Source organism: Lithobates pipiens, unplaced genomic scaffold (genome assembly GCF_037356315.1).
Source record: "Lithobates pipiens isolate NorthernLeopardFrog02 unplaced genomic scaffold, aLitPip1_a1.2 Scaffold_30, whole genome shotgun sequence".
NCBI classification, from domain to species: domain Eukaryota; kingdom Metazoa; phylum Chordata; class Amphibia; order Anura; family Ranidae; genus Lithobates; species Lithobates pipiens.
In genome coordinates, this window is record NW_027507791.1 from 56,776,224 (window position 1) to 56,848,312 (window position 72,089).

At 43.1% G+C, this 72,089-nt stretch overlaps 3 protein-coding genes and 1 pseudogene across 5 annotated transcripts; all 4 read right to left on the reverse strand.

The window, feature by feature from the left end:
* Positions 1-5,337: 5,337 nt before the first annotated feature.
* LOC143942869 (olfactory receptor 5V1-like) lies at positions 5,338-14,923 on the reverse strand (annotated as a pseudogene). Its single transcript, XR_013264853.1, has 2 exons — positions 14,763-14,923; positions 5,338-6,323 (listed from the first exon to the last, which is right to left on the reverse strand). The product of XR_013264853.1 is annotated as an olfactory receptor 5V1-like (transcript).
* Positions 14,924-20,907: 5,984 nt separating this feature from the next.
* LOC143942868 (olfactory receptor 5AR1-like) lies at positions 20,908-29,648 on the reverse strand. The gene is made up of 2 exons (XM_077464273.1): positions 29,456-29,648; positions 20,908-22,034 (listed from the first exon to the last, which is right to left on the reverse strand). Exons 1-2 carry the CDS (start codon positions 29,506-29,508, stop codon positions 21,071-21,073), a joined length of 1,017 nt encoding a protein of 338 aa, XP_077320399.1. The 5' UTR covers positions 29,509-29,648; the 3' UTR covers positions 20,908-21,070.
* A 4,960-nt stretch (positions 29,649-34,608) lies between these two features.
* Positions 34,609-40,582, reverse strand: LOC143942871 (olfactory receptor 5G9-like). 2 transcript variants are annotated; one of them, XM_077464274.1, is made up of 2 exons: positions 40,466-40,582; positions 34,609-38,317 (listed from the first exon to the last, which is right to left on the reverse strand). In XM_077464274.1, exon 2 carries the CDS (start codon positions 37,955-37,957, stop codon positions 36,977-36,979), a length of 981 nt encoding a protein of 326 aa, XP_077320400.1. In that variant the 5' UTR covers positions 37,958-38,317; positions 40,466-40,582; the 3' UTR covers positions 34,609-36,976. The 2 variants fall into 2 exon arrangements, with proteins under 2 accessions (XP_077320400.1, XP_077320401.1); XM_077464275.1 differs by having other exon boundaries at positions 34,609-38,417.
* A 24,398-nt stretch (positions 40,583-64,980) lies between these two features.
* LOC143942067 (olfactory receptor 5AP2-like) lies at positions 64,981-65,934 on the reverse strand. The gene has a single exon (XM_077463374.1). It carries the CDS (start codon positions 65,908-65,910, stop codon positions 64,981-64,983), a length of 930 nt encoding a protein of 309 aa, XP_077319500.1. The 5' UTR covers positions 65,911-65,934.
* Positions 65,935-72,089: the final 6,155 nt, after the last annotated feature.

Consider the following 72,089-nt stretch of genomic DNA (forward strand, 5'->3'; position numbering starts at 1 on the left):
ACTCCAAGATCTCTAATTATAGCGATGGGGAAGGTGACGTCGATGATGATGTGTCTAGCGATGTCACGTGGGTGCCCACCAGAGAGGACGAGGAGGGGAGTTCAGAGGGAGATATGGACCAGCAGATAGGGAGGAGAAGCAGGTGGAACTTAGATTGCACAGGAGGGACAAAGCAGACTGCTAATGTATCAGGAGCGAGGCATTAACCATGTACGGTCACATCTGGTGCTCCCAGGACGCCAGGACATGGCTCCGCAGTGTGGGCTTTTTTTAACGTGTCCGTTGCTGACAATTGTGTTGCCATCTGCAATCTTTGCAGTCAACGCATAAGTCGCGGTAAGCCCAACACTCACCTAGGGATGACCACCTTAAGAAGGCACATGAGCTGCCATCACCGAGCCCAGCTGGAGCAACAGAACCCACAAAGCCACACTCCAGGCTCTCACCATCCAGCCTCGTCTTCTACTTCTCGTTCTCCTCTCTCCTCACAATTGTCCTCCACTCCACCTTCCATCATGCCGTCCTCACGTTTTTCTGCAAAAAGGCAGGCTTCCGTGGGCCAAATGTTCGAGCTTAAAAAAAAATGATGATGCCGGATAACCCTCTTGCCCAACGGTTGACGGCTGGCTTGTCAGAACTGATAGCCCGCCAACTACTGCCATATAAACTGGTGGACTCGGAGGCCTTTCGAAAATTTGTGCCCATTGGAACACCACAATGGAAGGTCCCAGGAGGGAAGTATTTCTCACAGAAGGGCATCCCAGAGCTATATGGCCAGCGGCAAGTGAATGTATCTCTGGCACACAGTGTCGGTGCCAAGATACATCTGACCACAGACACGTGGTCTAGCAAACACGGGCATGGAAGGTATATAACTTTTACTGCCCACTGGGGGAACCTTCTGACGGCTGTCAAGCATGTAACCCGCGGCACCCGTGTAGATTTGGTTTTACCGCCACGGATTGCATGCAGGCCTGGCTCTTCTCCTCCTCCTACTCAATCGTCCTCCCTCTCCTCCTCGGCTGACTCCTCCTTTTCTGCTGCTAGCGTCTCTTCCGCTGAGCCGCCCAAGATCCCCAGAACCTATTCGACATGCCAGGTGAGACGTTGCCATGCTGTGCTATGTCTGTTGTGCCTGGAAGCCAAGAGCCACACTGGCCCTGCACTACTTTCAGCTTTGTGTTCACAGACAGATCAGTGGCTAACACCGCTCAATTTGACAGTTGGTAAAGTGGTGTGTGACAACGGTGCCAATCTGCTTAGCACATTGAAACAGGGCAAAATTACACACTTGCCATGCATGGCACACGTCTTAAACTTGGTCGTGCAGCGATTCGTTGTCAAATACCCTGGGGTCCAGGACATCTTGCAGCAGGCAAGGAAAATCTCGGCCCATTTCAGAAGATCTAAGCCCCCGTACACATGGTCGGAGATTCCGGCAACCAAATCCGGCGGAGTAATTCCGACGGATTAATTCCGGAAGAGGTCCGGAAGTGATGTTGCATACACTCAGTCGGACAAAGTTGTCAGAAAATCCAATCTTACTTAACGTAATGACGTTATTTCGTTACGACGGGACTACGTTCAGGCTAGTAGCCAATAGCTTTGGTCTAGGAATTTGATCTGAGCATGCATGGCACTTTGTCCATCGGAGTAGGCTACACATGATCGGAGTATGTCCGATCGGAGCATTTTGTCGGAAAATTTTACCGGCAAGTTGGAAAAGTTGGTCCGTCGGATATTCCGACTGAAAAAAGTCCGATGGAGACCACACACAGTCGGAATATCCGACAAAACGGACACATTCCGTCGGAATCTCCGACCGTGTGTACAAGGGCTTACACGACCATGACTCGTCTTGCTGACATTCAGTGGCGACACAATCTGCCGGTCAGAAGTCTTATTTGCGATTGCCCGACGCAATGGAACTCAACTTTCTATATGCTTGATAGGCTGCTCCAGCAGAAGCGTGCAGTTAACAACTACCTGTACGAACTCTGCGGCAGAACAGGTTCTAGGGAGCTTGTTTTTTTTTCACCGCATGAGTGGCTGCTCATGAGCGACGTATGCAGACTTCTGCGGCCATTTGATGAGATCACCAAACTGGTCAGTTGCAGCCATGGCGCCATCAGTGACATTGTACCTTATGCCTTCTTTATGGAGCATGCATTGCATCGTGTCATTGATCAAGCCGTGGAGGAGCAGGAGCAGGAAAATGAGGGAGTCGCAATGCTGGATGAATTCCCAGGGGGGCTACTCTATCTGAGACAAGTGAACAACAGGAGTCTGAAGAGGAGTCAGAGGAGGATGGTGCCGGGGCGGATGAGGAGGTGCAAGAAGAGCATGCTTTAAACCTTTCTGGGATCCCTGTTGTTGTGCGTGGATGGGGAGAGGAGAACGAGGAGAATGACATTATCCTGGATGATAAGCAGGAGCCAGGCCACCACACAGCTTCCAGTTTAGTGCAAATGGGGGCCTTCATGCTCCAGTGTTTTAACAGGGACTCCCGTATAAAAAGCATAAGGGTCAAGGACCAGTACTGGGTGGCAACATACTTAGACCCCCAGTACAAACACAAAATGGCGGAAATGTTACCACCATCACAGAGGGCTGTCAGAATGGAGCACTTCCAGGCCTTGCTTCAAGAAATGCTGCATTCTGCTTTTGCGTGCGCTGGCAGAGGAGGAATTCCTACTCCCAGAGAAAGAGTTGCGGGTACCAATCCAACAGCGCCTGCAAGAAGAGGGCGGTTTGAAGATGTGTTGGTGACTTCTGATATGAGGTCATTCTTTCAGCTGATCCATCGACAGGTCTCATCCGGATCCAGCATCAGGGAATGCCTAGACCAGGGATCTGCAATTACCGGACCTCCAGCTGTAGCAAAACTACAAGTCCCGTCATGCCTCTGCCTCTGGGTGTCATGCTTGTGGCTGTCAGAGTCTTACTATGCCTCATGGGACTTGTAGTTCTGAAACAGCTGGAGGTCCGCTAATTGCATATCCCTGGCCTAGACCAACAGGTGTCCGACTACATCGGGTTAACGGCCGATGTGGACGCTCTGAGAAGTGATGAACCCCTGGACTACTGGATGGGCAGGCTTGACCTCTGGCTAGAGCTTGCCCAATTTGCAATGAAACTGTTGGCTTGCCCTTCCTCCAGTGTCCTGTCCGAAAGGACGTTCAGTGCAGCAGGGGGGATCGTGACCGATAAGCGCACTCGCCTAGCTCACGACAGTGTTGACCGACAACAAATGTTCGATGGAGCATACACACGGTCAGACTTTCCGCCAACAAGCTCAGATCCAACATTTGTTGTCAGTGTGTATGGGGCATTAGACAGACAGCTCTATGGGGGGATTTACTAAAACGGGTGCACACAGAAACTGGTGCAGCTGTGCATACCAACCAAACAGCTTCTATCTTCAGCTTGTTCGATTAAGCCTTGACAATAAAACCTGGAAGCTGATTGGCTATCATGCACGCATGCATGATTGTGTGCACCCGTGATGGAGTAGAGCTCTAAATGGCTCAAAGTGTCAACCCTCCCTCGGCCTATCTGTGCTTTGCTGTAAAGGATATTACCAGAAAAAAATAATTCAAGTATTTAAACTTATTGTATTTAAATTTTATTTAATGGTTTTTGAAGTGTATGCCATTTTTTTTTTTTTTTTTTTACATTTGGATTAAGTGGGGAAGGATTGAAACTCTTGTTAAGTTTTAACTGCTATCCAGGGGCTCAGTTAAAGAGATTTAGCCTCACTTTCTTCTCTGCTGTCAACTGTTTAACCAGACAGGAAATGGAAGAAAATCTGTGACATGGACCCAGACAACAAAAAGAATTTGACAGAGGTTCTAGCCTTCCCCTGTCCATGTTGCTGTTGGAGACTTCTCCTCAGTTCTTGTCTTGTAAAACACTGTCAGCAGGACAGGAAGGCAAGGGAAATCTCTCCAATGGAGCCCAGGGGCGGCCCATCCATTAAGAGTGCATGGGTGCCGCCCCCTCTCTCCAACCACTCCCTATATGCAATGGATAGATTCATGCATAGCATGAATTTGTCTATGGCCGCTGCTCCCAACCCCTATTCATGCACCCTGCCCCTTTTAGGACACCGGGCACCTGAATTACAGTGGCGGGGTGTTTTTTTGAAGCATCTGATTAGAGCCATAGGCTCTAATGGGCTTCAAAAAAGGTGGACTCATGGCACAGAGCATAGCGGTTGGAGCCCACCCAGGTGTGTTAGAAACCCAAATGAATATTCGCTTTTCTAACACTGAATTGCCTCTCCGCCAATCAAGAAGTATGGGCCTGTTACCCGTTTACTGATTGGCTGAAAGCTCAGGCACTCCTATTGGATGTCTAGGACGAGGGGCGGAGATACACGGCGGATGCCACCATGATTTCAGAATGGAAAAGGACAGGAGCCTATCTTCCTGCTACTCCCAGATACCCACCGCAGCCTGTCTCCCTAAAACTCCCAGATACCCGCCGCAGCCTGTCTCCCTGCTACTCCCAGATACCCGCCGCAGCCTGTCTCCCTGCTACTCCCAGATACCCACTGCAGCCTGTCTTCCTGCTACTCCCAGATACCCACCGTAGCCTGTCTCCCTGCTACTCCCAGATACCCACGCAGCCTGTCTGCCTACTACTCCCAGAAACCCACTGCAGCCTGTCTCCCTAAAACTCCCAGATACCCACCGCAGCCTGTCTCCCTGCTACTCCTAGATACCCGCCGCAGCCTGTCTCCCTGCTACTCCCAGATACCCGCCGCAGCCTGTCTCCCTGCTACTCCCAGATACCCACTGCAGCCTGTCTTCCTGCTACTCCCAGATACCCACCGTAGCCTGTCTCCCTGCTACTCCCAGATACCCACGCAGCCTGTCTGCCTACTACTCCCAGAAACCCACTGCAGCCTGTCTCCCTAAAACTCCCAGATACCCACCGCAGCCTGTCTCCCTGCTACTCCTAGATACCCGCCGCAGCCCGTCTCCCTGTTACTCCCAGATACCTACTGCAGCCTGTGTCCCTGCTACTCCCAGATACCCACCGCAGCCTGTCTCCCTGCTACTCCTAGATACCTGCCGAAGCCTGTCTCCCTGCTACTCCCAAATACCAGCCTCAGCCTGTCTCCCTGCTACTCCTAGATACCCGCTGTAGCCTGTGTCCCTGCACGATGTGCCCACCAATAAGTAAGTGACCAGAAGAGAGTGGGAGGGGTTGAAGTTCCACAGGGGGTGGGTGGTTGTTTTCCACCCCCCCAGCAAAAAAACACCAGCTTCCACTGATGGAGCACCAGTAAAAACCTTAAGGGGTTTCAAACTTTCCCCAATCTGCCCAAAACTAAGAAGAAATTTTTTTTGCTGGACATACAATTTAATGAATAAAAAGACATGTTTTATTTCTCATGTGTAATCTTTTAACTGTCTTTTTGACGTCCTCATTCCTCATACTGTAGACCATTGGGTTCAACATCGGAGTCACTACTGTATAAAAAATGGACATAGTTTTGTCTAGTTCAGGAGAGTATGTAGAGCGGGGTCTCAGATACATAAGAAACATTGTCATATAGAAGAGACCCACCACAGTCAGGTGGGAACCACATGTGGAGAAAGCTTTATATCTTCCTTGTGAGGAACGGATCTTCAGGATGGTGGAAATTATGTGGACATATGAGAAAAGAGTCAAGCAGAAAGAAGTCATGCCAAAAGTTGCTGCAGAGATGTGCATGCCCATCTCATGAAAAAAAGTGTCTTGGCAGGACATTCGAAGGAAAGGTGGTACCTCACAGAAGAAGTGGTTGACATGGTGGGACTTACAATAGGGGAGTTGGAAGATGAGGACAACATGGATGGTAGAGTTCAGGAAGCTAATACTCCATGACCCTGCAGCTAAACTGGCACACAACATTTTATTCATTATGGTGCTATAGTGCAATGGTCTGCAGATTGCAGCAAACCTATGTATGCCATGACACCTAGAATAACACACTCAGTTCCTCCTAAACCCAAATGGAAAAACATTTGCACTGCACATTCCAACAAGGAGATGTTTCTGTCCTTAATCAGAGTGTTTATGATAATTAGGGGAACAATAGAGGATGTGAAACCAATGTCAATAATGGAGAGGTTGCTTAGGAAAAAGTACATGGGGGTCTGTAGCTTTGGGTTGATCCTCACCACAATGATCAGTAGAAAGTTTCCTGACAATGTGATTATGTACATCACCGAAAACACAAGGGCATAGATTGCTTGGAGAGATGGGATGTTAGATAGGCCAAGGAGGATGAAGTTTCCTGTAGCGGTTTGATTGACTTCTTCCATAACATTCTAAGAGAAGAAAGAGATTAAGAATTCAAATGCATCTATATATCTTTAAAAGGCTAATCCACCCAAAAGTGATATTTTGGTTACCAATGAAGTGCATCAATCCATGGCGTCTTATACTGTATGTCTTTAAAATTTCAACCCTGTTCCTATACACCTTGTTAGTTTAAGTTATTCCTGCCAACCAAAGAACCAGTAGTTAATTAAGTTTGTCCTTTTTTGAATTTTTGTATGTTTTTACTTGATAACCTATTTGTTTGAGTATAGGCCTACTGTATGTTTATTCCAGTGTTTAAGTTCATTTATTACTTATTGACTCACTACCTCTGCTGGAAGTCCAAGCATCGTCTACTCTTTCAGGAAAATACTTTTTTAGGTTTGTTTTGAGTTTTCCTGTGTTCTTGATCTCAGCTACATACTGAGAATACTGAACTTTATGGTATAACATCCATGACTTGCCCAACAATTTCAAGTATCTACGAAATTCGTTTGAAGAGTATCTAAAGCAAAAAATAACATTTTAGTATTTTGCACCATATGAGTCCCTAAATGAGATGGTTGTATTTGATTTTTTTTTCCCCTTCATTTACTGTTGCTGGTTGTGTACTTAACACACTTCCATTCCCTGGGTGGTTACGCTCACTATACCATTGTATCTCTGGAGGGATCCACATAGGCTAGGCTAGTAGTTTACAGGAGAAAAACAACACTTTAAGTTCAGCTCTCAGGAAAAGACAAGGACATTTATGATATTTCATTACTTGCTGAATATGTTCTTAGCCTGAAAAAATAAATCGAAGTCATCACATCTAGGAGCTGTTTGGCTGAAATATATAGTAGGTTTATTTATCCTTTAACTGATTTCTGCCTGGGCCATTGTAACATGAAGTTCAGTTGGAAACCCTATTGTTCTGGGAGGACGTCATATGACGTCCTCTCAAGAATGAGCCTTGCGTGGCACCTCCAGGCTGTGCTCCCGCGTGATCTGATCAATGTACCGGCCCGCTGTCGATACCACATGATCGCTGTGACCACAGCAGATCAAAATACAGTTGTAAACAATGAATGGCTTCATTTAATGCTGTTCATTGTATACAATTGTGTTGCTAGCTGTGAGAGTCCTTCAGGTGCCTTTTGCCAAACTCGAGGCGGACTGTTATGTTCCTTTTACTGAGCAGTGGCTTCCGTCTGGCCACTCTACCATACAGGCCTGATTGGTGGAGTGCTTCAGAGATGGTTGTTCTTCTGAAAGGTTCTCTTCTCTCCACAGAGAAATGCTGAGTTCTGTCAGAGTGACTATAAGGTTCTTGGTCACTTCCCCCACTAAGGCCCTTCTCCCCTGTTCGCTCAGTTTGGCCGGGCAGCCCGCTCCAGGGAGAGTCCGGGTGGTTATAAACTTCTTCCATTTACGGATGATGGAGGCCACTATGCTCATTGGGACCTTCAATGCTGCAGAAATTTTTCTGTACCCTTCCCCAGATCGTGTTAACGTTGGGACCTTATATAGACAGGTGTGTGCCTTTCCAAATCAAGCCCAATCAACTGAAATTACCACAGGTGAACAGCTTGTTGCTACTCTCTATACTCTGTTCTTTTGTGAACATTTAGCATCTGTCTACATTACTTTCTAAGCCCTTGTACACACGGTCAGAGATTCCGACGGAATGTGTCCGATCGGACCGTTTTGTCGGATATTCCGACTTTGTGTGGTCTACATCGGACTGTTTTCGTCGGATACTCTGACGGACCAAGTTTTCCAACTTGTTGGTAAAATTTTCCGACAAAATGCTCAGATCGGACATACTCCGATCATGTGTAGAGAATTCCGATCGGACAAAGTGCCACGCATGCTCAGATCAAATTCCTACACCAAAGCTATTGGCTACTAGCGTGAACGTAGTCCCCTAGTAACAAAATAATGTAATCACGTCGGATTTTCCGACAACTTTGTCCGACCGTGTGTATGCAACAGTTTCGGATTTGGTTGTCGGAATCTCCGACCGTGTGTACAAGGGCTTAGAGTTGCATAAACATTTCTGTGGGTCCTTAGATCCAAAACATTTTTTTTCATGAGGAAGGTTTAAACTCTCTGTTCAGGGGCATTTTCTGAATGCAGTGGGCCTATGTGTAAGATACGTTGGGCTCCCTATGAGCCTGCAAAAAGGTACTTCACACCTTGGCTACACTTCAAAACTATTATAAGTACTAAAGTGCAGCACTCTAAGATGAATGGTGAGTGTTGCCAGATTGTGCTAACAGTGGGAGGAGCACCATTATATAAAACAGCCTAACTGATATGTACAACCCTCAGCACAAGCATTTGTAAAAAAATAAATTCCTTTAATAAACATGTTTTCAGCCTACCTGTCGGAGAGGTTACCCAACTGGACGGATGGCCGGCGGCTCTGGCTCGCGCCAATGTGCGCCGACGCGCGTTCCTGTGCGCGCGTCTGTGCACGTTGACGCACACACGTGCGCGCTGTTTGGCGCAGACTGGCCTAATTAGCCTGGCTGAACCCATTGATTGGTGCTGTCTGAGCAACAGCTCCCCCTGACCTTGTTCCCTGAACCTGAATTCCGGCTCTACTACTTATTGACTTGGCTTGCCCTTCGGACCTTCCTGGATATCTGCCGGCATCTGACCTCTGGCTCGTTTTTGACCTTGCTTCTGCCTGCTCCCTCGTACTTTGCTGCCCGCACGTTGCTGAACCCGGCCTGTACCCGGACTTACCCTACCTGCTCCTGCTCAGTATCCGCTGCCTGCATTCCTGCTCACCACCTGGCTGTCTGAAGATCCTTCTCTTCCAACGTCAGGACTTACCTATCAGGCTCTCATACTCCTCTGCACTCCTGAGGCACCTGTCTTCTCTACCAGGGGCCGTGAGTCAGATACATAAGGGAGACCACCCTCTGCCCAAGTGGACTCAATGGTCAGGTACATAGGGCTGTGATACTACCTAATTGAACGTATTCATAAAATACTCATTGCCTTCTTAGCGACCAGGCAGAAAGGCAGTGCACTTTGCACCAACAGTGCCCGGTTCACATCAGAGTTTAGTTTGCATATGGGTCCTTATCAAAGTTCGCCCTTAGATGAGAGTTCCCTCCAGCTCAAGATCTCCACCTGAGTTCCCCACAATCCACAGTCTCCATGATGCCCTGTACACCCGGTCAGGCTTTCTGACGGAAAAGGTCCGATCGGAATATGTTGTCGGAAAATTAGATCATGTGTGGGCTCTATCGGACTTTTTCTGTTGGAAATCCAGACGGAAAAAGTTTGAGAACTGGATCTAAAATTTTCTGACAACAAAATTTTTGTTGTCTGACTTTTTCTGATCGTTCATAGAGAATTCCAACGGACAAAGTGTCACGCATGCTCAGATTAAATTACGAGACCAAAGCTATTGGCTACTAGCCTCTACGTAGTCCCATTGTACGCAACGAACGTCACCTCATTCCGAACGATCGTATTTTCGGACAACTTTGTCCGACCGTGTGTATGCAACACAAGTTCGGACAAAATCCGTCTGAAAAAATCAGACGGATTTGGTGGTCGGAATGTCTTACCGTGTGTACAGGGCATTAGAGTTCCTTTCACATTAGAGTGCCCATCAGAGTTCGCCTTACAGTCTTTAGTCCTCCATCAGAGTCCCTTTTACATCAGAATCCTCATCAGAGTTTGCCTTTTCAGTAGGGTCCCCATCAGATTCCCTCTTACATCAGATTCTGTCCTTAACTTACAGCATGGCTGTGGTAGCAGGGTGGGAGCCAGAATGTGGGAAAGGCTTGGACTGAGTGTCCAGGGACTAATCGGATGAAGGACTGGCACTTTAGACCATACCCAGCATGGCCGCACTATTTGCGCTTCACCTGCACGGTGGCACACGCAGGGCGTGAGAAGGTCCGGCACCTATTGGCCTTTATAAGGACAGTAGCCCTGCTCACTGGTTGCTGGATGATCGTCAGCCCCCCTGTGTACCTGTACTCCTGTGTATGCTGTTATTGGATTTCCTGTTACTGACCCGGCTTGCCTTGGACCTGTCTTGTCTCCACTCCTGGCCCTCATCCTGGCTTGGTATACTGACTTTGCTACTGCCGGATTACCTGTGTATGACTTCGGCTTCTTCCTGACCGACCCTGCAACCTGTCTCTGTTCGTGACTGACCCTCCGTGTATGACCCTTGGCCTTGCTTCTGAGTCTGCTTTCCATCTTGCCCTGCTGTCAAGACCCACCTGCTACTTCTGAGAGACACCTGCCCTGCAGTCATTCCTGCTCTGTCCTGCCCTCATCAGGTGATCATCATCTCAGATCTTCAGGCTAGTGCAGCTGTCAACCCGTACGTCTTTGGCCACAGCACCTCCTGTCCCAACTTTTAGGGATGCTCTGCACTCCGCTGCAAGGGAAGTCCTCCAACAAGGTACATGACACGGACGAAGTTCCATATTTTTGTGAATGCAGGAGCACTGTCATCGGTAGTCCTAGTAACCAATGACAAGGATTATGACAGCTCAGCAAGAGAAACCTGTACTGAAGACTGCATGGGTGTGGGGGGAGGGGGTTGACATTGAGACCATAGGACAGCTCTGCTGACCTAAATCCTCAATCTGTGTACTGTGTGAGAGAACAGGGAATCCCTCTCAACGGCCTCCAACAGGGTACATGACATGGACGAAGTTCCAGCTTCCTGTGAATGCAGGAACACTGTCATCAGTGTTCCTAGTAACCAATGGCAAGGATGATGACAGCGCAGTCAGAGGAATCTGCACTGGAGACTGCTTGGGTGGGTGAAATTGAGACCATAGAAAAGTTCCGCTGACCCGAATCCTCAATCTGTGCACTGTATGAGAGAACAATGGGTCCCACCCCCCTTGAGGCCCATGTACCCAGCACACATTGCACACATTGAGGCTGTGTCTCTGCCTCTGTTGGGTTCTTAATGCTATCTGTGTACCAGCTGGATAGATAAACCATCTCTATTACTGCTTTCTACAGGTTGTTAATCCAGAATTTTGTAATTGAATGGGAAAAGAAGGTCATTCTTCCAATACCACCCCTGTTCCAGGGACAGCCTTCTAAGTAAAGAATTCCATTAACGTTCCAGAAATTTTCTTTCACTTCCTCTTGCATCTCCAGAACATTAAGTGAAGATAAATTCACCCTAACTAAATGAAGACATTAGGACTATACAGTAAAACCTTGGTTTGAGAGTAACTTGGTTTGAGAGCGTTTTGCAAGACAACCAATTTTTTTTAATATAAATTTTGACTTGACATACAAGCGATGTATTGATATACATGTCACAACTGAGTATAAAAAAGGAGAGAGGCACCTCTAATGCCGCGTACACACGGGCGGAGAATCCGTCGGAATGCGTCTTATCGGACCATGTCGTCAGATAATCCGACTGTGTGTGGTATGCATCGGATTGATTCCGTCCGAACTCCGTCGGACCCAATTTTCCAACATGTTGGAAATATTTCCCCACCAACTGGGCGGGTCGGACATATTCCGATCATGTGTAGAGAATTTTGATTGGACCAAGTGCCACGCATGCTCAGATCAAATTCCTACATCAAAGCTATTGGCTACTAGCCTGAACGTAGTCCCATCGTAACGAAATTACGTCATCACGTTCTGAAAGATCGGATTTTTCGCCAACTTGGCCCGACAAGATCTGACGGACAAAATACGACGGGCAAAATCCGACGGATTTGGTTGTGAAAATCTCCGACCGTGTGTACAGGGGCTTAGTGTAGCAATATGGTTACATTTAATGAACATTAAGCAACTCACATGGTTGATGATTAAAAAAGGCACATCTAAGTATGGCATCCGGGGTAAAGCTGTCCACATAGACCATCCACCTCACCACCATCGATGTCATCCCTTCAACGCTACACTCCATGAGCAGTTCAAGCTTCGTTTTCAGATCGCTCTACTGCAAGGTAGTCTTCCTGGTCACGATTGCGAACTGACAGCGGTGAGAGACAGCAGTGTAGGGGATGGTCTATGTGGACAACATGATCCCGGATGCCTGCATACTTAGATGTGCCTCTTTTCATTATCAACTATGTGAGTTGCTAAATGTTATACCTTCAATAAATGTAACCATATTGCTACACTCAGAGGCGCCTCTCTTCTGTTTTATACTCTGTAGCTGTCAGTAATCATGAATCAGGCTGAGACAGAAGTGCAGTTAACCACTTTCAGACCGGACCAATTTGCTGGTCAAAGACCAGACCACTTTTTGCGATTCGGCACTGCGTCGCTTTAACTGACAATTGCGCGGTCGTGCGACGTGGCTCCCAAACAAAATTGACGTCCTTTTTTTCCCACAAATAGAGCTTTCTTTTGGTGGTATTTGATCACCCCTGCGGTTTTTATTTTTTGCGCTATAAACAAAAATAGAGCGACAATTTTGAAAAAAACTCATTATTTTTTACTTTTTGTTATAATAAATATCCCCCAAAAATATATAAAAAAACATTTTTTTCCCTCAATTTAGGCCGATACGTATTCTTCTACATATTTTTGGTAAAAAAAATCGCAATAAGCGATTATTGATTGGTTTGCGCAAAAGTTATAGCGTTTACAAAATAGGGATAGTTTTATAGCATTTTTATTAATAATTTTTTATTATTTTTTTTTTTACTAGTAATGGCGGCGATCTGCGATTTTTATTGTGACTGCGACATTGTCGGGGACCCATCGGACATTTTTGACACATTTTTGGGACCATTGTCATTTATACAGTAATCACTGCTATATAAATGCAGTGATTCCTGTGTAAATGACACTGGCAGTGAAAGGGTTAACCAGTGGGTGGCAGTGTAGGGGTTAAGTGTTCCTAGGGGTGTGTTACTAACTGTGGGGGGGTTGGGCTTTCATTTAGTGTACACTGATCTCTGCTCCAATCCCATGGAGCAGAGATCAGCGTCACTAGTTGCTAGGCAGAATGGGAAAATGTTGTTTATACAGCATTTCCTCCATTCGGCCGCTCCGTGAGACGATCGCGGGGATGCCCGCGGCGATCGAGTCCGCGGGTCCCGCGACCGGACTCACGGGGGCCCCGACCAGCGCGGGAGCGCGCCGCCGGCGGCGCGCTCCCGATGGCACGGCGGCAACGAATATTGGACGTACATGTACGCCAATATGCCTGCCCGTGCCATGCTGTCGACGTACATCGTCGTGCGCTGGTCGGGAAGTGGTTAAAGTACAGTTAAATCACACTTGTTTAATAATAATAAAAAAGGTAAACAGAGTTAACGTAGTCAAAACATAGCCAGAGTTCAGGAACCGGAACAGATAGTCAGACAAGCCAAAATGTCAGGGAGCCAGCGATGAGTGTAGTAGAACAGCAGGATCTGGAGCCAGAAGGAATGTCAGTCAAGCAAGCCTTTAACAAGAACACGGTAGAGCGAGATGTAACCAAGGCGAAGGCAGAGATCATCTGGACTGGACGGCTTAAGTAGGCAGGACTGACGAGCAGGATATCATCAACAGGTGAGTCACTGTGGAGAGATAGGAGCTGGCAATTAGCCGACAGCTGAGCGACCAGCTCTGAGAAGCAAGGGCTGAGTCCAGCCATGACAGTAGCTCCTGCTGGATTTTGCTTCTAATCTCCTTGTGGAGGCTGCCTTTTTTTGATGGACATTTTATGGTTACACAAATTATCACATTGCTATAATCTAAATAAATATGGACTGATGGACTTATGAATAAGCGGGTGTGGAACGAATCATTTTGGTTTCCATTATTTCTTATTGGGAAATTTTCTTTGATATACAAGTGCTTTGGACTACAAGCATGTTTCTGAAACGAATCATGCTCGTAATCCAAGGTTTTACTGTATACATAAACTTGTAAAATGCATCAGTTTCCCTATAAAATACATGGAAAAGATAATTCTTTGAAAATAATACTAGATAAATAATACCTTAATTATTTCCTATCAAAAAAGCAACACAGTTAGCCCTTGTACACACTGTCGGAGATTCCGACAACCAAATCCGTTGGATTTTGTCTGACGGATCTTGTCCGAAACTGTTGCATACACACGGTCGGACAAAGTTGCCGGAAAATCCGAACTTTCAGAACGTGATGACGTAATTTCGTTACGATGGGACTACGTTCAGGCTAGTAGCCAATAGCTTTGATGTAGGAATTTGATCTGAGCATGCGTGGCACTTTGTCCGATCGGAATTCTCTACACATGATCGGAGTATGTCCGATCGGACCAGTTTGTCGGAAAATATTTCCAGCAAGTTGGAAAATTTGGTCCGGCGGATATTCCGACGGAAACAGTCCAATGCAGACCACACACAGTCGGATTATCCATCAAAACGGTCCGACGGATTCTCCGGCCGTGTATACAAGGTCTTAGAATGTTGTTATCGGTATTAGAAAAATTATTTCAAGTCAGTGTCGGTATTTTATCTTACCATTGGCCATTGGTGAAGATAATATGCTCGAGAACATTAATCATTGGCCAGCTTTGAATTTCCAGCTTCTTTATATCATTATTTCCATGACTATTGGAGCGTTTTTCAGTATTTATCAATTTATTTTAAACTTTATAACATGAAGGAGATAGATGAATTTAATTGGGCTCAAGGCAACTAGAAACAGGTAAGAATGCAGCCTTATATAACACAAATTTGGTCCCTCGGCTCTGATGTTGTATTCTTAGCTCCCCAGTTGAGTTGGTCCTTTGTGAATATCCAGAGACTTAGCTGTTTGCTAAGTGTTGCGAGAAAAGGTTTTTCCATCTAAACTTTATTTTTTCTTATACATGATGGTTTTAACTATCTTTGGGTTCTGAAACTCCAGCCAAAACTTTTTGTTTTTGCTTTGGATAGAACAGGAATTAGGTAGAATATAGTAAATCTTAAAGTTTGTTTGAACTCATTATTTGGACCAGTTTAAGACAATACACAACAAAAAATTCCCCAAAACACTTTAAGGTTAAGTTCACCTTTTACATTTTTTCTAAATTCCATCTCCCCTATGTACTTTGGGTTCTGAAACTCCAACCAAAATGTTTTTGTTTTGGATAGAACAGGTAAACCATTCACTGGGAAGCTCAGTGTGCTGCTGCTTCTCCTTCTCCAGCCCTAATGCGGCTGAGAACAGAGGGAATGTGATCACTTATAAAAAAGGGGAAAAAAATGTATTTTTATTTCTATACACAAATGTTTTGCCTTTCATTTCTATTTTAACCACTTGCCGACTGCTGCACACCGATATACGTTGGCACAGTGGCAGCGGTGGGCAAATGGGTGTACCTGTACGTCCCCTTTAAGAGGCGGGATAGCAATTGTGCACCCGCCGCGTACAGCATGACCATGCCCGTGGGACCGGCGGACTCGGTGTCCACCAGTCTCCCGGTGATCACGTCATGGACCCGCAGAAAGGGGAAGTGTCTATGTAAACAAGGCATTTCTATGTTCTGCCTTGTGTCAAACGAAAAAAGACCAAAAATTTTAAAAAATAAATAAATAAATAACAGTTTCATAGTTTGTTATACATTTTTGAAAACAGGTCATTTTTCACCTTCTTTGATGTGCGCTGATAAAGGCTGCACTGATAGGCTGCACTGATGGGCACTGATAAGGTGTCACTGATGGGCATTGAGAGTTGGCACTGAAGGATTGCACTGATGGGTGGCACCAATGGGCACTGATGGTTGGCACTAATGGGCGGCACTGATAGGTGGCAATGATGGGCACTAGTAGGCACTGGTAGGTGACACTGATGATGAAGCACTGATGGGCATTGATTGGCAGCACTGGTTGGCATTGATAGGTGGCACTGTTGGGCAAAGAAAGGTAGGTGACACTGTGGACACTGGTAGGTGGCACTGGTGGGTACTGATATGTGGCACTGACAGGTGACACTGATGAGCACATATAAGGCAGTAGCGGCTCTCTGTGTTCGGGACTGATGTCCCTCTGACAGAAGCCGGTGATTGGCTTTTTTTTCCCCTCACGCTGACAGCCTGAGGAAAAAAAATGTACTGATCTTCTGCTTACATCATGTGATCCGCTGTCATTGGCTGACAGCTGATTACATGGAAGGGGGCCGGGATTGGCCCTATACTCCGATCTGTGATCAGCGGAGTCTCATAGGCGTGTGTACCCCACAGGGGGCATGCAGGCAGCTCATGCATGGAAGGACCTCATATTATGGCCTCCCAGGAAATAAGGTCCACACTGTAGCCGTCAATCGGGTGGGCAGGAGAAAGTTAAAAACAATTCCTGTCCCTTGGTGGCTATGCTCATTCTACCACTGTATCTATAGACGTAGCCATGGATGTCATCCAGGCTGAACTAATAGTTTACAGTGGGATGATAACATTTTAAATTCAGCTCTCTTGAATTGACAAGGACATTGCATTTCTAATATGAAACAATAGGTCATTTTTCAGTTTGCTGAAAAAATTTATTTAATGCGGTCATCATCCTATCCATGATCTGAGGAGCTGCAATATATAGTATTACAATTTTGTCAATGGGTTTAATTATAGGATTGATAAAATAGGTAACATTTCTTCGGTCCAGAGGTGCAATAAACAAAAAAGCCTTCCCTTAAATAACAAACTCATGGTGGTCCATCAGTTTCACACATTACTTTTTCCCGTCTCTCTCTGTTCTTAGGACTTTGTGAATGTTCAGCATTTGTCCACATTGCTTCCTAAATGTTGCAATTTTTTGTGAGTGTTTGCACAATAGATCGAAAATAATTTTCTTTAGATTTGGATAATATAGGGAAGGTTTAGAAGCTTTGTTGGATTTCTGGGTTGATCAATCCTCTCTGTTTATCCTGGTGATCAATGTCACCAAGACAATGGCCAATGTCGCCAGGTGGCCAATGTTACCATGACAGAAAATGACTGTTAATCCAACAATTGATTTACCATTGTCTCCAGAAAAGGAAAAGAGACAAATGTTTCCAATGGGAAGTCCTATTGCAATGACCACTACCATTCTCACCAGGCCAGAAGGTGACTGTTAATCCGAAAAATTTACCATTGCCTCCAGAACAGAAAAAGAAGGGGAAGCTTCCAGTGGGCACCCCTATTGCAATGACCAAGGCCATTGTCACCATGACAGAATGAAGATGATTTACTAAACCTGGAGAGTGCAAAATCTGGTGCAGGACTACATAGAAACCAATCAGCTTCCAAGTTTTACTGTCAAAGCTTAATTGAACAAGCTGAAGTAGGAAGTTGATTGGCTACCATGCACACCTACACCAGATTTTGCACTCTCCAGTTTTAGTAAATCAACCCCAAAGTGACTGTTAATCCAAAATTTCACAATGTACCATTGTCTCCAGGTTAGGAAAAGAGAGGGATGCTTCCAATGGTCACCCTTGTCACTGAGATGGCTTTCTAATTGGGGAATTCCCCAAACTTTTCAGAGATTTTCTCTCATTTCCCCAAACGAAATAAAACTTTTTGGCTATACTTACAATTTTTATATTCTTGTTTTTTATGTTTCTTTTTTTTCAAAATGGTTTTTATTAGAGTTTTACATAACATACAGTTTTATTGAATAATTGTGCAAAAACATAATTACAAGTGTATGTCATTTTTCAGTTACACAGAAGTATACATCTGAATATTCCATAAAGAATGGGTACAAGTATTAAAGCATAAGACAAATATGAGTTATCGATAGGGCGTTATTCATTAAGGACTATATAACATTATTTATTCCCATAAACCAAGGTAGTGTGGGACGTAGTTAGTTACACCTATAAAGATTGTGACAGTGACTAGGTTGTAAATCTTCCAAAGATGAGGGTGGTTGACAGACCTACATCTTGTGTGCAAATGAGCATCCTAAGTGATTGTTATGATTACGATAGAATACCAGTTTGTAGGTGCGTCAACTGTAAGATCGGGCATCCAACATTCCGGAGAAAACAGGAGAAAAGGGCAGTGGAAAGAGTTATGCCGTGTTCACATGACCGGACTTTTCGACAGCAAGGTCCGACGGAACGAATCCGTAGGACAATTCAATTGTGTGTGTGCTCCATTGGACCTTTGCTGTCCAAAAAAATTACGGACTTTAGAAATAGAACATGTTTCAAATTTTTTCGCCGGAACTCTGTCGGACCCAGTTCCTATTGAGAAATCCACTTGTGTGTATGCTAGTCTGACGGACAAAAAACAACGCTAGGGCAGCTATTGCCTACTGGCTATGAACTTCCTGATTCTAGTCCGGTCGTACGTCGTCACATTCGAATCCGTCGGACTTTGATGTGCTTGTGTGTGGCCAAGTCCGTTCATTCGGAAAGTCCGTCGGAACTCCACCCAAAGTCCGTCGAAAATTCCAATCGTGTGTACGCGGCATTAGAGCTGAGCCAGAGCAGGCCCCCAGGTATAGACAAAATCTCAAGTAACTCATTTTTGACCAAAATTGACCATTTTAGTTCCTTAACATATTCCCCTAAATAATTGGTTATCCAAGGGTTCCAAATTTTTGTTAATTTTTTTTTTTTGCGTTTGTCAAGTAAAATGGCTGCTAGCTTTTCATTTAACAAAATGCCATGGGAGTTTTTCGAAACTTTTTTTGGACAATCTTATGCCCTGTACATACGTTCGGAAATTCTGCCAGCAAAAGTCCTATGGGAGCTTTTGGTCGGAAATTCTAACCGTGTGTATGCTCCATCAGACTTGTGCTGGCGGAATTTTCGCAAGCAAAAGATTGAGAGCGGGTTCTCTATTTTTCGGATGGAAAAAGTTCTGATTGGAAATTCCGATCGTCTGTAGCAATTCCGACGTACAAAATTCCTACGCATGCTCGGAAACAATTCGACGCATTCTCAAAAGCATTGAACTTCATTTTCTCAACTCGTCATAGTGTTGTACGTCACCATGTTCTTGACGGTTGAAAGTTCAGAGAACTTTTGTGTGACCGTGTGTATGCAAGCCAAGCTTGAGTGGAATTCCGTCTGAAAAACCATCCAATTTTTCAGATGGAAATTACGTTCATGTGTATGGGGCATAAGTTATATAAATATATATATATATATATATATATATATATATATATATATATATATATATATAATTTATATTTATTTCTTATAAGTTAGTAGGCTAGTTTGGGAACACCACTATTTTTAATCTAGCAACCAATCGCTGTGACATGACCTTGTAACATCACCTCTCCATTTGGTCGTAGACATCTCTGAGGTTTTTCTCGTGCCAGATAAAAGACGTTGCAATAGCATTACAAGTATATGCAACCTATGTACAGTTTTGATTCGATATTGCTATTTATATTGATCATTATACAGTATATACTGCAATACAAGTCATTATTGTTTTAGTAGCAAAAAATTGGGGAACCCCTAGTGGTGGACTTTTTAGGCACATGCAATAAAAGTTCAATTTTATAGAATACAAAAAAAGTTTTTTATTAAAGACATATATTAAAAATACTTATAAAACAAGGAATATACAAGCACATTGGTGGTCGATATACATTCCTTGTTTTATATGTATTTTTAATATATGTCTTTAATAAAAGAACTTTTTTTGTAATTCTATAAAATTGGACATTTATTGCATGTGCCTAAAAAGTCCACCACTAGGGGTCCCCCAATTTCTGGTTTAGATTTTCGGATGTGGCACACAAAACAGTAAAATTATTGCCTCCCACCTATATTATTGTTTCAGTAGTGTACATGAATGGCTTTCTATGCCCTACATCCTTCTCTATATACCTGTACCTATGCACCTGTATTCAATATACTATATATACTATATATATCCACTTGCTGACCAGGCCTTATATATTTAGAAGAGACCCTAGGGAATACAATGGCTGCAATTGCAATTTTTTTTACGTCACATAGTTTTTGTGCAGCGTTTTTTAAAACATTTTTTTAATATATACACCAATTTTTTTGTATAATATAAAAGATGATGTTAAGCGGAGTAAATAGATACCTAACATGTCATGCTTTAAAATTACCCCCACTTGTGGAATGGTGCCAAACTACGGTACTTAACCACTTCAGCCCTGAACCACTTTTTTTATAAGAAAATGTTATCCTCAGTTTAGGCTGATATGTATTCTTCTACATATTTTTGGTAAAAAAAAATTGCACTAAGCATATATTGATTGGTTTGCGCAAAAGTTATAGCGTCTACAAAATAGCGGATAGTTTTATGGCATTTTTATTTTTAATTTATTTTTTATTAGTAATTGTGGCGATCTGTGACTTTTATCGGGACTGCAACATTATGGTGGGCACATTGGACATTTTTGACACAATTTTGGGACCAGTGTCATTTATACAGTGATCAGTGCTATAAAAATGCATGACAGGTCCTCTTTATGGAGAGATCTGGGGTCTTTTGCTTTTCTTGTTTACACGTGGTTGGAACCAGAATTGACGTCTTTCCTTCACTCATCTCTGTGCCCAGCTGCCGCCAGCGCTGGATCGGTTTTTGGGCTTCCTGATCCTCCATGTAAGCCTGAAAACCACAGATAAGCAGTGGGAGGGGGGGAACAGCCCCTTCTGGCGCTTTTAGTTGACTCAGTGTCCGCTGCTCAGGCCACTTTTATGAGAAAGACCGGCGCCTGAGGGCATCTAGCTGCAGCCATAACCCCGGTATTTAGGGTCAATTTTCCCAGTTAGGAGGTCAGCAAGTGGATATTCTATCTTCTCTTTAAATTCTTTTTGAAACCCTTTTGCAAATAAAGAGAATTATAAAATGCCTTATCCCCAATCAGCCTCTTACATTAGAAATCTTTATTTCTTGTTTGCTTGTTATGATTGTTCCTTTGACATCCTTGTTCCTCATGCTATAGATGATGGGGTTCAACATCGGTGTCACAGCTGTATAGAAAATGGACACAGTTTTGTCTATTTCTGCGGAATAAGTAGAGCGGGGTCTCATATACATAAACATGATGGTTCCATAGTAGAGACTCACCACAGTCAGGTGAGAAGCACATGTGGAGAAAGCTTTGTGTCTTCCATCAGAGGAACGGATCTTCAAGATGGTGGAGATGATGTTAATGTATGAAATTAGAGTCAAGCAGAAAGAACACATGACTAAGAGACCTGCTAGAATATACATCAGCATCTCATTAAACCGAGTGTCTCGGCAAGACATTCGAAAAAAAGGTGGCATCTCACAGAAGAAGTGGTTGACGTGGTGGGACTTGCAGTAGGGGAGTTGGAAGGTGAGGACAACATGTACTGTAGCGTTTAGGAGGCAAATGCCCCATGATCCTGCTGCTAAACTGACACACACCGTCTTGTTCATGATGGTGCTGTAGTGCAAAGGTCTGCAGATGGCAACAAACCTGTCATACGCCATGACGGCTAGTATAACACACTCTGTTGCGCCTAAAGTTATAGCAAAGAACATCTGTAATGCGCACCCCAACAAAGAGATGCTTTTATCTATGGACAGAGTATTTATGAGAAGTTTGGGAACGATGGTGGTCGAGAAAAAGATGTCGACAATGGAGAGGTTACCCAGGAAAAAGTACATGGGGGTCTGTAGCTTTGGGTTGATCCTCACCACAATGATCAATAAAAGATTTGCTGACAAAGTGATTATGTACATCAGAAGGAACACAAGGAAAAATATCACTTGCAGGTGCGGGACAGTAGATAGTCCGATGAGGATGAACCTGTCTGAAGACGTTTGGTTGACTACTTTTATAACATTCAGGTTACGTCTGGTAGGAGACATTTGTTACAAGACAATAAAATATACAAAAGTTGCAAATAAATTTGTATGAAGACTTCACTTTCTTGAAATAACATATAGTGGATGGATAGCCAAAACATTTTTAGTTTTGGTTAGAGAAGAGAAGGGTTGCCTATGGCCACACCACCCTGAATGCACCCAATATCGTCTGACTTTGGAAGGTAAGCAGGGTCGTGCCTGGTTAGTACTTAGGTGGGAGGGAAGATTAGACCACCACCAGTTATTTGTTTCTGCCATTTGTGTACAATTGGGGACATTTTCCTTCACTTCCTGTCCCAGAGAAGCAAAGGAAAATTGGAGGAAATCTCCCAAAGTGAAGGGAATTCCCCTCTTAGCCCTTGTACACACGGTCGAAGATTCCAATGGAATGTGTCCTATCGAACCGTTTTGTCAGATATTCCGACTGTGTGTGGTCTGCATCGGACTGTTTCCGTCGGAATATCCGACGGACCAACTTTTCCAACTTGCCGGTAAAATTTTCCGACAAAATGCTCCGATCATGTGTAGCCTACTCCGACGGACAAAGTACCACGCGTGCTCAGATCAAATTCCTAGACCAAAGCTATTGGCTACTAGCCTGAGCGTAGTCCTGTCGTAACGAAATAACGTCATCACGTTATGTACAATTGGATTTTCCGACAACTTTGTCCGACCGTGTGTATGCAACATCACTTCCGGACCTCTTCCGGAATTAATCCGTCTGAATTTCTCGGATTTGGTTGTCGGAATGTCCGACCGTGTGTACAAGGGCTTAGACATGTGTCTCCACAACAGATTACCTCATTGGAAGATTTCCTCTTATCTTTTGTTCTGAGGACACTTGTAAAATGTTTGATTTCCCTTGACTTTCAGTCTGGGTGGCAATAGTCATCATGAAAAACTGAGTGGTGAACCTTCTCATTCCGGGAACACGGGCAGAAATAATATACTTTTGTTGTTACATAAGCCAATATATTGCTTCCATGCAACCATGCCAACATTTGAGCTCCGTCATTTCCCTGTCTGTGTAATAAGTTTGCTTATTTCCTTTAAAATCTTCACATTTAGAGGTAAAATCTTACACATCTCTTGCGCTGTTCTTGGTTCTGGAGGCGTGAAAATTGTATCTAGGATATTATACTGGCTAAAGATACCTGGGAGGCCAAAGTGAAAGTTTTCTTGGGGATTTTTTTTTTTACTTATCCTGCTTAGTTTTTTTTTTGTATTCTATGCATGAAGTAAAAAAAAAACTTCTCTGTGCAGCAGTTCCCCCCCAGCAACCCCTAATACTTACCTGAGCCCCCTTTCGATCCAGTGATGTCCACAAGAACCTTGGCTCCCCATGGTCTCGCACTCCTGATTGGCTTTTGCTAGCAGCGTGAGCCAATGTCTCACGCTGCTGTTAAACACTGCCAGTAAACCAATCAGGAGGTGGAGGGGGCAGAGCTAAGTCACAGCTCCATGTGTGAATGGACACACAGAGCAGCGGTTCCAGAGCCCGCCTGCTTGGGTGCCCCCATAACAAGCTGCTTGTTGTGAGGGCACCCGGCAGGAGGGAGGGGCCATGAGTGCCAGCGTGGGACCCGAGACGAGGAGGATCTGGGCTGCTCTGTGCAAAACCACTGCACAGAGTAAGTAAGTATAACATGTTTGTTGTTTTAGAAAAGAAAAAAAATACTTTAATATTGAATTTAAGGCACAATATATTGCATAGTGTTTCTGTAGTGTCATTCCTTCCATTCTATGTTGTACAATGCCTGGTTGATCCTACCTGTTCCTGTATCCCTCTAGGTGTGCTGACCACGGAAATCATGGCTGCTGATCAATGATATCGTGGTCAGTTTACATGCCTCTGTCATCCTGCTCTCTCCTCAGCATCTCTCCCTCTCCCCCTGTCAGTTCCGTAGTCTGTGTGTGACAGCAATATAAGTGATAAAAAAAAATGAAAGCAACAGTGTAAAAAATAAACAATTGAAATAAAAAAAAAGAATAATTCAAGATTAATTAAAGAAAAAAATATTTAAAGTACCCCGTCCTTCCTCCTGTGCTAATGCACAAAGGCGAACGCATGTGTCGGTCCCGCACGCATGCAAATAGCGATCATCCCATGCATGTGAAGTATCACTGCAAACGTCAGATCATGGGCAGTAGTTCTCGCGTGCTCCCAGCACAGAGACTTGGGTCTCACTGAGAGGTCCAAATTCGTCCAGTTCCTGGTTACCTAATCACTGTGATAGCTCTGATTGGCTATCAAATTGATCAGTCACTGTAAAGCCCTTCCCTGTGTTTTACGTCTCTCTGAATGGACGAGAAAGATCCATTGTATTACTCCCTGTCGTTGCAAAGAAAGAAAAAAAAATATGTGTAGAAAAATAATAATAATGCCCCGTACACACGGTTAGAAATTCCAACGGAAGACGTCCGAACAGATTATGTTGTCGGAAAACCCGATGTGTGTGGGCTCTATTGGACTTTTTCCATTGGAAATTCCGACAGAAAAAGTTTTAGAGCTGGATCAAAAATTTTCCGACAACAAAATCCGATTGGACTTTTTCCGATCGTGTGTAGAGAATTCCGACGTACAAAGTGTCATGCATGCTCAGAAAAAATGTGGAAACAAAAGCTATTGGCTACTGGCCTCTACGTAGTCCCGTAGTCCCGTTTTACATGTAGTACATCACCTCATTCCGAATGATTGGATTTCCCAACAACTTTGTGCGACCGTGTGTATGCAAGACAAGTTTCGGCCAAAATCCGTCAGAAAAAATTTGACGGATTTTGTCGTCAGAATGTCCGACTGTGTGTACAGGGCATAATAGTAATTAAAAAAAAAACCTAGATCAATGTTTGATCTAGGTCGGTGCCAGGGTTAATGTTTTGGTGAAGGTCAGGGTCAGTATTTTTTGGACTGGATTTTTTTTTTAATTAGTATCAGTGTTGGTTAGTTTTAAGGCCCATACACACGACACGAAAATCAGAAGTAGAATTTCATCCAATGAGCACTCTGACGATTTTCGGATTGTTAGTACGGTGCTTTTCGACAGCTGATTCTGTTTTTTTGTTCAACAAAAGCTGGATGTGCAGACTATTAAAATTTTGTTGTATGTGAACTCAATGTCCGTTTTTTGTTTCATTAGTATGGTTTTCGTCCGAAAAAAAAACGTTAGAGCAAAACTATGCATGCTCAGAGAGAAAAGAATACAAACTAAACTAATCAACACATTACATCACTTCTGAAGTTGTATTCTGTCATCTGAGAATTTTGGTATGGTGAGTAACCTCTTCTCTTTCGACGTGAGACTAAAATGCAACAAAAAACGGATTGTCCAAAAATCTTATCGCGTGTACGAGGCTTTAGTGTCGGTGTGTTTTAGGTAGGATTAAAAAAAAAAACGCTAAATGCGCACTATTATTTCTGGGCTGTACTACGGGTACAAGCAACAACTAACATAAAGATATGTGGTGGCACTGCGATTGTTGGAAGCAGGGAAATTTATTTTGGGCTGTTCTTTGGTGGTAGGTTATGGTAGTAGCAAGAAATATACAGATTTTTTTTTTTTTTTTACCATTTTGAGCCAATTTTCCTTTGATAACAAAAAAAATCAGGAGATATCCATTACCATTTACCACCAAATGAATGCCCAATTTGTCCTAAAAAAAAACCCCGGTATAATCCCCCTGGATGCACAAAGCAGTTGTATATGTACGGTTTTACTAACACATGTCAAAATTGCAAAATTGGGCTTAGGAATTTAGATTTCTTTTACCCTTAGGAAAGTGGCCGCAACCTTATTCCAAATTTTTATGCACATTGTTTTTTATTTACTTTATTTACCTTATTTAATCAATCCGTCACTGGCACTTTAATAATTTATTTATATTTATTTATCAATATTCACTGTATTTATTTATTTATTTATTTATTATATATTTATATTTATGTAATAATCATTTATTTACTTATAGGTATTTATTCATGATTGTTTATGAATTTATTTATTATTTATTGAGCTTTATGAATTTGTTAATTCTTTAAGTTTCACATAATTAATTGGGAAATTATTTAATTAATTTTCAGTTTTCACATATTATCTAGTTGGTCTGTAAGTAGTGACAACATTAGTGGGTCACACTAAGTGGGGTGGGAGTGTTTAGACAGTGTTTAGTGCAGCCACATATATTTTTATAACCTTATTCCAAATCTCTGGACCTTTCATATAGAGTCTAGACATCCACTTCTTTTAAAGCCCCGTACACACAATCGGATTTTCGGCAGGGAATTGTGTGATGACAGACTGTTGGCCTAAAATCCGACCGTTAGTACGCTCCTTCAGACAATTGTTGTCCAACTTTTGGCCAACAAATGTTGGATGGCAGGCTAGTAACTTTTCGTCAGACAACGGTCTGTTCTCAGATTTTTGTGTCGTGTGTACACAAGTTCATCACACAAAAGTCCAAAGTACAAATATGCATGCTCACCAAACACGACATTAGCAAAAGGTGCCCAAAGTGTGGCGCTCAAGAGGTGAAATTCCATGTAGTACGTTACTGCGTTCATGTTTGATGGCCGACAATTGTGTGCCGTTAGTATGCAAGACAAGTTCCCGGCACATGTCCTTCGGAAAAAAGTCTGACTCTCTGTTGGCCAGCAATCCGATCGTGTGTACAAGGCTTTAAAATGATTGTCAGAACTCTTTATTTATATAACATATCAGTGCACTTGAACAGGTTCTCTATAATAGCCCCAGCAGCTGGATTTATTCTGCTCACCCTAGCAGGAAAATCTATAAAATTCAACAACCAGCGTTCTGTAGGTGATAATAATTCATGGAATGGCGTTTTCTCAATATGTTCCTTCTACAACTATGGGTCAAATAAAGTGCAGTTGCCAAAAATGTGAGTGTGTTCTGTCTTTCTTTCTCCTTTTTTTCACAGATCTGCAGACTGATCTTTTTCCTTTTTTGTTAATACTCTCAAAAAATTTGAAAAATAGAGAAAAACATAGTGTAGTAACCCAAAATATAATTACAGAAGATATTAACCACTTGGCAACTGCCTACTATAGATATACCCCAGACGATCGGCCCAGTGCACCGGATCATGTACGGGGAAAATAATTATTTGATGCCCTGCATAAGTTTGCCCACTTACACAGAAATCAAGGGTCTATAATTGTCATCATAGGTGTATTTTAAATGATAGAGACAGAATTTCAACCCAAAAACCAGAAAAAACACATGGTACAAATGTTATAAATTGAGTTGCTGTTCGGGGAGTAATATAAGTATTTGATCCCCTACCAACTAACAATAATTCTGGCTCCCACAGGCTGGCTACAGTAGGTGCTCATGTGGTACACAGATTAGTCCTGTCAATTTAAGAAGGTGCTCCAAACGCCAACTTGTTATGTGCTTAAAAGACACCTGTCCACAGAATCTCTTTCTTCAATTCAAACCTCACCATCCTGGGCAAGACCAAAGAACTGTCAAAGGACATCAGGGACAAGATGGTAGACCTCCACAAGGCTGGAATGGGCTACAAGGCCATCAGCAAGAAGCTTGGTGAGAAGACGACAACTGTTTGAGCAATTATTTGTAAATGGAAGAAATGCAAAATAACCATCAATCGCCCTTGGTCTGGAGATTCATGCAAGATTTCGCCACATGGGGTAAGGATGATTGTGAGAGTGGTGAAGGATTAGCCCAGAACTTAACGGGAGGGGCCTGTGAATGATCTCAAGGCAGTTGGGACCACAGTCACCACACAAACTATTGAAAACACAATGGTTGAAATCCTGGGCCCGCAAGGTCCCCCTCTTCAAGAAAGCACATATACAGGCCCGTCTGACGTTTACAAATGAACATTTAAATGATTGATGAGAAGGACTAGGAGAAAGTGCTGTGATCAAATGAGACCAAAATTGAGCTCTTTGCCATTAACTCAACTCGCCGTGTTTGGAGGAAGAAAAATGCTGACTATGACCCTAAGAACACCATCCCTACAGTCAAGCATGAAGGTGGAAACATTATGCTTTGGGGCTGTTTCTCTGCTAAAAGCATTGAGGGGCCAATGAACGGGGGGAGGGGGCACATATTGTAAATCTTGGATGGACACCTTCTTTCCTCAGCCAGGACACTGAAAGATGGGTCACGGATGGGCCTTCCAGCATGTCAATCACCCAAAACTTACCGCCAAGGCAACAAAGGAGCAGCACATTAAGGCCATATAGTGGCCTAGCCAGTCTCCAGACCTTAACCCCATAGAAAATGTATGCAGGAAGCTGAACCTTCGAGTTGCCATGTGACAGCCAAGAAACCTTAAGGATTTAGAGTAGATCTGTAAAGAAGAGTGGAAAAAAATCCCACCTGAGATGTGTGCAAACCTGGTAACAAGAAACGTCTTACCTCTGTGCTTGCCAACAAGGGTTTCTCCACCAAGAACTAAGTTATTTTTTGTTTTGGGATCAAATACTTATTTTACTCACTGAACTGCAACTCAATTTATCACATTTGTATCTATGTGTTTTTTTTTTCTGGATTTTTGGTTGTTATTCTGTCTCTATCATTTAAAATACACCTATGATAAAAATTATAGACCCTTCATTTCTTTGTAAGTGGGCAAACTTACAAAATCTGCACGGGGTGGAATAAATATTTTCCCCACTGTACTACACTATATTTTTATTTTTACTAGCTGTACCAGTGGATGTTAGGTAAAGGGGACCAGTAATGAAAAGAAGAGCTGGCAGTATGATCATACAAAGCATGACAGAAGGTCCTGAGGGTAAGGGTAGATGTAAGAGAATTATAAGGTGTATAAGGCACTATTTTACACAACTGAAATGTGACCATATATAACATCTTCAAAAAGTATACAGTATTTTGGATTGAATATACTATACAACATTTTTTTTTTCGTTTTTTTTTTTTTAATGGCAGATGAAAAAGGAGAAAGATCAGTCTGCAGATTTGAATTTCACCTGTGAAAAAAGGAGAAAGAAAGACAGGACACGCTCATATTTTTGGTAAATGCGCTTTATTTTGACCCAGAAAGGACATATTGATAAAACGTTATTGATTGCAAGTACTGACATCTGTCTGGACCTTCAAGTGAATATGGGAAGAGGAAAGTGCCGAGCAGTCCCCACCTGTGTGGTAAGAGTCTGCGACCACATCCAAACATCCCAACAAGGACCTAACTTTTCTGAATCGGAATCCATATGTTGGCCAGACTGTTGCAAATGTGACCTGATTTCACCGTGCACAATGCAAATGTGCTTTATACATGTTATAAATCTTTTGGAAATAGTAAAAAAAAAAAAAAAAAAAAAAATTAATAAGACCAGATAAAGCAAAATTCTTATATTAATATATGATCTTTATATTTAAAATATATAATTTTGTGCCTTACCTAACTAAGCAGTAGCAGATAAAAATCACATATTTGACTTTGATTATTTTCATTATTTTCAAATATTTTCCTTAATCGTCACAACATCTTTCAACATTCAAATTATCATTCTGGTGGGAAAAGACGCAGTGATTTTTTGTTTTAGAGGCAGAGACACTAGAAGTATTGAAGGTGCTTTTTTATATATGCTTTAACACACATATTTTGGTCCCTCAGCTGGGCATGAAGACCGATAATTGTTTTATTTAATTTTAATTTCTCCCAAATGGACAGCTTGTGATCATTTGTGAATCTCTATCTGTTTATGATTCTTAATAAATGTTTCAAATAAATTATCAGAATAATTTTCACAGAAAAAGAAACCCCTAAAAAAAAGTTGATACTAAATAGGATTTTTAAGGTACCACACCATTTACTTAAATTAAAAAAATCTAATTTTATTTGTACAAACAAAAAAAAAAAAGTATTAAAATCCCAAAGAGTTTTTTTTTTTTCTATATTGCACAAAAAGCGTCTAAGCCCTTGTACACACGGTCGGACATTCTGGCGGAAAATGTCCGATCGGACCGTGTTGTCGGATAATCCGACCGTGTGTGGGCTCCATCGGACTGTTTCCGTCGGAATATCCGACCGACAAAGTTTTAGAGCTGGGCTATAAAATTTTCCAACAACATGATCCGATCAGACTTTGTCCGATCGTTTTTAGAGAATTCCGATCGGACAAAGTGCCACGCATCCTAAGATCAAATTCCTAGACCAAAGCTATTGGCTACTAGCCGTAACGTAGTCCCGTCGTAACAAAATAACTCATCATGTTCTGAACGATTGGATTTTCCAACAACTTTGTCCGACCGTGTGTATGCAACACCAGTTTCGGACAAAATCTAACGGATTTGGTTGTCGGAAAGTGTACAAGGGCTATTACATTTGGCATATGTTAGTTATTGAACATAAACAGCTTATGGATAACATTATAGCCCCCAACATTCATGAGAAATACTTCACATAAACAACTCCATCTTCTTCTTCTTCTTGAAGATGTTTATGTGAATTATTCCCCGTGAATTTTGGTATGAGAGGATGTGGTCCCAGTAAAACCTTTTGAATATAGGAGAATGACTTAGCGATGTCTTCCTCCCATCATTATTTTTTTCTGGACATAGAAAACTTAGTTTAAGTAAGTTGCCAATTTGATTTTATCATATAATAAATGTTTTAATGTTGCACTTACTGTTGATGGTGTCCTCCGCTGTGTGTGTTTTTATATCTTGATTCAGAGATTTCTCCTGTCTTCCATGGTGCTCCATCTTGTGAAAGGAAGCTTATTGAAGTCAACTCTCCGATATACGTAATATAGACTGGTTTATCGGGCTTATGGCCATAAAGACATTTCTCATTGAGACATAAGAGAAATGTGAGCTAAAGATAGTTCACTATTTATTGAGGACTTTGAAATATTATTTATACCCAGGTAGTACAGGAAGTAGTTACACCCATAAAGATTGTGACAGCGACTAGGTTGTAAATCTTCCAAAGGTGAGAAAGAACAGCCTGGAGACGGACCACGGGGTAGGCGGAGGGCTGGCATGAGTAGAGTGAACTGGGAAGGTAGGAGATTGGGTAGGAAAGTTTTAGGGGGCGGGGTTACTGCGAGGAGGAGAAAGCGCACCCGCCCCAGCGTCAGTCGGCGCAAGGAAAGATTCCCACCCTCCCTCCCTTATCTAAGACGACAATACAGGACGGTTTATGGGGCGGTGATGGTGACAGAGGTGCTGTAGTTTGCTAGGTGCTAACTTCTTTTGATTTCGCAGGGGTGCTGGATGTCGTAGCAGTTGGCGGGTGTTGGTTGGTGCAGGTAAAGGAAGATAACCCCTCCCCACTGAGAAGTTGATGCGGCACCCATTGGAGATATGGGCTCGTTGCTGAGATGCCATATAACGATGGTTTATATGGAAGATGGTGAATGGGGCACTGCGGTCAAGAGTTGGTTGTCTCTGAGCTAGCACGTCAGCTTGAGGCCTAGTTACAGTTAATACGACCGCAGTGCATGTTGCTCGTTATGTCAATGGGGTGGGGAGGGGGAATGCCCTGCAGAAGACCAACGAGTTCAGTCTGATCAGTTAAATGATAATTCTATTGATGTTTGGTTTGATATGTTAATTATTTGTTTTGATTAATAAAGGGGCTGCTACGGCCACTAATTACTCCAAAAAGGTGTGGTCTCATTTAATGGTAATGTGGTAAGGTACGGAGTTGGATGGTCGGTGTAGCAGTAGTGGAAACATCAGTTATACTATAGTCATGGTTGTCATTTATCTTAAAAATGATACTGGGCCAGCTGGCATGGAGAATCCAAACGCCGATCTTGATCTCTATGTGTCTCACCAAAAATGGCTTCTTCAGGAGTCCTACTTTCATTGAAAAACATACTTATATAAGTTGGTTAAAATTCCTACCTCTAAATACCATATCAAGTACTCATACATATGGTTCAAAAACTTAGAGACGCTCACTCAGTCAAACATAGGAATACAGAAATACAGCAACAGCTGCACACATGAGGCCAGTGAAGCTGCTTAAGTGGACGGGCCCTTAGGACTCATGCCTGTGGTCACTCAAGCATACTCCTTATTATATGAATTTTATTTGCCATCTTAAGAACTAATTGATGACCAAATATCTAATCATGTAATTTTGGAGTGACCCCATATATACAAGTTGTGTACTGCCCTTGGGGGTTCTCCCGACAGCTGTGTTAGCCCTGATACACCATTCCCATTTTTCTGGGGTAGCCTAGATTCCTATGTTTGGACTGAGAGTCTCTGAGTTTTTGAACCATATACAGGTGCATCTCATAAAATTTGAATATCATCAAAAAGTTAATTTTTGTTCAGTAATTCAATTCAAATTTTATATGCTGTAGATGCGTTGCATACAGAGTGATATATTTCAAGCATTTCTTTATTTTGATGATTATGGCTTACATCTAGTGAAAACCCAAAATTTAGTATCTCAGAAAATTTGAATATTACATAAGACCGAAAAAGGATTTTTTATACAAAAATGTTGGCTTACTGAAAAGTATGTCTATGTACAATATAGTATGCACTTAATACTTGGGCAGGGCTTCTTTTGCATGAAGTACTGCTTCAATGCAACATGGCATGGAGGCCACCAGCCTGTGACACTGCTGAGGTGTTATGGAAGTCCAGGTTGCTTTGATAGCAGCCTTCAGTTCATTACTGGGTCTGGTGTCTCTTATCTTCCTCTTGACAATACCCCACAGATTCTCTATGGGGCTTAGGTCAGGTGAGTTTGCTGGCCATTCAAGCCTAGTGATACCATGATAATTAAACCAGGTATTGGTACTTTTGGCAGTCCACAGTCCGTGATGATTTGGGGAACCATGTCATCTGCTGATGTTGGTCAACTATGCTTTATCAAGTCCAAAGTCAGTGTAGCCCTTTACCAGGAAATTCTAGAGCACTCCAGGCTTCCCTCTGCTGACCAGCTTTATGGAGATGCTGATTTTATTTTCCAGCAGGACTTGGCACCTGATCACACCAAAAATACGTGCTTGATTGGCCAGCAAACATGCCTGACCAAAACCCTATAGAGAATCTGTGGGATATTGTCAAGAGGAGGATGAGGAACACCAGACCCAACAATGCAGACAAGCTGAAGGGCCGCTATCAAAACAACCTGGAATTCCATAAAACCTCAGCAGTGCCAAAGGCTGGTCGCCTTTATGCCGTGCTGCATTGATGCAGAAATTCAACCAAGTATTGCGTGCATACTATACTGTATATGGACATACTTTTCTGTAAGTTAACATTTCAGTATTAAAATCATTTTCTTACTGGTCTTATGTAAAATTCTAGTTTTCTGAGATACAGAATTTTGGGTTTTCACTAGCTGTAAGTCATAATCATCAAAATTAAAAGATACAAAATGCTTGAAATATATCACTTTGTGTGTAATGCATCTATATAAAATATATGGGTTTCACTTTTTGAATAACATTTTTGAAATAAATAAACTTTTTGATGATATTCCATAATTTTAGGAGATGCACCTGTATATGATTCCTAAAGAAGCCATTTTTGGTGAAACGCGTAGAGATCAAGATTTGCATCTGCGTTCTCCATATAATCTGGCCCAGTACAATCTATTGGATATTTATCACTTATGTTGCATGTACATGTGTTGTATATATACTTTTGGGCTAGATTTGTATGGGTCAAGCGCATTGCTACCCCATTGAGAATATAATTGGTATCCACTATAGGTGTTTGATGATTTTATAATGATTTTATGACCTTTTGATTGTGAGCAAGCTTTGTATACTTATTATACATAGTACTCATCTCCTTTATTTTAGGGTTATGAGTAGCAACCGAAAAAGTATATCCCTCTTATTTTTATTTTGGAACATATTAGATGTGGCACCACATCAGCAGTTTGTGCTACATTTTGTATTATAATAATAAAGTTATTTCAAATCAGTATCTGCATTTTGTCTTGCTAGAGTAGTTAGTAGTGTTCAAATGTTCATAGACCATGGATAAATGTAATATTTTATAGAATATTGATTATTTTGCTTATATTCTTATTTTCATGGCTGTCTAAGCATTTTTGTATTATTTACCACAAGCTATATAACAAGAATGGATTAGGTGCAATTTGTTGAGTCCAGGGCAACTAGAGTAAGATACTCCATTATATAACACACATTTGGCCCCTCAGCTTTGGTGTTGTTTTCTAAGTTCCTCACTTTTGTTGCCAATGGTTCAAACAATATTGGCTTTGTGTTGGGTTATTTTGAGAGGACTGCAAATTTACACTGTTATACAAGCTGTACACTCACTACTTTACATTGTAGCAAAGTTTAATTTCTTCAGTGTTGTCACATGAAAAAGATAGAATAAATGATTTACAAAAATGTGAGGGGTGAACTCACTTTTGTCAGATACTGTATAATAAATGAACATGAACGGGAATGTTTTCCAGAAAAACACAGAAGTGAAACAAAGCAATAGTCCAAAGTTCATATTAAGCCAGCAGTCCATGAAAAGCCAGTACTGGCGCACTTGATCCTGAGCTGTCAGTGAGAGTGAGTGGCGTCAGCCACTGCCAAGAGCACATGTGAAGAAACGGTATGGGCTGGCCATGCAGGCAACACATTTCAGTGTATACTACCCCTTTATCAAGTGGCTTGACAAAGGGGCAGCATGCTCTGAAACATGTATCCATTCCATGGTCCATTTATCTATTGTATGGATTCTTCATAGACTGGCTTATGGTCTCTTATTGGACTTTGTCTTGACAATTCTTAGTTATATATATATATTTATTTATTTATCATGTCAGTAGGGTAGTATGGGAGCATCATCATTTTTGTCTTTTTTAGTTTATTAGTGATAACCTGGAACAACACTAAGGGAAGGGAAGAGTATTTTCCTGTGAATTGAGAACTTGTAAATAACTTCTTAGAATTTTACCCTGGCACAGTTCTAGTCTTTTCTGATCATTCTAATGAGCTTCAGTAAGCCTGTAAAAAAAAGTGGTTGCAGTAGCAGAGTAACGGGATGCTTGATCTGCCAAATGTTCGTAAAAAGGTTAGCTTTCACTTGGCGACACATTTACTAAAAAAATGCAGAATAAATTGACAATGTCAACAGAGTAGAATGGTCACATGGCATGCAATAATTACAGAACAGTGTGCAAAGGATGCAGAAACTACTGCAATAGCAGGAGCTGCATAGGAGCAATTTTCCACTAAGGGTTCTAGGTGGCAGCACATTACAGTCCATGAGACATTCAGTGGAATGAATTGTATAATAGAATCACTAAACAATAAATACTGCAGTACACATTGCTCTCTCACATGGAGGCAGAATGTTTCTGTTAATCCAGATGGGCCGTTGGAGAGATCTCAGGACCAGCTCCACGGGTAAGTGGCTGGAAGACTTTCTGCTTAATATACACAGACAAACGGCAGCAGGCAAAGAACCACCACACCTTAGGCTCAGCACTCCAAGCACAGTTGGAACAGTGCTCTTTGCAAGGACCAGGTCTTTTTTGGAAGGTGCATGCCATTCTGATCCAACCTCGCTGCCCACATACCAGGTTTAATAGTGGAGGACCAGGCACTTGGGGACAGTTCACAATCATGGCCACTTACTGCTATTTCATCAGGCGTAGTCTCTCTGAGCACCTGAGAGCAATGTATACCCCCTGAGCATGTCCAGGAGCCCAAGGGTTTGTGGGATCTCAGAAGATTGTGGTAAAAAAAGAGTTAATGGAGCCACCGCCTGCATCTTTGCATGGTAAGAAATGGGGCACTCTGCTACAGCTGTACTGGCAGCAATAGCAGATCTGTATATCCCCTGCAAAGATAACCATTAAAATTATCAAGGTCTAGTCATTGTTATATACCGTTCCCCCACTTTTTAATGGAAAGAACACCATAGTTTTATCTGAACGATAAAACATTCAATCAGCGGCCAATCCAGCTAGTTTATATATAATATTAAATATTTATCTTAACATGGAAATTAGAGGATTTTGTTGCATACATTTTTAAATAAATATCAAGCCATGCTGCCACAATAAAGAGTAACTGTCACCTTACTCATGCAGGATGAACGGACCATGTTTCTGTACAAGGCATCCCTTGGCCCAACTATATAGATATGCAGAAAAAGGCGCTTCTAAGTGCAGTATGTCAGCAATTTTTTTTAAAAGCAATGGCTAAAACACTTACAGCATTACAGAGTTAACATGCTCATCAATGCATGAAGTCCTCCTGAAATGGTCTTGTCTGTCACTTTGCCAACCAGCAGCTATAGGAACAGAAGGTCTGGAGGAGCAAGATGGCTGCCACGCTTCCTGAAATCACTGTGGAACAAAGGGGGAGGCATAAGTGACATCAGCAAGGGGTCACCTCCCCCTTGCTGACGTCACTTCTACTCCTCTGTGTTCCATGGTGGTTGCAGGAAGTGCAGTGGCCATCTTTCTCCTCCTCTCAGGAGGACTTCATACAATGATAAACCTGTTTACTCTAATGCTGTAAGTGTTTTTAACAGTTGCTTTTAAAAAAATTGCTGACAACTGCCCTTAGAAGCTCCTTTCTCTACATATCTTAGTCTATCCAGAGCATGCTTCTCTCTGCAAATGCTGCTCAAGTGCCTGTCAGATTGCTATCCTGCTAACTTGGATGTTATTGAATGCATATAGCACCTGAAGGACTCTTCTAGCAGAAGCACTCCTACGTAACTCCTACCTTACCATTCTCCTTGGCATGGTATGCTCACCTTCCTGTGCTCCTTTGTCACTCTTGCCTCTGTCACAGCCATTTGGTCGTAGGCATTAGTGAGGTATTCCTCTTACCTTCTATGCCCTAGATATACCTGTACTCTATACCTACTGTATATGCAGTGTATACTACATTCTCCTTATATACTTTTTAAAACAACTTTACTTACAAATAAAGAAAAAGATAAAATGCATTGTCTCTAATTAGCCTTTTCCATTGAAGGTCTTTATTTCTTGTTTTCTTTGTTTTGTTATTGTGTCTTTGACATCCTTGTTCCTCATACTGTAAATGATGGGGTTCAACATTGGTGTCACAGCTGTATAGAGAATGGACACAGTTTTGTCTATTTCTGCAGAATAAGTAGAGCGGGGTCTCATATACATAAACATGAGGGTCCCATAGTAAAGACTCACCACAGTCAGATGAGAAGCACATGTGGAGAAAGCTTTGTGTCTTCCATGGGAGGAACGGATCTTCATGATGGTGGAGATGATGTGGATGTATGAAATTAGAGTCAAGCAGAAAGAACACATGACAATAATACCTGCTCCAATATACATCAGCATCTCATTGAACAAAGTATTTCGGCAAGACATTCGAAAGAAAGGAGGCATCTCACAGAAAAAGTGTTTGACATGGTGGGACTTGCAGTAGGGGAGTCGGAAGGTGAGGACAACGTGCATGGCGGAGTTTAGGAAGCAAATACTCCATGAACCTGCAGCTAAACTGAAACACAACGCCTTGTTCATGATGGTGTTGTAGTGCAGTGGTCTACAGATGGCAGCAAACCTGTCATACGCCATGACGGCTAGTATAACACACTCTGTTGCTCCTAAAGATAAACTGAAGTACATTTGTAATGCACATCCTATCAAGGAGATACTTTTATCTATGGCCAGAGTGTTTATGAGAAGTTTGGGAACGATGGAAGACGAGAAAAAGATGTCAATAATGGAGAGATTACTCAGGAAGAAGTACATGGGGGTCTGTAGCTTTGGGTTGATCCTCACCACAATGATCAGTAGAAGATTTCCTGACAATGTTATTATGTACATCAGAAGGAACACAAGGAAACAGATGACTTGTAGGTATGGGACATTAGATAGTCCGAGGAGGATAAACCTTTCTTGAGATGTTTGGTTGTTTTCTTCCATAACCTTCAGATCATGTCTTGCAAGAGACATTTGTAACAAGACAATAAAATTTATATTTGTAAATAAATTTGTAGGAAAACCTCCCTTTAATGAAAACACATATTCATAAAGTGTATGTATAGCCAAAGCATTTTTTAATTTTGGATCAAGTAAGGAAGGGTTAGATCCCCCACCAGCTAATTGTTTTGCTGTTTTTGTACAATTGAGGAAATTTACATGCACTTCATGTTCCAGAGAAGGAAACGCATATTAGAGGAAATCTTTCAAAGTGAAGGAAATTCCCCTCTTAAGAAATAGAACAAAGCAAATATATATACCGCATTGTCCAAATATTAGCAGCAAGCACTAAAGGTGTAATGGAAAAACGTATTTGTAAAGCAAAGTGCAGCGCTAAAATAAAAGTGAAATAAATATGTTATACGAATCACTCAAAAAAGTATATATAGTGACATATATAGTATAGTGAAAATTATAAAATCCCATATAAACCCTAAAACAGGGAAAAAATTTCAATAATATAAAGTCCAAACGTGTGACATCCAATATAAACATGACATCCAATGTAAAAGTGAATGATGCATGAAAGCGAAACTTTATGTGAATATCCAAATAAAGATATGTGAAACAAATACAATTACAAATACGAAATTCCCCTCTTAAGCCTGGTACACACAATGAGAATATCGGACCTTTTTTCATATTAGACTCATATCGAAAATTAAGAAGTTATTCAACTTACGAAAATTCTCTTACGAAAGAATACAACTTCGGATGTGTTGTAAGGTGTTGTATTGTATTGTATTGTAATGTATTCTTTCATTTATGAGCATGTCTGGTCTTGCTCTCCTCCTGATTTTTCTTGGACGAATACTGTACTGATTAAAGAAAACCATACAATCTGGTATTGTTTGTCCCTTGGGGTTAATTTTGGATAAACTGTCCTTATCGCATCTCGAAAGCTGTGCACTAATGATCAGATTATTTTATGATCGGTATTTTTCTTCCAATTTTCGGATCGTGTGTACTAGGCTTTAGACATGTGCCCTCAGAACAGATGACCTCATTTGAAGATTTCCTCTTACCTTCTGTTCTGGGGAACACTTGTAAAATGTTTGCTTTTCCCTGACTTTGAGCCTGGGTGACAATAGTCATCATGAAAAACAGAGTGCAAAAAATAGATTGGACTTTATGGACTTGTGTCTTTTTTCAACCTCACCTACTTTGTAACTAAGAGTGGTGAATCTCCTCAATCCGAGCACAGAAATACAAATGTAACCTTAACCTCCCCCACATAATCCAACCCCCCTAAAATGGCTTTGCCAAGAGATATACTAAAATTTTTACATAAACCAAAATATTGCTCACAATAACAGTTATATACATTGTCAAGACCCAATACATATGGTTTTCTCCCTCCAGCACCCATTATGCCGCATACACACGACAGTTTTTTCCATCAGAATAAACTCTGATGGTTTTTTAGACGGAGTTCCACTGAAATGGACTTGCCTGCACACGAGCACAACAAAGTCCGATTGTTTAGAACACGGTGATGTACAACACGTACGACGGGACTAGAAAAAGGAAGTTCAGTAGCCAGTAGCCAATAGCTGCCCTTGCAATGTTTTTGGTCCGTCGGAACAGCATACAGACGAATGTTTTTCCAGATAGAAATGGATTCCGTCGGAAAGATTTAAAACATGTTCTATTTTTAGGTTCGTCAGAATTTTAGAAAGAAAAAGTCAGATGCAGCCCACACACGATTGGAATATCCGATGAAATGATTCCGGCGGACCTTTTCTGCCGGATAGTCCGACCGTGTGTACACGGCATTAGCCATCCTAATATTAATCCATTCACTCATATAGTCCTATGACTCAATCTGTCAACAAAATATTAGGTATGCTAAATTCAGATCTCTCCCTACATGTTTTTCGGAAACAAATTCTGCTTCTTCAAGAGTTTATTTAGGGCTTCTTTATCATGGCTGTAATCTGTACCTAAGTACGGTTGGTAAATTCCTCCCCCAGACACACAAAAGGGCACCAAGAAAGAATGACCCATCAGCCACGGACTCATATAGGTTCTTGGGGTGAAAACCATTTGGGCATCCAACCCGTTCACTTATTGGTTGGCCATTGAGTGTGATTTAGTTACCCTCGTAATAACTGCTCAATGTAGAAAAAATGTAAAAGACATAAAAGGAAGTGGCTGCAACCTTGACCCAGATCCCTAGATCTGGCATGTATAGTCTAGGCATCCACCTTTGTTAGACTGATTGCCAGAATGGACATCTATCTGAACCTTCAAATGATTCATGATGCATCCAAATGTTAATACGACCTGACTTTTCTGAATGGAAATGTTGGCCGAACAGTTGCAAATGTGACCATGCACAAATCAAATGTGGTTTATACCTATAACTATTTTTTGGTAGGCCATTGAAAAAAATCCTTTTATTTATTAAGGTCAGATTAAAAAAAAATATTAGAATAATATATGATCTATATATTTAAATTATATAATTTTGTACCTTACCTGACTAGGCAGTAGCAGATCAAAATCAAATATTTAACCCTCCCAACATTTCTCAGCATCCATCAAATTATCATTCTGGTGGGAAAAGAGGGGTTGATTTTTTATTTTTTTAGAGTGAAAGACACTAGGAGTATTGAAGGTGCTTTTTATATATATGTTGTAACAAACATATTTTGGTCCCTCAGCTTGGCATGGAGACTGAAAATTGTTTATTTAATTTTAGCTTCTCCCAGATGGAACAGTTCTGGTCTTTTGTGAAATGTGTGCCTGTTTATGCTTCTTAATATGTAAAATATTATATATAAATCTCAAATTAAACTTTATATTTTTGTTATTAGTTTTACAGCTAAATTGTAGACATCTAGTAATGTACTTGACTTTTTTTTTTTTATTTCCTCCTGCATTTTAATTCTTTACCTTTTATTGGTGTAGGGAGCTGCCCTTTTCTTTGTTGTCTACAATTGTAAATAGTTGTTGCTTAATAATTACTACAAAGTTAGTTGGTTACAGATAGGCACTTCCTGTTTGGGGGATGAACATGTACTTTCTGTCCCTGTTAGCTGGGTCAGAAATCCCAAACCCAGATATTCATAGATATTCAAAATACATTCAAGTAGATTTAGTTTGGCTCCCTTATAATCAATGGAGAAGGGGTTGATTAGTTAGGGCTGCTCAGTTTTTCAGAGGCTCTTGCTCTGTTACTTCCCCCTGTCTTCTAAATTATTCTAGAATCATAGTGGGAAGAAGGACAGGGCATGCAACCTGAATATTGATGGGACTCAAGCCAATCCCTTGAGGTATACCCAGTAGGTGGCAAGTAGTGATGGACGAACTTCCGACGGGACGTTTCGCGAACGCGAAACGCGAACGGACACAAACGTTCGCGAAAACGACCGTTCGCCGCGGGCTCCATTGACTTCAATGGGAGGCGAATTTCGCAAACCTTTAGGTCGAATTTGCGGCCACGGGGTAATTATTAGGGGGTAGCACGTAGTCCCACCACCTGGACAATAGCATAATACATGTATGAGGTGAATTTGGGATCGATAACTACAAGCATTTTTTTTTTATTTGGGAAATTGTTCTGACAATTCAGGACTATGGAGCTAATGAAGGCAATGGAGGAGAGGGAAGGTCAGGGACCAGGGTAGGCAAACAAGAGGGTGCAGGAGATACAGAGCACTGACAGCAGCACCGTAATACAGAGCACTGACATCAGCACCGTGACATACAGCGCTGACAGCAGCTCCGTGACATACAGCGCTGACAGCAGCTCCGTGACATACAGCGCTGACAGCAGCTCCGTGACATACAGCGCTGACAGCAGCTCCGTGACATACAGCGCTGACAGCAGCTCCGTGACATACAGCGCTGACAGCAGCACCGTGACATACAGCGCTGACAGCAGCTCCGTGACATACAGCGCTGACAGCAGCTCCGTGACATACAGCGCTGACAGCAGCTCCGTGACATACAGCGCTGACAGCAGCTCCGTGACATACAGCGCTGACAGCAGCTCCGTGACATACAGCGCTGACAGCAGCTCCGTGACATACAGCGCTGACAGCAGCTCCGTGACATACAGCGCTGACAGCAGCTCCGTGACATACAGCGCTGACAGCAGCTCCGTGACATACAGCGCTGACAGCAGCTCCGTGACATACAGCGCTGACAGCAGCTCCGTGACATACAGCGCTGACAGCAGCTCCGTGACATACAGCGCTGACAGCAGCTCCGTGACATACAGCGCTGACAGCAGCTCCGTGACATACAGCGCTGACAGCAGCTCCGTGACATACAGCGCTGACAGCAGCTCCGTGACATACAGCGCTGACAGCAGCACCGTGACATACAGCGCTGACAGCAGCTCCGTGACATACAGCGCTGACAGCAGCTCCGTGACATACAGCGCTGACAGCAGCTCCGTGACATACAGCGCTGACAGCAGCTCCGTGACATACAGCGCTGACAGCAGCTCCGTGACATACAGCGCTGACAGCAGCTCCGTGACATACAGCGCTGACAGCAGCTCCGTGACATACAGCGCTGACAGCAGCTCCGTGACATACAGCGCTGACAGCAGCTCCGTGACATACAGCGCTGACAGCAGCTCCGTGACATACAGCGCTGACAGCAGCTCCGTGACATACAGCGCTGACAGCAGCTCCGTGACATACAGCGCTGACAGCAGCACCGTGACATACAGCGCTGACAGCAGCTCCGTGACATACAGCGCTGACAGCAGCTCCGTGACATACAGCGCTGACAGCAGCTCCGTGACATACAGCGCTGACAGCAGCTCCGTGACATACAGCGCTGACAGCAGCTCCGTGACATACAGCGCTGACAGCAGCACCGTGACATACAGCGCTGACAGCAGCTCCGTGACATACAGCGCTGACAGCAGCTCCGTGACATACAGCGCTGACAGCAGCTCCGTGACATACAGCGCTGACAGCAGCACCGTGACATACAGCGCTGACAGCAGCTCCGTGACATACAGCGCTGACAGCAGCTCCGTGACATACAGCGCTGACAGCAGCTCCGTGACATACAGCGCTGACAGCAGCTCCGTGACATACAGCGCTGACAGCAGCTCCGTGACATACAGCGCTGACAGCAGCTCCGTGACATACAGCGCTGACAGCAGCTCCGTGACATACAGCGCTGACAGCAGCTCCGTGACATACAGCGCTGACAGCAGCTCCGTGACATACAGCGCTGACAGCAGCTCCGTGACATACAGCGCTGACAGCAGCTCCGTGACATACAGCGCTGACAGCAGCTCCGTGACATACAGCGCTGACAGCAGCACCGTGACATACAGCGCTGACAGCAGCTCCGTGACATACAGCGCTGACAGCAGCTCCGTGACATACAGCGCTGACAGCAGCTCCGTGACATACAGCACTGACAGCAGCTCCGTGACATACAGCGCTGACAGCAGCTCCGTGACATACAGCGCTGACAGCAGCTCCGTGACATACAGCACTGACAGCAGCTCCGTGACATACAGCGCTGACAGCAGCTCCGTGACATACAGCGCTGACAGCAGCTCCGTGACATACAGCGCTGACAGCAGCTCCGTGACATACAGCGCTGACAGCAGCTCCGTGACATACAGCGCTGACAGCAGCTCCGTGACATACAGCGCTGACAGCAGCTCCGTGACATACAGCGCTGACAGCAGCTCCGTGACATACAGCGCTGACAGCAGCTCCGTGACATACAGCGCTGACAGCAGCTCCGTGACATACAGCGCTGACAGCAGCACCGTGACATACAGCGCTGACAGCAGCTCCGTGACATACAGCGCTGACAGCAGCTCCGTGACATACAGCGCTGACAGCAGCTCCGTGACATACAGCACTGACAGCAGCTCCGTGACATACAGCGCTGACAGCAGCTCCGTGACATACAGCGCTGACAGCAGCACCGTGACATACAGCGCTGACAGCAGCTCCGTGACATACAGCGCTGACAGCAGCTCCGTGACATACAGCGCTGACAGCAGCTCCGTGACATACAGCGCTGACAGCAGCTCCGTGACATACAGCGCTGACAGCAGCTCCGTGACATACAGCGCTGACAGCAGCTCCGTGACATACAGCGCTGACAGCAGCACCGTAAGCAGCCCCAGGAGGAAGTCAGCACAGCACAGGGATGGTGTGATCCCCTCATAATAAGAACCCCCAGGAGGAAGTCAGCACAGCACAGGGATGGTGGGAGCCCCTCATAATAAGAACACCCAGGAGGAAGTCAGCACAGCACAGGGATGGTGGGAACCCCTCATAATAAGCAGCCCCAGTAGAAATATGACACCGCTCAACCTCTTCAAAGAGGAGGGTAGGGGCATATAGTACGGTGTGCTTTTTTGGGTCAGGGAAGTGAGCCAAATGAATTAAGAAGGTCTGTGTGCTTGATTCCAAAAATTGTTTATAGACATATACATGGTCTACTGATCACATGTGTTGAATTCCTCCGAGATCCATGCCTCATTCATTTTTAGAAATGTGAGGTAGTTAACACTGTGGTGAGCTAGGCGAGTACGCTTATCGGTCACAATCCCCCCTGCTGCGCTGAACGTCCTTTCGGACAGGACACTGGATGAGGGGCAAGCCAACAGTTCGATTGCAAATTGGGCAAGCTCTGGCCAGAGGTCAAGCCTGCCCACCCAGTAGTCTAGGGGTTCATCACTCCTCAGAGCGTCCACATCGGCCGTTAACCCAATGTAGTCGGACACCTGACGGTCTAGGCGTTCCCTGATGCTGGATCCGGATGACACCTGTCGATGGGTCGGCTGAAAGAATGACCTCATATCCGAAGTCACCAACACATCTTCAAACCGGCCTCTTCTTGCAGGCGCTGTTGGATTGGTACCCGCAAATCCTTCTCTGGGAGTGGGAATTGCTCCTCTGCCAGCGCACGCAAAAGCAGAATGCAGCATTTCTCGAAGCAAGGCCTGGAAGTGCTGCATTCTGACAGCCCTCTGCGACGGCGGTAACATTTCCGCCATTTTGTGTTTGTACCGGGGGTCTAAGTACGTTGCCACCCAGTACTGGTCCTTGACCCTCATGCTTTTTATACGGGGGTCCCTATTAAAACACTGGAGCATGAAGGCCCCCATTTGCACTAAAGTGGAAGCGGTGTGGTGGCCTGGCTCCTGCTCATCATCCAGGATAATGTCGTCCTCTTCATTCTCCTCTCCCCATCCTCGCACAACAGGGATCCCAGAAAGGTTTAAAGCATGCTCTTCTTGCTCCTGCTCATCCGCCCCGGCACCATCCTCCTCTGACTCCTCATCAGACTCCTGTTGTTGACTTGTCTCAGATAGAGTAGCCCCCCCTGGGAATTCATCCAGCATTGCGACTTCCTCATCTTCCCGCTCCTGCTCCTCCACAGCCTGATCAATGACACGACGCAATGCACGCTCCAGAAAGAAGGCATAAGGTACCATGTCACTGATGGCGCCATGGCTGCGACTGACCAGTTTGGTGATCTCCTCAAATGGCCGCAGAAGTCTGCATGTGTCGCGCATGAGCAGCCACTGGCGCGGTGAAAAAAAACCCAGCTCCCCAGAACCGTTTCTTTCGCAGAGTTCATACAGGTAGACGTTAACTGCACGTTTCTGCTGGAGCAGCCTATCAAGCATATAGAAGGTTGAGTTCCATCGCGTCGGGCAATCGCAAATAAGACGTCTGACCGGCAGATGGTGTCGCCGCTGAATGTCAGCAAGGCGAGCCATGGCCGTGTAAGATCTTCTGAAATGGGCCGAGATTTTCCTTGCCTGCCGCAAGATGTCCTGGACCCCAGGGTATTTGACAAGGAATCGCTGCACGACCAAGTTTAAGACGTGTGCCATGCACGGCACGTGCGTGATTTTGCCCTGTTTCAATGCGCTAAGCAGATTGGCACCGTTGTCACACACCACTTTACCAACTGTCAAATTGAGCGGTGTTAGCCACTCATCTGCCTGTGAACGCAAAGCTGAAAGGAGTGCCGGGCCAGTGTGGCTCTTTGCTTCCAGGCACAACAGACGCAGCACGGCATGGCAACGTCTCACCTGGCATGTGGAATAGGTTCTGGGGAGCTTGGGCGGTGCAGTGGAAGAGACGCTAGCAGCGGAAAAGGAGGAGGCAGCTGAGGAGGAGAGGGAGGAGGATGGAGTAGGAGGAGGAGAAGAAGAGTCAGGCCTGCATGCAATCCGTGGCGGTAAAACCAAATCTACACGGGTGCCACGGGTTACATGCTTGACGGCCGTCAGAAGGTTCACCCAGTGGGCAGTAAAACTGATATACCTTCCCTGCCCGTGTTTGCTAGACCACGTGTCTGTGGTCAGATGTATCTTGGCACCGACACTGTGTGCCAGAGATACATTCACTTGCCGCTGAACATGGCCATATAGCTCTGGGATGCCCTTCTCTGAGAAATACTTCCTTCCTGGGACCTTCCATTGTGGTGTTCCAATGGCCACAAATTTGCGAAAGGCCTCCGAGTCCACCAGTTTATATGGCAGTAGTTGGCGGGCTATGAGTTCTGACAAGCCAGCCGCCAACCGTTGGGCAAGAGGGTTATCCGGCGTCATCATTTTTTTACGCTCAAACATTAGGCCCACGGAAGCCTGCCTTTTTGCAGAAAAATGTGAGCTTGGCGTGATGGAAGGTGGAGTGGAGGACAATTGTGAGGAGAGAGGAGAAGGAGAAGTAGAAGACGAGGCTGGACGGTGAGAGCCTGCAGTGTGGCTTTGTGTGTTCCGTTGCTCCCACTGGGCTCGGTGATGGCTGCTCATGTGCCTTCTTAAGGCGGTCGTCCCTAGGTGAGTATTGGGCTTACCGCGACTAACGCGTTGACTGCAAAGATTGCAGATGGCAACGCTATTGTCAGCAGCGGACACGTTAAAAAAAGCCCACACTGCGGAGCCATGTGCCGGTGTCCTGGGAGCGCCAGATGTGACCGTACATGGTCGATGACTCGCTCCTGATACATTTGCAGTCTGCTTTGTCCCTGCTGTGCAATGTAAGTCATTGCTGCTTCTCCTCCCTATCTGCTGGTCCATATCTCCCTCTGAACTCCCCTCCTCTTCCTCTCTTGTGGGCACCCACGTGACATCACTAGACACGTCATCATCAACGTCACCTTCCCCACCGCTATAAGTAGAGTAGGCAGCAACACCGGGGACCAACCTCCTCCTTGGGCTGATCTGGGTACTGGCGTCAGACTGCTGAGTAGCGCTTGTTGCTACCTCCTCTTCCTGATCCAATACCAAGAGTGGCTGCGCATCAGAAATGTCCTCTTGATATGGATCGGAAAATAATTCCAGTGACTCAAGCGGAAGGTATGTGGTGGTGGTGGTGGTGGTCGTGTTGTTGGTGGTAGTGTCTTTGGGGGTGCACATAGCAGAGAGTGAAGAAGAGGGTGCAGATCGAGAGGATGAGGAGGGTGCAGAAGAGTAAGGCTGAGCGAGCCACTCAACCAAGTCTGGTGCATCCTTTAAAGTAATTGAACGCACCTTCTGCAACTTCCCACTTTGGCTCAAGCCTGTTGCTCCTGCCCTACCCCTACCACCCCTGCGGAAGGGCCTGCCTCTTCCTCTGCATGTCATTTTTTAAATGACCCTGTGACAAAACTCTTAGTCCCTATACCGCTGAAGGACTGCTGCAGTATAGGTGAGCGGTCAGCAGTGGTGCACGTCAACCCTATCTATTGTGGACCTATAGCGGTCCTTACAGAACAGCAGACTGTACCGCACTCAAGCCTATGTACCGTAGCACCCTATACCAAGTTACCAGTCCTTATAAGAACTTTTGTGGACCAAGCAGGTTGTGTATTAGTGTTTAGCAGACTGTACGTCAGTCCCTATACCGCTGAAGGACTGCTGCAGTATAGGGCAGCGGTCAGCAGTGGTGCACGTCAACCCTATCTATTGTGGACCGATAGCGGTCCTTACAGAACAGCAGACTGTACCGCACTCAAGCCTATGTACCGTAGCACCCTATACCAAGTTACCAGTCCTTATAAGAACTTTTGTGGACCAAGCAGGTTGTGTATTAGTGTTTAGCAGACTGTACGTCAGTCCCTATACCGCTGAAGGACTGCTGCAGTATAGGGCAGCGGTCAGCAGTGGTGCACGTCAACCCTATCTATTGTGGACCGATAGCGGTCCTTACAGAACAGCAGACTGTACCGCACTCAAGCCTATGTACCGTAGCACCCTATACCAAGTTACCAGTCCTTATAAGAACTTTTGTGGAACAAGCAGGTTGTGTGTTAGTGATTAGCAGACTGTACGTCAGTCCCTATACCAATGAAGGACTGCTGCAGTATAGGGCAGCGGTCAGCAGTAGTGCACGGCAACCCTATGTATTGTGGACCGATAGCGGTCCTTACAGAACAGCAGACTGTACTGCACTCAGGCCTATGTACCGTAGCACCCTATACCAAGTTACCAGTCCTTATAAGAACTTTTGTGGACCAAGCAGGTTGTGTGTTAGTGTTTAGCAGACTGTGCGTCAGTCCCTATACCGCTGAAGGACTGCTGCAGTATAGGGCAGCGGTCAGCAGTAGTGCACGGCAACCCTATGTATTGTGGACCGATAGCGGTCCTTACAGAACAGCAGACTGTAACGCACTCAGGCCTATGTACCGTAGCACCCTATACCAAGTTACCAGTCCTTATAAGAACTTTTGTGGACCAAGCAGGTTGTGTGTTAGTGATTAGCAGACTGTACGTCAGTCCCTATACCAATGAAGGACTGCTGCAGTATAGGGCAGCGGTCAGCAGTAGTGCACGGCAACCCTATGTATTGTGGACCGATAGCGGTCCTTACAGAACAGCAGACTGTAACGCACTCAGGCCTATGTACCGTAGCACCCTATACCAAGTTACCAGTCCTTATAAAAACTTTTGTGGACCAAGCAGGTTGTGTGTTAGTGTTTAGCAGACTGTGCGTCAGTCCCTATACCGCTGAAGGACTGCTGCAGTATAGGGCAGCGGTCAGCAGTGGTGCACGTCAACCCTATCTATTGTGGACCGATAGCGGTCCTTACAGAACAGCAGACTGTACCGCACTCAAGCCTATGTACCGTAGCACCCTATACCAAGTTACCAGTCCTTATAAGAACTTTTGTGGACCAAGCAGGTTGTGTATTAGTGTTTAGCAGACTGTACGTCAGTCCCTATACCGCTGAAGGACTGCTGCAGTATAGGGCAGCGGTCAGCAGTGGTGCACGTCAACCCTATCTATTGTGGACCGATAGCGGTCCTTACAGAACAGCAGACTGTACCGCACTCAAGCCTATGTACCGTAGCACCCTATACCAAGTTACCAGTCCTTATAAGAACTTTTGTGGAACAAGCAGGTTGTGTGTTAGTGATTAGCAGACTGTACGTCAGTCCCTATACCAATGAAGGACTGCTGCAGTATAGGGCAGCGGTCAGCAGTAGTGCACGGCAACCCTATGTATTGTGGACCGATAGCGGTCCTTACAGAACAGCAGACTGTAACGCACTCAGGCCTATGTACCGTAGCACCCTATACCAAGTTACCAGTCCTTATAAGAACTTTTGTGGACCAAGCAGGTTGTGTGTTAGTGATTAGCAGACTGTACGTCAGTCCCTATACCAATGAAGGACTGCTGCAGTATAGGGCAGCGGTCAGCAGTAGTGCACGGCAACCCTATGTATTGTGGACCGATAGCGGTCCTTACAGAACAGCAGACTGTACTGCACTCAGGCCTATGTACCGTAGCACCCTATACCAAGTTACCAGTCCTTATAAAAACTTTTGTGGACCAAGCAGGTTGTGTGTTAGTGTTTAGCAGACTGTGCGTCAGTCCCTATACCGCTGAAGGACTGCTGCAGTATAGGGCAGCGGTCAGCAGTAGTGCACGGCAACCCTATGTATTGTGGACCGATAGCGGTCCTTACAGAACAGCAGACTGTAACGCACTCAGGCCTATGTACCGTAGCACCCTATACCAAGTTACCAGTCCTTATAAGAACTTTTGTGGACCAAGCAGGTTGTGTGTTAGTGATTAGCAGACTGTACGTCAGTCCCTATACCAATGAAGGACTGCTGCAGTATAGGGCAGCGGTCAGCAGTAGTGCACGGCAACCCTATGTATTGTGGACCGATAGCGGTCCTTACAGAACAGCAGACTGTACCGCACCCAAGCCTATGTACCGTAGCACCCTAGACAGACCAAGTTACCAGTCCTGATAAAGAGCTTTGTGGAACAAGTGAGTTGTGAATGATTAGCAGACTGCAGCAGAAGGGCAGCAGTCAAGTATAATATTCTTTCTATATTTGGAAGAAAGAATATTATACGTGTACAAGCCTATTACCGTACCACTGATACCAGTCCTGAAAAGAACCTTTGTGGAACTAATAGTAACAGCAAGTCTTTAAAATTATCCTCACTGCCTGACACACTGCTTCCTGCCTGTCCCTATACAAATTGGCAAAAAAGAGTAGGCTGGAACGATTAGCTGGAACAGCTCTTTTGTGGACCTGATAGTAACAGCTAATGATGATGATGATGATGATGATGAAGAAAGACTAATCTGGCTGAGCTGTCCCTAAAATAGCAGCATACAGCGCTCTGTCCCTTTATCTAAACTGACAAAAGAAACTCAGGCTGCTGACCTAACACCTATACCAGTCCTGAAAAGAACTTTTGTGTACCAAATAGCTAGCGTTTTCTCTGTCCCTACTCCACACAGGATCCTTTCCCTACAGTGACAGAAGAAAGAATGTAAAATGGCCACCGGATCGGGTGTATTTATAGGTTAGGGGGAATGTCCAAGTGTCCATGAGCTGTCATGTCTCAATTGGTTGTCCTGTAACACATGATAAACGTGTCACGAAAGGTTAAAGTTCTTGTATACATTAAACACGTAAGTCCGCCGGGGCGAACGACGGAAAAAGGCGTTCGAACCCGCGGACGGCGAAAGTCGGAAATTCGCCGCGAAACGACCGCCGGGCGAACCGTTCGGCCATCACTAGTGGCAAGAGAGACCTGAGGCCTGAGAAACAGGGGCAGTGTTCTTGGGTCCAGTCCTGCAGGAGGAGACCCCTTTGCAGAGGCTTTGCCCTTGGTGCAGGAAGTCTTCAGGAATACACAGAGGTCCCAGCTAGATACCCTATTTACAAATCTGTGTCCAGAGATCAATTTGGGTCTGAAGAGCTCACTGGAGAGAGCCAGAAGGAAGCTGGTGGGAAAGGGTCCAGCTGTCTTATGGTGGTAGGAGTCTACATCTTCCTCGCTAGAAAGAGCCTGGTGCATATCGGCACAAGGCAACCGATCATCTTGTGACTATATGAATAGATGATCCCATTGCTGAGGAGTAATGACTGTGTGTAGCTTTGAACTCTGGAAGGAGTAAAAGTCACTAGCAGCATATGAATCCTGTGGGACAATCAATTTTGTGCAGAACAGCCAGAAGTTGAGAAGTCCACTTTGCAGTTCATTGGGGTATCCCATGTTCTCTACCCCTATCCAAAATCCTTGTTCCCAATAAAAAATAAACCCCTAGCCTGTTCTTTAGAGCCAGTGGAAGAGCACAGAAAATGGGGTGTGCCTGCCTGTGTGTTCTCCAAAGGCAGAAATAGGACCAAATTTACCAAATTCACTACCTTTAGAGGGTGTGCTACACTTATATAGGAAGTTTCCCATTAAGTGCAGACAGAATTGGACAATGATCTTCCATGAATGAGCATCTGTTCCTGTTCTCTGTATTATACTTAATACAGACCAGAAGCAGGGACTATTAGGCAAGTACTCCTAGGTTCTAATGGTTGCCATGCAAAGCTGTGGGTATCTGAAGTCTGGTGACAGAAGTAACTCTGTCCTACTGTTATTATTTTACATGCACACTGGCAGATAGCTAGGTTTGTGATACTGTATGTCTGTCTCAATAAAAAAAGTAACCCCTAGCGTGTTCTTTGGAGCCAGTGGAAGAGCACGGAAAATGGGGTGTGCCTGTGTGTTCTCCAAAGGCAGAAATAGGACCAGATTTACAAAAATTCACCACCCCTTAGTTCGTGTGATACACTTATATAGGAAGTTTACCATAAAGTGCAGACAGAATTGGACTACATGATCTTCCATGAAGGTAAACCTTTTTATTAAAGTGGAGTTTACTGTATATGCAGCTCCTATTACTTTAAGTAACTGCAGCCTTTTCTAGTCTAGGGTTCCTTAGTTAGCTTTACCACAGGTCTCAGTAAAAAGCACAGGGTAGAGCTAAATTAGGCATCTGATGGCCTATAATTAGCTAGAGGCCCATTTGCATGGTGCATTAGAGAACAATTGGGAACTTCGAAGAAGAGTAGATAGGCAGAGACTGAATTTCAAAGATAAACCACTGATTATGTGGGTAGGAAGCTGCTTGCCAGGCTGGGCGAGTCCAGTTGCATTGTGTTGGAGTGGAGATAGACAAAGCAGGGCTTAGTTTTCTACTAGCATTTAGTGAGTTCACTTATTGTAAATCTGAGTGTACATTGTTAGCTTAGTGTTAATATAGTGTGTGAGTATAGTATGTCAGTATAGTGTGTTAGTGTTTAACACAGCATTATCGTTACATTCAGTGTATACAGTGCTGTATACCCTTTTTCTTTTTTTTTGGCTGCTGTGCGTTTTTTTTTTTTTTTTTTTGTCCCCCGCCTGCCCCCTTTTTTTTTTAATTGTCAGTTGCCTTTTTTGCTAACTGCGATGTGGCGTTCCCCTTTATTTATTTATTTTTATAGTTTTTACATTTCTGTCAGTGCCCGTCCTCAATTTAAAGTGCACCAAACACCACTTTTTAATGAATAAAGTGCACCCAATTACACATTTCCCTATATCTATAAAATGTGGGTAATAAGCCCCCCCCCCCCATCGTATCTGGATGGCCAACAAGGAGAGGCAAGTTCCCATGGGGGCCAGAAGTGTCTGTGTCCACAAGCAAATGTGGATGTGGTCTGTCCTCAGGCAAGGCACTTTTGTCTCTGTTTAGTAATGTTGCCCATGCTATCCAGCCACAGCATGTAGAGGAGGTGGTGGACTGACTTACTAAACCATCCTCATCCTCTATGACCATTCAAGCTACTAGTGCGCCGTTCACTGCAGCTGCCAGAGTGGCCTCCTTGTCCACAGCTACTCCTGCCATAGCCCCAGCATCATGCATGGAGGAGTAAGCTGAATTATTTGAACACAGCTGAATTATTTGAACACAGTGTCAGCCACTTGCTGCTTGAGGATGCACAGACATTACTTGATTCTGATGTTAGCTCTGAGGTAGAGGAAGGGACTAACATGAGCCAACAGAGAGGGGAGAACACTGATAAACAACAAAGTGGCAGTTATGTTCCCCCAGCCACAGCCTATTGCCAAGTTGGCTCCAGTGATGATGAAGATGGTGGGGATGCTGATGATGAGGTCACTAACGTGACTTGAGTGCCAGATAGAGCAGAGCCTGGAGGTCCTCCAGAGGCAGGCATCATGGAACAGTAGAGAGCAGCCACCCCATGCCATCCAATTGTAGAGTAGTTATCTTCTGACTCACTTCCTACAACTCAGCTGTGTGGGCCTTTTTTAGCACATGTGCAGCCGATCGCTTTGTTGTAATTTGCAATCCCTGCTGCAAGCAGATCAAGCATGTTAAAAACACCAGTCATTTGGTTACCACATACTTGACAAGGCATTTAAACTACCACCATTCAGCCCATTGGCAAGAGCACCTGGAAGCCACACACAAGGGACACAATTCTTCTCCTCCTCACCTCTACTTTGTAACCCTGCTATATCTCGTGACCTTTCAGCAGCCCCCATTGAAAGGGATAATGGTATAGCAAAGGGTGTTACAGGTCCTTGCAACATATCTGTTAGCATCACACCACCATCTGTAGACTATAGCAGGCAAGTTTCTCTGCCCCAGCTGCTGCAGCTCAACAAAAAAAAAAAAACACTCCTGCCACCCACATGTCCAGCATCTAAATTCCAGCTTGTCAAAACTGCTGGCTTTACAACTCCTGCCTTTCCGTCTGATGGATTATGCCCCCTTCTGTGAAATTGCAACATGTGCTGTACCACAATGGCAGGTTCCAAGTTGCCTTTTTTTTCACGTAAGGCCATTCCAGCTCTGTGCCATCACATGGAAGGCAATGTTTTGGCATCGTTGGGCAAGGCAGTCATCATTTTTTTGCTAGAAAATTACATAGAACCCCCAAACATTAAATAGATACCTAACATGTCATGTTTCAAAATTGCACACGCTTGTGAAATAGCGCCAAACTTTGGTACTTAAAAATCCCCATAGGCGATGGTTTAAAATTTTTTACTTACTTTACTTATTTTTTTACTGGTTGCATGTTTTGAGTTATAGAGGTCTAGGGCTAGAATTATTGATCTCGCTCTAATGTTCATGGCAATACCTCACCTCACATGTGTGGTTTGAACACTGTTTTCATATGTGGGTGGGACTTACGTATGCGTTCACTTCTGCATGCGAGCACACGGGGACAGGGGCGCTTTACATTTTTTTATTGTTAATTTTACTTTTCTTTTTTTAGTTTGACACTTAAAAAAAAATAAATATCACTTTTATTCCTATTACAAGTGTAGTTCCCATTACTTTTATGTAGGTGCTTAGTGGTGTTTTTTTGAGATTATAGGAGCTAGAGACAGGTAAATTTAGCCAGGGTCCTACTCTTTACTAGGCTTGGTTGTTTATTTGGGGATAAGAGTGTCAGAGTAGAAGGGGGTGTGGCCACCTACACTTGGGCTCAGGGATACCTGCTCTGCTTGACAGTGGATTCTGCTGGAAAGAGAGGATGGGCTGAGACCTGAGTGGCAGGAAACTCATGTGAGAGCATTGACCAATGGTTCTTTTCTTGGTCAATGGGAGGTCTCTCATAAAAAGGGGGGCCACATGCTCCGGAGGGGAGCGTAGAGGGAGTTGGAGTTGGAAGGGCCGGAGGCCCGGGAGTTAAGAGATCCCGGAGCCGGATAGCTGGAAGCGAGTCCAGGGAGGCAGACGTCTGGTCCCTGGAGGAGAAGTCAGCGCTGGAGGAAGACCAGGCATCCCATGCGGGGATGTACCGGATAACATGGAGGAAGAAATAGAACCTAAGCGGAAGGAGGAAACTGGGAACCAACTTTCTGTGAGTAGAACATGGACTGTTGATTGGGAGAGAACAAAGAGAGTGCAACCCAGTAGAACTACTCAGTAACTTCATTCTGTGTATCCAAGGACCACAGTATCAAGCACTTTCCAGGACTCAGGGGAGTTTGACAACACAAGTAATGGAAATAGGCAGTGTGGCCTGTGACTTTGGGGTCAACATCCGCAGCATTATTCAGAGTGATGCTTATCTGTCCATATGGGAAGTGAAACCTAAGAGAGAATTGGAACCAGGAAAGGATCATTAGCATTATAAAATCCAGAGTTCTGACTGTTTGGTAGCATGTACTTGCATGGGGGATTGGAAGTGGAGCCAATCTGACAAAAGGTAATGAACAAACTCAGCAGCCCCCACAGAAGTACCGCTACACAAGGAGTGTAAACATCCCTTGTAAAAGGAATATGGCATGATTGGTCCTCTTTAGAGTGAGCTATGGGGTCAAAAAAACCCACATCTCACCTCTAGGCTGGGAAGCCTGAAATAAAAAAAAAAAAATAAACGATCTTGGCTTCCCAGCCGAGGTGGCGCCATTTTTTTTTAATGCAGAGGCCGGGCATGACTTCATAACATCGCGCCTAGACTCCGAACGATTATAGAGAATCTGGCGACCATCTGGTCCACTGGAAATCTCTATGGTAAACATCCGGGGCCCGCGGATCCGTTCTCCGACTCACTTATGGAAGAACCGGAGGGTGAGGGAGTCCCCTCTTGCCGCCCATAAGAATTATCAAGCAGTGGAAAAGCTGCTATGATCATTTTTATGTTGTAGGGAATCGCTGGCTGAAAAAGACGATATCTGAATGATGCCTGTAGCTGCAGGCATCATTCAGATCTATCCTCACAAAGTAAAGGATGTCCTTTTACATACCTTGGGTGGGAAGTGGTTAATGAATGAACGAATTATGTCAAATTCATTAGTTATTTTCGCTATGAATTTTGTCGTGTTGGTTGAAATTCGTAAATTCTTTCTTCGGACATTCGGATGCACCGAATCTCTGAAAGATGCAAAAAAAAAAAAAATTAGGCCAAATTTCAATTCATTATAAAACGAATTGCACGTGTCTATTACAGAGGCATTGAAGCAGAGGCAAGCCTTAAGAGATGGCTTACAGTCCCCAGAATCTTTGAGAGTAGACGTGGCTGGGAGGAAGCAGAACCAGATACTGTTATCCTCAGTGACCCAGAGGACTCTGCTTCTCATGCCTCTGCAAACATGTGGTGTATGGGCTCCCTTATTCATCAAAGCCTGCGAAAAGACCTGAGAATTTGTGGCATCGAGGATAAGGATCATTATTGGAGTCATTATTATTATTATCACATCCTCACAGAGGGAGCAGAGGGTGAAATAAAATATCTTGAGCACACCTTCAAGAGGAGTTTATGTAACGCCTTTTCAGACTCTGGTAGAGTACAGTCTCATGGAAAGACCAGTTTTGAGGCTTCTGTTGGTCAAAGGAGGAGCGGTGGAGAAGGAGGCTGCCTCAGTGATGCATATCAAACTTTTTTTAGTCCTTGGCGTCTAGGGCTGTCAGCTTTAACCACTTTCAGACCGGACCATTTTGCTGGTCAATGACCAGAGGTCTTTTTACAATTTGGCACTGCGCTGCTTTAACTGGTAATTGCGCGGTCATGCAATGTTGTACCCAAACAAAATTTGCGTCCTTTTCTTCCCACAAATAGAGCTTTCTTTTGATGGTATTTGATTGCCTCTGCGATTTTTATTTTTTGCGATATAAACGTAAAAAGACCGCAAATTTTGAAAAAAAATGATATTTTCTACTTTTTGTTATTAGAAAAATCCAATAAACTCAATTTTAGTCATACATTTAGGCCAAAATGTATTCAGCCACATGTCTTTGGTAAAAAAAAGTCAATAACTGTATATTTATTGGTTTGCGCAAAAGTTGTCACATCTACAAACTAAGGTACGTTTTCTGGAATTTACGCAGCTTTTAGTTTACGACGGCCTATCTCATTTCTTGAGGTGCTAAAATGGCTGGGCAGTACAAAACCCCCCCCCCAAATGACCCCATTTTGGAAAGTAGACCCCCTAAGGAAATTGATAAGTGGCATGTTGAGCCCATTGAATAGTTAAAAAGTTAAAAAAAAAAGTTAAAAAAAAAGTTTTTTTACACAAATGATATATTGCTCACACATGCTATGGGCATATGTGAAATGACACCCCAAAATAAATTCTGCTGCTTCTCCTGAGTACGGGGATACCACATGTGTGGGATTTTTTGGGAGCCTAGCCGCGTACGGGGCCCCGAAAGCCAAGAACCACCTTCAGGTTTTCTAAGGGCGTAAATATTTGACTTCACTCCTCACTACCTATTACAGTTTTGAAGGCCATAAAATGCCAAGATGGCACAAAACCCCCACAAATGACCCCATTTTAGAAAGTAGACACCCCAAGCTATTTGCTGAGAGGCATGTTGAGTCCATGGAATATTTTATATTTTGCCACAAGTTGCGGGAAAATTACAAACTTTTTTTTTTTATTTCTTTTTTTCACAAAGTTGTCACTAAATGATATATTGCTCACGCATGCCATGGGCATATGTGAAATGACACCCCAAAATAAATTCTGCTGCTTCTCCTGAGTATGGGGATACCACATATGTGGGACTTTTTGGGAGCCTAGCCGCGTACGGGGCCCCGAAATCCAAGCACCGCCTTCAGGCTTTCTAAGGGCGTTACAGTTTTGAAGGCCATAAAATGCCAAGATGGCAAGAAACCCCCCCAAATGACCCCATTTTGGAAAGTAGACACCCCTAAATTTAGGGGTACACTAGTGAGACTAGGTAATAAATGGCGGGTGCCCTGAAACTATAAAAAAATAACTAACCAACCAGCGTCACCTGTAACAGTTATATGGTGATCACTGGTGAAAGGGTTAACTAGGGGGCAATCAGGGGGCTTTATGCGGTAGTATATGGGGGTCCCTGGCGCTATAAAAAGCTGCGGCGAACCTAAATACCTACCTGCCTAACTAGCGTCACCTGTGACACTAATACAGCGATCAGAAAAACGATCGCTTATTAGGCTGGGTTCACACTGGAGCGATGCAGGAACGCCACGAATCTGCGGCGGGTTCCCGCATCGCATGCCTCCCGGCGGCAGTTCACACTGCCCTATGCGAACTGCTGGGAGTGTCAGTGAAATGTTAATGACACCCCCAGATCAGTTCGCATTTCGCAGTGCGATCTGCAAACTCGGATCGCATGGTGTGAACACCCATGCGATCCAATTCTGCTGCGGACCAAAAAAAGGGTCCCGTGCGAGTTTGCGGCGGGTGCGGCGGGTGCGACACGAATTCAGCCATACTATCTGTATGGCTGAACTCGAATCGCACAGAGATCGGATGTGATTTGCACTGCAGTGCGGTGCGAATCACATCCGTTCTCATAAACCGCTGCAATGTGAACCCAGCCTTAGTGACACTGGCGACGGGGGGTGATCACGGGGTTAAACCTTTATTGGGGGGTTAGGGGGGTACCTTAGAACTAAAGGGGGCTAACCCTAACTGCCCTAACAGTTATTACAGTCACAAATGACACCCGCCGGGTGATCAGGGGGTTAAACCTTTATTAGGTAATAAATGGCGGGTGCCCTGAAACTATAAAAAAATAACTAACCAACCAGCGTCACCTGTAACAGTTATATGGTGATCACTGGTGAAAGGGTTAACTAGGGGGCAATCAGGGGGCTTTATGCGGTAGTATATGGGGGTCCCTGGCGCTATAAAAAGCTGCGGCGAACCTAAATACCTACCTGCCTAACTAGCGTCACCTGTGACACTAATACAGCGATCAGAAAAATGATCGCTTATTAGGCTGGGTTCACACTGGAGCGATGCGGGAACGCCACGAATCCGCGGCGGGTTCCCGCATCGCATGCCTCCCGGCGGCAGTTCACACTGCCCTATGCGAACTGCTGGGAGTGTCAGTGAAATCTTAATGACACCCCCATATCAGTTCGCATATCGCAGTGCGATCTGCAAACTCGGATCGCATGGTGTGAACACCCATGCGATCCGATTCTGCTGCGGACCAAAAAAAGGGTCCCGTGCGAATTTGCGGCAGGTGCGGCGGGTGCGGCGTGAATTCAGCCATACTATCTGTATGGCTGAACACGAATCGCACAGAGATCGGATGTGATTTGCACTGCAGTGCGGTGCGAATCACATTCATTCTCATAAACCGCTGCAATGTGAACTCAGCCTTAGTGACACTGGCGACGGGGGGTGATCACGGGGTTAAACCTTTATTGGGGGGGTTAGGGGGGTACATTAGAACTAAAGGGGGCTAACCCTAACTGCCCTAACAGTTATTACAGTCACAAATGACACCAATGCAAAAAAAAATAAAAAAAATAAAATAAAATGCAATTGGTGTCCCTGTGACTGGGGGGGCAGGGGTAATTGGGGGGGGGGGTGATCGGGGGGTGAAGGGGGGGTGTGAGTGTGCCTGGCATGTTCTACTGTGTAGTGTCGTGTTGGTGCAACTCACCGATCCTCTCTCCTCGGTGCCGGAACGAAAAATACCGACACGGAGGAGAGATTACATCACTTCCTCTCCTGTGTTTACATTACAGGAGAGGAAGTGATGTCACGGAGCATTTCTATTCGTCGGGAGCGATCGCGAGGGGGTGGCCATGAATGAATGGCCGCCCCCTCATCCCGGATCGCTCCCGAACGAATACCGACCGCCGCAGGCACCGGGGGGGGGCCCGATCGGGCCCCCCACCCGCGGGAAGGCAGGGACGTATATATACGCCCATATGCCTGCCCGTGCCATTCTGTCGACGTATATCGTCGTGCGGCGGTCGGCAAGTGGTTAATATACTATTGTCAGCGTCTGTGTCAAATAGTGGAAGATTATCTAGGGGCAAAAACAGACATGTAGAACTTTCCAGTAGACAATCCACTGGGTTTTTGGGTCATGAGAATAGACCACTGGCCAGAACTTGCCCAGTATGCAATTGAGTTGCTGGTCTGCCCTGCATCCAGCGTGCTTTCCGAACAGGCATTCAGTGGTGCCAGAGGTTTTATGATAGATAAAAAAGCATGTTTGTCCATAGACTCCGTTGAATAGCTCAAATTTTTTAAAATTAATCAGTCCTGGATTAGCAGCAGCTATCAAGCTCCTGATGCCAATGTTGCTGATTAAGTATTATTGGGATTTCAAATCTCTGCAAGACTGTCTAGGCTGCCTAGCTTTGTGGGTGTTGATTTTATCTTGAAGTAATTATTTGGTAGAGGTTTCATGGGCCCAATTAACTCCCAAGGACCATTTTTTCCACACCTTTTTGACAGGGGCATCAAATCTAAATTTTTTACAGCAAGGTCAATTGTTGCATTCATCAAAACTACCTCTAGAAGGTTACAGAGTCAAGGCACCAACAACACCCAAAGACCAATTTTTCTGCAACTGTGTGACAGGGGCATCAAATCTATTTCTTTTAGGAAGGAACAATCCAATGGTGCAGCCAGCTGATCCCAGATGCCATCAATGACTAAATGGTCTTTAATCACCTTTATGGCCTTAAAGGACTGGAGCAACGTCTTGATGTCACTTCCTGTTCAGGCTGGAAGTAAACAATTTTTTTCTTTAAAGCAAAAGATAAAAAAAAAAATCTTTTAATCTTTTGCTTTTAAATGTAAAGGAGAGATTTGGGGTCTTTTTGACCCCATCTCTCCATAAAGAGGACCTGTCATTCTTATTTCTATTACAAGGGATGTTTACATTCCTTGCAATAGGAATAAAAGTGATTACAAAAAAATAAAATAAAGGGACAGTGTTAAAATAAAAAAATAAAAAAATAAATAAATAAGAAAAAAATAGTTTAATGCACCCCAATCCCTCCATGCTTGCAGAAGCGAACGCATACATAAGATGCGCACGCATATATTAACCCGTGTGAGATATTGCTGTGAACAGGAGCAATAATTCTAGCCTATAAAGATTGTACTGTAATGTTTTCAATTCCACGAGCATGTGCAAATTTAAAGTGTGACATGTTATGTATCTATTTACACCACAAATATTGTGTTTTTTTAAATTCAATTAAAAAAATTGCATTTGCAAGACCGCTGTGCAATTACCGTATGACATAAAAAAATTTAATAATCGCCATTTTGTTCCCTTGGGTCTCTGCTAAAAAAAATGTATAATGTTGGGGGGGGGTTATAAATAATTTTCTAGCAAAATATACTGATTTAAACTTGTAAATGAAAAGTGCTCAAAAAAATCCAAGTCCTAAAGTGGTGTTACATGTGTGCCATGGTGGCACAAATCTTCCCTTTAGGTAAATACTGGGCTAAGGATTTCTGTAAAAAAATTTTGTTTTTTTTTGAAAAATTCACCTATGAAATACAGAGCTGGTAGAGTAGGAGGGTGAAAGATGGTCAATACAGATATCACAGGTAGCCTCGTAGAAGTTTTCCATGGTGGCTTTTTTTTTAATAAAAGATGCTGTCCAAACTGGTAGTGTAGGAGGGTGAAGCATGGACTTTTTTTTATTAGTACAGGTGGAACAGTTTTTCACAACTCAAATGATAATCTCCAGTTCATTAGTGCATACATTATACTTTTTTTCAAGACAAAGGTATAGGCGGTGGTACAATAGTAGAAAATGATCCTAGCATACTAGTAATCGTTTAAAAAAAAAATACCAGTTTCCTGGCTATGATTTTGATCTCCTGGCTTTAACATATGTTTTTTTATAATTTTCATTCAATAATATTTTAATAATTTTCAAAGAAAAGGACATCATTACAGACATTATCTCACCCACACACATATATATATATATATATATATATATATATATATATATACATGAATAGCCCCACTCCTATAATTTCCAACCCCCCCGCCCCCTTCAAAATTCTTTTTTTTTTAAATCCACTCCCCATATCCCCCTCCTCCCCTCCAGGCTCCCTCTTCTTCTTTTATTCCTCCACAGCTTGAAATATCAACATTCCTGTATATTCTCAATCTCCTGTATAACCCGTTTCCAAGTGCTTCCTTGTTTTCTTGAAATCCAGCCATTTTTCCCAAATTTCGTTATATCTTTCTTTTCGGTCTTCTCTATGTATAGTCCTTTCAATGGAGCAAATCTGGTGAATTTTTAGTATCCATTCCCTCACACTTGGGGTTTTTGTTGTTTGCCAATGTCTGGGTATCAAGCCCTTAGCTGTATTTAACAGGTGTGGTATCAAGGATCTCCTATATTGTGCTATAGGCTTAACAGTTTTATGAATAAAACAACCCCAGGGTTCAGCCTGCAAGTATTCCCCTGTTATTTCCTGAATAACCTCGACGATCTCCCTCCAGAAGGTCTGTATCTTGGTACATTCCCACCATAGGTGTGCAAAAGTCCCCGGCGAACCACACTCCCTTCAGCATTGAGGGGATGTGTCCGCCTTGAAGCTCTGAGCTCTCATAGGGGTCACATACCATCTAGCCATGAATTGGAAAAATTTCTGTCGTCTTAACATCCCTTGAGATACAACATTCTATTTCTAATATTTTCCTGCCCATTTAGTCTTGCCCTAGTTCTTGCTCCCACTTCCCAAGATAAGGTGGAAATGCAGGTTCTATTTCTTTCACTAGTACCTTATATATTTTTGAAATTCTATGTTGAACACTGGACGGAGAACTAAACAATTTTTCTATTGGCTTGAGTCTATCTATTCTGCGTAGTGGCTGTGATATAATTTGTGTGAAGTGTTGTATTTGTGCATATCTCCATTTATCTAGTGGCCTACTATGCAAACCTGGGCTTCTGATTGCTTGTTTCAGATCAGTGACGCAACATATGGAATCCAAAAAAGTCAACATGACAACAAAACAACCAGCAATCTTTAAAAGACATCACCTTTAAACACATGTACATGATGGGGGAGATAAAACTGTTGCACATACAATCTGGTGCAACTTGTTCAATTAAGCTTTGACAATAAAGCCTGGAAGCTGATTCACTATTATGGACAGCTGCGCCAGATTCTGTGTGCATGAGTTTTAGTAAATCTCCCCCTTAAGCTGACCATACATTGGTCGAATTCTGAACAAATTTTCTTTCGAAAATTGTAACTAAGAATTTGCGTTCAAATTTCGCACCAGTGGCAACGGGCGATCGAATTTGAATGATCGGGAATGTTAAAAATTTTGGGAAAAATTTATGAATATCTAATCAATGATGGGAGAATATTGCTAGAAATATAATTGAAAAAGAAATGCGCATAAACTGTAACCTGGAAAAGATAAGAAGATTCCCGGCCATGAAAATTATTTTCTGTAGCAACATGAGGTGAAATTGCAGGCTTGGTTGGTTGAATTTCAAAATCAATGGTGGCACCATTGGATCACAAAACGCAAAGAAAATTTGTTTGGAATTTGACCCATGTATTAATGTATGCAAAATGTGATATTTATTTTTGCCATCTAAAAAATGTTGCAATAGCACTGAAAGTATACAACCTAAAATGCAATGCATTATTATGCCAGTATTTCAACTGAATGGCCTTAAGTACTCTACATCTTTCTTTATATACATGTACTCTATGTTCCTAGATGCAGTATACTGTATATACTACATCCTCCTCCTTAATTACTTTTTTGGAACCCTTTGAAACCCTTTTGTAGCAAATATTATTATTTTTTATATTTGCTGATTCAATTTAGACTTTTCCATTAGAGATTTTGTTTTTGATGTCTCCACATACTATAGATCAGGAGTCTTCAAAAATGTTAAACAAAGGGCTAGTTTACTGTCTTTCAGGCTCTAAGGGTGCCAGACTGTGGCCAGTGTGAGTAAAAAATGTCCCAACAGAATCAGTGGGAGTAAACACTGGCCAATCTTTGGTTTTAACAGGAAGAATAGTGGTCCTTTGTTGGTTTTAGCAGGAGGAATTGTGCCCCATGGTTGGTATCAATGGGAGGAATAGTGCCCCATTGACAGTGTCCGTGGGAGGAATAGTGCCCCATCATTGGTCTTAGCAGGAGGAACAGTGCCCCATCATTGGTCTTAGTAGGAAAAATAGTGCCCCATCATTGATCATAGAAGGAGGAATAGTGCCCCATCATTGGTCTTAGCAGGAGGAACAGTTCCCCATCATTGGTCTTAGTAGGAAGAATAGTGCCCCATCATTGATCATAGCAGGAGGAATAATGCCCCATCATTGGTCTTAGCAGGAGGAATAGTGCCCCATCATTGGTCGTAACAGGAAGAATAGTACCCCATCATTGGTCTTAGCAGGTAGAATAGTGCCCCATTAATGGTGCCAGTGGGAGGAATGGTGCCCCATCATAGGAGTCAGTTGGGGGAATAGTGCCCCAAGGGCTGGATAAAGGGTAATAATGGGCCGTATCTGGCCCAAAGGCCACAGTTTGGAGACCATTGCTATAGATGATGGGGTTTAAGATCGGCGGCACTGCCATATAGACATTGGACACAGTTTTGTCTTTTCCTGCAGAATAAATAGACTTTGGTCTGAGATACACATACGATAGTTCTGTAGTAGAGACTCGTCACAGTCAAAAAGAGAAAGCTTTGCATCTTCCCTGTGAGGAACAGATTTTCGGATGCTGAAGATGACTTGGATGTATAACATTAGAGCTATACAGTAAGAACACTTCATGATGATACCTGTTCTAAGATACACCACTTTCTCGTGTGAATTGCAGCATGGATAACATGTAATGAAACATAAAATGAAACAAGGTTCATAATCATAATGGAGGTGTCAGTATATGTGATTTAATACAGTCTCTAGAAATGCTTTTAATCTTAATAATTACTCATGCGCAATGATATCATGAAATGCTAATTTTTCTTTACAAAATTTTATTTCTTATGTGTGTGTTTTCTTTTAACTGTGTTTTTGACATCCTTGTTCCTGACACTGTAGACCAAGGGGTTAAGCATTGGCGTCACTACAGTATAGAGAATGGACAGAGTTTTGTCTATTTCTGGAGAGTATGTAGAGCGGGGTCTTATATACATAAAAATGAGGGTCCCATAATAAAGAACCACCACAGTTAGGTGGGAAGCACATGTGGAGAAAGCTTTTTGTCTTCCTTGTGAGGAATGGATCTTCAGGATGGTGGAAATTATTTGGACATAAGATATAAGAGTCAAGCAAAAAGAAGGCATGCCAAGGATTCCCGTGCCGATGTACATGACTATCTCATTAAGTAAAGTGTCTTGACAGGATAATTGAAGTAAAGGCTGCATCTCACAGAAGAAGTGGTTTATATGGCGGGACTTGCAGTAGGATATTTGAAAGGTCAGGGCAACTTGGATGGCAGAGTTTAGGATGCTAATACCCCATGATCCTGTTGCTAAACTGATGCACAGTGTTTTGTTCATGATGGTGTTGTAGTGCAGTGGTCTACAGACGGCGGCAAACCTGTCATACGCCATGACGGCAAGGATAAAACACTCTGTTGTTCCTAAGACCATACTGAAATACATCTGTAATGCACATCCCAAAAAGGAAATACTTTTATCTATGGCCAGTGTGTTTATAAGAATTTTGGGAACGATGGAAGATGAAAAAAAAGTATCGACAATGGAGAGATTACTCAGGAAGAAGTACATGGGGGTCTGTAGCTTTCGGTTGATCCTCACCACTATGATTAGTAGGAGATTTCCCGACAATGTGATTATGTACATCAGAAGGAACACAAGGAAACAGATGACCTGGAGGTATGGGACATCAGATAGTCCGAGGAGGATGAACCCCTCTGAAGATGTTTGATTGACTTCTTCCATAACATTCAGTTCATAGGTTGTAGGAGACAAATGTAAGAATGGCAATAATATATTTTTGGATCCTAGCTTTCCTTTAAAGGAATACTTAAATTTCTTGAAATGAAAAATTGAATCTGAATGACTATTTTTTAGACTAAGACTTTTTAGATTTTTTTTAATGACTAAGTTTTGTACAGAGTAGAGAAGGATTAAAGAATATCTAAAGGCAAAACAATTTTTATGTTTTGGATAGAGCGGAGAGGGATTAGAATGCTGCCAGTTTTTATTGCTGTCTGTGACCCCGTTAAGAAGATTTACCCTCTCTATTTGTCCTCCTTACCATTATCATTGAAATATGAATAAATCCACAAATTTTGAGTTGGCCCCAGAAAAGTAATAAAGGAGAAATCTCCCAATGAGGACACTAGTTCTGGTGACCTGGGGGTCTCCAAGTAATTCTGTTCATTTTCAGGGATTTCCTCTCTGTTGGCTAACCGGAAAATTTCCGCAATGGGACACAGGTGGCAAAAAAAAAAAATTGCCAGGTGTTGTAACCTTTCCTTGCTCTATCCACAATGAAAAAAAATAGGTTTTGCCTATAGTTCTACTTTAAAATCCCTGTTAGTTATTTGCTGTTTGTGCAAAAAATTGGGAAATTTCCCTTTACCTCCTGCCCCAGGGACGCAAATGGAGGTTAAAATAATGTTTTCCTAGTGAAGGGAACTCCACTCTTAGTCAGCTGTCCCAGGCACAGGTGTACTCATTGGAATTTTTCCCCCTTCTGCCTGATCTAGGGACAACTCTAATGTTTTGGATTTCCCTTTCCTTTTGTCTCAATGAAAATGTTCATCATCTGGACAAGCAAAATGATAGGGACACATCCAGCAAAACAATTTTGACAAAAGGTCTAACTTTTCCGCAGGTCATCCAAAAAAATAATAATAATTTGCCTAATAATACACCTTAATTGTTTGTTTTACATAAGTCAAAAATGTTACTTCCTCGCACCCATGGCAGCACTATTATTGCCCTTTTGGGCAACCCTTTTATTGCCCCTGTTTGTGCAGTTAATGTATTGTTTTCCCCTAAAATTTGCCCAGAGAAGTAGAATCTGAGATATTTCTTGCACTGTCCTTTGGTTTGCTGGAATTAAACTTCCATCTGAAATATTATATTGTTGTAGGTACCTGGGGTGCCAAGATACAATATTTTTTTTTTGGAGGGGGGGTTCAAGTTTTCCCACACAGCTTTTTTGTGCTCCAGCTGCAACTGTTATACTCTCAATTACATACAAAAAAATAAACAATTAAGTAGAAAGAGTGAGAATCCCTCATAACGGACACAGCAGGCGTGAAGACCTAGAAACCAAATTTTCCTTTGATAACTTATTCGGTCATACCATATATGCTGGTCATAATCTTTTGATGTTAATCTTCATAAGACATGACTTTCCTGTTGAAGAATGAGAATCCAGATGTGAGTCAAATGGTTGCAAATCTATCTTGATTCGACCGTTGCGTAGGTAAAGGCACAAAGAAAATGCACTTTATAACCGTGGTAAATCTTTTGATGAAAAAAAAAATCCTTTAATAATGTCAGATGAAAAAATATTATTGTATTAATATATAATCTTTATTTATTTTTTTATTACATTTTATTTATTTTGTGCCTTACCTGCCTTTAAAAATGCAAAGGAAGATACCGAATTGTGCACACTTCTAAATTGATAATAAAAAAATCTAATATTTGACTTTAATTATTTTGATTCTTTTGAAATTTTACATTTTTAAGCATGTAACAGAAAATGTAATTGGTGGGAAAAACATGGGTGGCAGAGAAGCCAGGAGTATTGAATATGCTCTTTTATATAGGATTTAACAAACATATTTTGGTCCCTCGGTTTGTTCTGGAGACTGAAAATTGTTTTAGTTAATTTTAGCTGCTCCCAGTTTGATGGCTTCTGGGATTTTGTGAATGTGTGTTGGTTTCTGCTTCTTAATAAGTGTTTCAAATAAAATATTACAATAATATTACAATATATATAATATATATAATAATAATCAAAATAAATGTAATTGTTTATAACATTTATAAATTTATAGTAATATTACAAAACAAATATAAATCTAAACTTTATATATATATATATATATATATATATATATATATATATATATATATTTTTTTTTTTTTTGTTTATAGCTAAACTGCAGACACTGAGGAATGTAAATAGGCATGACTAGTGTTTTTTTCTAAAAATATCATCCCATTTTTTAATTCTTTATCTTTTTCAATTATTTGAAAAAAAAAATGGCTCCAGCTACGCTATATACTAGAGGGGCATCATACAGTAGTTCACCTAGGGGAAGGATTCCAAAGAGCAATCTCCATACACTCTTTGTCACCCTTACATGGTGAGTACATACTGTATAATGTAGGTGTGGATGAAAGATGAGGGAAAGTTGGGAGCTGCCCTGTTCTATCTCATTGGGGTTTCTGTGCACTTTGGTCACAGACATTTCTCCACTACCCTGCATGGCCTTTCTGTAGGGGAACTGAAAGAGATTTCTAATCCAAAGCTTAGGAATTCACAGGCAATAAATTTGTTTCACAACAAAATTTAGCATAATAAAAAAAGAAAAAAACTTTTTGGAATGGCTACAGATCTGCTTTATCAATTGTCATGGTATTGCTGTGTATTGTTGTGTAGCGGAGTACCAATTTTTTCTCCATGCTCTGATGCAGGCCCAGGTCATTTTAACTTTATTTCCCACAACTCCCAAGTTTTCTGGACATGCCCAAAGAAGATAAGTTCCTCAGCTCCCATTCCTCAGGGAGGTCACGCCTAGTAAACCAAAGATAGCTGGGCAAGTTGTCTGCATCTAGATAAGAGACCCTCCACTGTCAGAACTGGCATTTTCATATGCAACCAACTGGTGGAGGTCCCATATTCTTTTCTACAAACCCCTTGTTGGAAGGCAGCATGGTTTAATATCATATTTCTAGAGTTTATTTCTGATTGATACAACCAAGTTGGAATGCAACAAGTTGTACATCAAAGCTTTGTAGAACAAAAGCCTGGCTTCTGATTGAATGTTGTAATAACATTATGCAAGCAAGCTTCAAAAAGGACCACGGCTGATAAGATGATTGATGAATGTCCTGCTACGGAAGATCAAAGGGCCAGCTAAGTCTGAAGGACCCAGGTCACATAGCGATGATACATGGATGAAAGCTGCCCCTAGAGGCCAATACAGCAGGACAAACAAAAAATTGAATATATTAAAAGGACTACCTCTTAGCAATATCTCACTGGACAGGAGAATAGTGGGGTGTGGTTACGAGTGGGTCTGAATGAATATGTAAAAAGTGCACACAGAAGGGAAATTGTCCCTTTTTGCTTTTGGCTCTTGTCTGATGGTTCTCTGAGCCTCATGGCTCTCTGTTACCATCCTGAGCCCAGCTGATGAGACCATGTCTAGGGGGTGTAACCCTGCGATAAGTATGTTTGATGTTCTTTTGTTATATGCTTTGTAGTATCTTCCTTTAGTGTTTTCATGTTAGCATTTTCCTATTTTCTGGGCAAATAAGACATTGTCTTACTAAGCAGTGCTTATCAACAGTAACTATCAGAGTTTGATAAATATATATGTGTATATATATATATATATATTTATATATATATATATATATATATATATATATATATATATATATATATATATATATAATGGAATAAATAGAGGGAATCTGTAGCCATTCTCGGATAGATAATATGTATTTAGAATTTATTTCACCCCCCATCTGTGTTTTTTGCTCTGGTTTACAAAGCTCAATAGCCCAAGTTAAATTTACACATACAAGAGAACTAGTCATAGGATTGACCCCCCCCCCCCCCTGGCCTTTAACCCCTCGGAGATTTCAATCAAAGACCCTGTGTCTGCAGGCAAAATGTACTGCTTCTTAGCTTTAAGAGACCTGTACATTTCTATTAATCCTGTAGATAGCTACACCTTGTAGTAAATGGTTGTCAAAAAAAGAGGAATTTACAGGATATGTAACATTTAAAAAGCTACAACACAGCAGTTTAAAAATGTATACATTTAAAATAGTAAAATTAAATGGTCCCCTCCAGGCCCCTGGATCCTGTAATCTCTCCCCACATGGCCAGGCTCCACAAATTTTATTGGTCATCTCCCAACCTTCTGGGCCATCCTTACACAGGGATTGGCAGAGATCCCTTGAATATTCAGGCCCTGATCTCTGCATCTCCACCCACTAAGTTCTAGAACCTTCAGGGAGCTACTATCTCATGGGGGTGACAGAGACTCAGCCCGCATATCCTCAGCCTGCAGAGCCTGCCAGCTAAGCAACAATTAACTATTAAATAATAATTAAATTATAATTATATTAAATAATATAATTCAATTAAACAATTAACCCTGGCTCCACTGGCTACAGTGGAGTCAAACTAAATTTACCTTAACAACTATGTACATATTGGGTGCTACATCTGGAATCAGGGGAGCCACCTCCTTCAGGGGTAAGCAGTATAGCATCAAAAGATGTTGATGAGATAAGTAAGGCTACACCAAATGGAAAACCAAGTGATTAGCATGGACAATAAAAGTCCACATGCTTTTCCTGTTGTGATAGTATAAAAATGTTGATCCACTTGCATATGAGTAGATTACCAAACCCTGGTCCAGAGGACAACACCTGATTAGTATACATTGCTCAGAATTTAAATGCTCTGGAGGCTCTAAAAGGAAAGGATTTGGTTCACCATGTTAGATCTGCAGTCAAGGTACTACCAAGGTCCAATGGCACTTGAAGATAAGAAGACAACAGTCTTTTATATGTCCTTCTTTCAGTTTATTCAGATGTTAAAAATCATAAGAGGTACACCTGTAAAATTCCAAAGGATAGAGTTTTGGGTGACCTAGTGCCCAGCGAATGTCATGGGTACCCTAACGACATTATTTTGTTTGGAGTTGATTTAGAAGAACGTGAAGAAAGGCTCGTACAGATACTGTCTCCTAAAAGAAGGGCACTGAAGTTGTCTTCAGACAATTGCAAGTTCTGCAGGTTATCAGCCACCAATGAAGGTCACATAGTTTTTGCTGAATTACCACCGATCCAGCCAAAGCTGAACCTTAGAATATTACAGAACTTGCTGTATTCCCAACCTTAGAGCATTACAGAACTGTATTCCTTTCCATGGATTTTGTGGATACTACTACAGACTTGTGGAAGGGTTTTGAAAGTGGCCAAAGCTCTTCATGACCTGCTAAAGAGTGATTCGTGCAGTCAAGAGAAACAAAGGGATCCTCCAAAAATAATTTTGAGGAAAACTAGACATCTACAATCTGAAGAAGCCTTCACTCAATTGAAGAAGAAGCTATGCCATGCCAATGCACAGAAGCCATATGTATTCCCTGTGAACGTTAACTAGGCTAGGCCCTCTGGATTAGTAATTTAAGGTTGAATATATTTTTATTAAACATTTTTTCAAGTAGATAGGATAGAGGAGAGCTGCGCCAATAGCATGTACATATTAGCATTCATAAAAACAATAATAAATACAATAATCCATATAATTCAGTTCTCCAATGACACATCAGTGACTCCACACATAGAGAAGAGTGCCTGACCACCGTATAAAAGGCCTGCTTACCGGATAGCAAGCAAAAAGGGCATTTGGTTGTACCCAGCCACGGCCTTTAGCTTGCAATGATGACCACTGAACACACACAGGACCTGGACCTTGTAGCTGACAACCCCCTAAGTGTCTCACAAATTCATAGCCGTACTTGAGGTAAACTCAGAATGGGCTCAGAAAAAATAAAAACTTTTTGATTCTGTCCTGAACAACTTTCATTGCCGCTGAACAGTAACTGGCTGGGTTCAAGCCTCTCCCAGTGCGTAGTCTCAGTGCTTGGGCTGCTAACATCGCACTAATAAACCTGAGAGATCCTCGTCTGTGTGGTCTTGATGGGTCCCTGCAGTGTTTCCTCTTTAGGAACGGAATCTGCCATTCAGCATGACTTGGTTCCGGAGCTTTGGGGGGGGGGGGCAGCCTGTCATTTCCTTTTCTAGGGGCTTCCTTGTCTGTTAGGCTATGACTTTACCTGTTTTATTCAGTTCCTGCTCTTCTCCCATCTTTTTTGGCTTTAGGTAGGTTCTGAGTGAGTGAGGAG

Coding starts and splice junctions, on each gene's coding strand:
- LOC143942868 (XM_077464273.1), bottom strand. CDS start 29,508: ATGAAAATAATCAAAGTCAAATATGTGATTTTTATCTGCTACTGCTTA. Junction 22,035..29,455: donor ATCTGCTACTGCTTAGTTAG/GTAAGGCACAAA, acceptor GTCTCCTACCAG/ACGTAACCTGAATGTTATAA.
- LOC143942871 (XM_077464274.1), bottom strand. CDS start 37,957: ATGTCTCTTGCAAGACATGATCTGAAGGTTATGGAAGAAAACAACCAA.
- LOC143942067 (XM_077463374.1), bottom strand. CDS start 65,910: ATGGAAGAAGTCAATCAAACATCTTCAGAGGGGTTCATCCTCCTCGGA.